Source organism: Neoarius graeffei, chromosome 25 (assembly GCF_027579695.1).
Source record: "Neoarius graeffei isolate fNeoGra1 chromosome 25, fNeoGra1.pri, whole genome shotgun sequence".
In the NCBI taxonomy this organism is placed as follows: Eukaryota; Metazoa; Chordata; class Actinopteri; order Siluriformes; family Ariidae; genus Neoarius; species Neoarius graeffei.
In genome coordinates, this window is record NC_083593.1 from 52,505,524 (window position 1) to 52,577,612 (window position 72,089).

Sequence of the window (72,089 nt, forward strand, 5' to 3'; positions counted from 1 at the left end):
CAGCCTGCAGTCCAGATCTTTCACCCATAGAAAACATTTGGCACATCATAAAACGGAAGATATGACAAAAAAGACCTAAGACAGTTGAACAACTAGAATCCTACATTAGACAAGAATGGGTTAACATTCCTATCCCTAAACTTGAGCAACTTGTCTCCTCAGTCCCCAGACGTTTACAGACTGTTGTAAAGAGAAAAGGGGATGTCTCACAGTGGGAAACATGGCCTTGTCCCAACTTTTTTGAGATGTGTTGTTGTCATGAAATTTAAAATCACCTAATTTTTCTCTTTGAATGATACATTTCCTCAGTTTAAACATTTGATATGTCATCTATGTTCTATTCTGAATAAAATATGGAATTTTGAAACTTCCACATCATTGCATTCCGTTTTTATTTACAATTTGTACTTTTGTCCCAACTTTTTTGGAATCGGGGTCGTACAATAAACATTTTTCTTTACAATAGACATTTATGTACATGGGCGGCACGGTGGTGTAGTGGTTAGCACTGTCGCCTCACAGCAAGAAGGTCCGGGTTCGAGCCCCGTGGCCGGCGAGAGCCTTTCTGTGTGGAGTTTGCATGTTCTCCCCGTGTCCGCGTGGGTTTCCTCCGGGTGCTCCGGTTTCCCCCACAGTCCAAAGACATGCAGGTTAGGTTAACTGGTGACTCTAAATTGAGCGTAGGTGTGAATGTGAGTGTGAATGGTTGTCTGTGTCTATGTGTCAGCCCTGTGATGACCTGGCGACTTGTCCAGGGTGTACCCCGCCTTTCGCCCGTAGTCAGCTGGGATAGGCTCCAGCTTGCCTGCGACCCTGTAGAAGGATAAAGCGGCTAGAGATAATGAGATGAGATGAGATGAGATTTACGTACATTGGTGACAAAAGAGTTTTACAGAAATTTTAGTTGTACAGTGCTTTCTTTTAACCATAGACACTAAACATTGTCAGAAAGGAGTTTTAGAGAAGATTTATAAATAAACATTTACAGTAAATGTTATACTTTACAATAGACATTTACAGACATTGTCACAAAGGATTTTTACAGAACTTTTACAATAAACATTTGCAGTAGATATTGTTCTTTACAATAGATGTTTACAGACATTGTCACAAAGAGCTTGACAGAACATTTAGAATAAACATTTTTCTTTACAATAGACATTTACAGACATTGTCACAAAGGAGTTTTACAAAACCTTTAGTTGTACAGGATTTTCCTTTAATTATAGACACTAAACATTGTCACAAAGGAGTTTTAGAGAATGTTTACAATAAACATTTACAGTAGATACTGTACTTTACAATAAATTTTTACAGACGTTGTTGCAAGGAGCTTGACAGAACATTTATAATAGACATTTTTCTTTACAATAGATGTTTACAGACAGTTACAAAAGAGGTTTACAGTACTTTTAGTTGTACAGTGCTTTATTTTAACAATAAACACTGATCACTGTCAGAAAGGAGTTTTAGAGAACATTTTCAGTAAACTTTTACAGTAGATACTATACAATAGACATTTAAAGACATTGTCACAAGGAGATTGGCAGAACATTTACACTAGACAATAAGCATTTACAGACATTGTTCCAAATGAGTTTTACAGAACCTTTAGTTGTACAGTGCTTTCTTTTAACAAAGACACTAAACATTGTCACAAAGGAGTTTTAGAGAACATTTACAGTAGATGTTATACTTTAAAATAGACATTTACAGATATTGTCACAAGGAGCTTGACAGAACATTTACAACAGGGATTTTTATTGACAATAAATATTTACAGACATTGTTACAAAAAAGTTTTACAGAACCATTAGCTGTACAGTGCTTCCTTTTACAAATAGACACTATACATTCTCAGAAAGGAGTTTTAGAGAACATTTACAGTAAACATTTACAGTAGATATTATACTTTACAATAGATGTTTACAGACATTGTCACAAGGAGCTCAATGGGAACATTTACAATAAACATTTTTTTCTTTACAATAGACATTTACAGACATTGTCACAAAAGATTTTTACAGAACTTTTACAATAAACATTTGCAGTCTATACTGTTCTTTACAATAGATGTTTACAGACATTGTCACAAAGGAACTTTACAGAACCTTTAGTTGAACAGTGCTTTCTTTTAGCAATAGACACTAAACATTATCACAAAGGCATTTGACAGAACATTTACAGTAGACATTTACAGTCAATATTGTTATTTACAATATATGTTTACAGACATTTTCACAAATGATTTTTACAGAACTTTTACAATAAACATTTGCAGTAGATATTGTTCCTTATAATAGACGTTTACAGACATTGTCACAAGGAGCTTGACAGAACATTTACAATATGCATTTTTCATTACAATAGACATTTATGTATATTGGCACAAATTATTTTTGCAGAAACTTTACAATGAACATTTACAGTAGATATTGAGGTAGGGGAAGTCATGGCCTAATGGTTAGAGAAACAGCTTTGGGACCAAAAGGTTGCTGGTTCGATTCCCCAGACTAGCAGGATTGACTTAGGCTGCTGGGCCATAGAAGGTTCACGCTGCATGCTGCACGCTACACGCGTGTAAAGAAAAGTGGACAAACGTAGCATGACTTGCTCTGGGCCATAGAACGGCGTTCACGTTGCACGCTGCACACTTCACGCGTGAAGCATGAAATGAACATGCACACTTTTTTCTAGGCGTGAAGACGGAAATTCCAGTCAATGCATGCGGTCACCGCCGCGCCAGCCAATCAGAACGGGTCTAGGGAGATAACTCTATGCTTTCAGGGGAAAACTTCAGAAAAAATATAATTGAATGGTATAATTGAAAAATAGTTCTTCATCGGGATTGTCAAGCAGATTATAGAATGTTCGGTGAAATTCACCACGGGTTTCTCTCAGAAGGAAGTGTTCTCGGCTCCAAATTCTGTTCCTTTTTCTCTTCCTCTGTCTCAGTAAAAGCAGAATGAGGCAATCGTCGTCATCCGAAGAGTCCATATTGTTGGTTACTCGGTCAAAGTAGAACAGACGCAACACGTGAACATCCAAGCATGAAGTTTAATGGCCCAGGGTCCGGTTCTTCACGTGAACGTGTAGCGTGTAGCATGCAACATGCAGCGTGCAGCGTGAACCTTCTATGGCCCAGCAGCCTTAAGTGCCTTTGAGCAAGGCACCTAACCCCCAGCCGCTCTGGCAAGAGTGGTGGCGTACCTTGTGTCTGATTAGCCAAAAGAAAAACTGATGATATGATCATCAGTTCGGGCATTGAACCCGACCAACTGAACTGAACTTGAGGTATTTCACCTGACGTCACAGAGTGACGTGACGCCCCGGTGTCCGCCATTTTGAACGTCAAGCTACATACTAACGCTGCAGACAGAGAGGGAGAACCAGCTTGAAAAAAAACGTGTTACAGACACCTAGAATAGATTAATTTGTCAGTAAGCACTCTATAAATAACCATGGTGTTTGCTTGTTGTGCTGTGGGCTGCCACAACAGACAGGGACAGCGTGCAGGACGCTCCTTTTACCGGTTTCTAGTGATGGGAATTTCAGCTCTTTTTCGGGAGCCGGCTCTTTCGGCTCCCAAACGGCTCCTGAGATTTTATTTTTGATTTAATTGCTGCAATTAACTAGTTAATTAATTACATTATTATTTATATTTTATCAATAGGATGTTTTCCATTTTATTTTTTAGTTTTTGTAGCCATTGTAAAGCTTTGTAAAGTATAGCAGTGTAACAATGTTCTAGCTATAGAAATAAAACTTACTTACCAATTAATACATTATTTTCTCACAAACATAATGCAAAACTGTGTTATATTACCAATATATAATACACAGCTGATTTTCCCCTCCTCAGGTGCCTCACAGACTCCTCTCCCCTGCGCTCCACAGCTTTAAGCATTACACCAATTTTCGTATTTTCGCAGCTGTGAATGACATCAACCCCCCCTACCAAAAAAAGTAGGCGTACACCATGCTACTTTTTTTTCCTTTGAATGGTAATAGACAACACAAAGACGCAATCGGACAGCAACTTTTTTTGTGAAAGTCTCTCTCTCTCTGAGGCACCTAAGGACAAAAAACTAATTCGGCTCCCCAACTCGGCTCCCACCGAAGAGCCGGCTCCCGTCGTTCACTTCAAAGAGCCGGCTCTTTGAATCGGATCGTTCGCGACCGACACATCACTACCGGTTTCCTACTGACCCAGACAAGAGGGCCAAATGGATTGCAGCTGTGAAGAGACAGGATTGGGAGCCAACAGAGTACTCCAGACTTTGCAGTGATCATTTCATTTCAGGTTAGTTTATCAGTTAACGCAATTTTGATAAAATATATAGCAAAAAGTAAATGGGTCAGTGTTTGTTAACCCATCTGAGCAGTGAAACAAGGCAGTGTTAATTTATCTAGGGTTGCATGTAGCAGACATCAGACATAAAACGCAATAACAAAGGCTAGAAAGAAACGGGACACAGAAATAAATAAACAGGGCTCCATACCAAGGCTGGGTACAGTGTTTGTGATAAAAGACAGATCCAATTTAACACGAATCACAGCTTACTTTCTTGTTAAAATGTGCAAAGGTCTCCACCATCTCATACCGCCTTGCACTGAAGGACTTAAGCGTGCCGTCCAAAATGGCTGCGTCACGTGACTTGGTCACGTGGGTGAAATACCTCAATTGTTCTTTACAATAGAGGCTTTGCACCATCATGTGACCCCCATAGCAAGGGTAACTACACCGCCGTGACAGGAGGCACATTTGCAGTGCTTCATCCAGCCGAGTTAGTTGTTATTGATTGGTATGGGAAGGTTTTGCTGCGGGGCGGCACGGTGGTGTAGTGGTTAGCGCTGTCGCCTCACAGCAAGAAGGTCCTGGGTTCGAGCCCTGGGGCCGGCAAGGGCCTTTCTGTGCAGAGTTTGCATGTTCTCCCCGTGTCCGCGTGGGTTTCCTCCGGGTGCTCCGGTTTCCCCCACAGTCCAAAGACATGCAGGTTAGGTTAACTGGTGACTCTAAATTGAGCGTAGGTGTGAATGTGAGTGTGAATGGTTGTCTGTGTCTATGTGTCAGCCCTGTGATGACCTGGCGACTTGTCCAGGGTGTACCCTGCCTTTCGCCCGTAGTCAGCTGGGATAGGCTCCAGCTTGCCTGCGACCCTGTAGAAGGATAAAGCAGCTAGAGATAATGAGATGAGATGAGGTTTTGCTGCACTTTTGGATGTGCAGATCATTTTGAACGAAACAAAGACATCAGATTTTTTAATTTCTCAAAAGTAATTCATCATCAGGGGGAGAAAAACTAGAGATATTTCTAAACATAGAAGGGAAAAATGGGGGAAAGAAAACATTCAGCGGGACTCGGTGTCGAACAGAGAGGTCAAAAACCTGATGGCATGCTCACTTCATTTCTATGAAGGTAATTAATATATATATATATTTCAGAACTGCAGCGTGATGCTCATTCTTATCCAGTGAAGTGAACATAAGCAACAACACAGCGGCTCTGCACAGCCTAACCTTCCCCAAGAATTAAAAAGTGCATTTACATTCAGAGATCCTTCGGAGTATGTTGTGCGTGCTCTTAGGACCCAGTCATTATGGGAAACACCTGATGCTGATTTGACTGCATTCAGCATGTACACATACACTAAGAACGCTGTTTTCACAGAGGCTTTGTGAAGTAGCCTGTCAGACATGCGGCGGTAGATGGGTCTAAGCGTAGGAAGAGTGTTTATTAGCAGGCGTGATATTTACAAAAACAAACCCGAACACAGAGTCATAAACATGGACACGAACAAATGTGACAGTGATAATGATAATACTTCACAAAGCCCCTGTGTCCTTATATGCGCGTGCTGATTGTGACAAACCACTACGATCACACTAGCAAGTGACCAAATTCATTTTCTATGTTTGTTTGTACATGACACATTAATTTCAGCAACAGCACCAGTGACCAAGTGATGGTGTAACAAGCAACTTTAAACTCAGATTTTCTCAATTTTATACAAATTATAATACGTATGATACGATAAAGCGACAAATCCAAATGATTCCTCTGACCAGTCTTACGGCACGTGTGGTCCAACATTTCTTCAGTTCCTCCACTCACAACTTTACTTCCCACCTGCAGTTAGATCCATTTACTGTTTGAAGAAAAATGTATAGCCGTGGTTTCATCTTATTCTGTCATATGTAAGACATTAGAAAGAAAATAAAGCAAGTACAGTTAGCTTTTCTAATCCGCTAATGAAGCTAGAATAAAAATTGTGTGTATAAAACACACTGTACAGTGGCTACCACCGTTTCCCATTGGAACTAAAAAAATCACCAACTGCTGGACAGGCCACGCCCATAATTCACAAACTCCAATCAACACGAACGATTTGTCAATAAACACAAACAAACCTTCATTGTGTATCTGAACATCGCAACGTTATGAGGGCAGCCATTTTGAACAAACAAAATCTTTACTTCCTGTATGATTCTGGGTTTAAACCCCGCCTCCCATAGTTTGATCACGGGACTGGAGTGAAGCCCTGGAAATATTGTCAGTGATGATAACTGTAGCTCCATGCTAATTAACAAAATCATTGAATTAAAGATGAGCGACAGTGTCATACATAAGTATTGACCCCCTACATTTTATAATGTTGCAACTTGAAACTAAAATTGGGATTTAATGTCATGAATCAATACATTTAAAGCAGATATGCAGAACCTTTATTTTGAAATAAATTTCTGAGTGGATAGTATCTCCATCCTTGACTCTTGCATGCTGCATAAGTGGGAATTAAATAAATATATTTTTGAGAGTTAAAATCAGCTGTAAATTTGGCATTCGAGCTGCCCCGCTGAGCCAGCCAGCCCTGAGCGCGTAACGTCACAGCAGGAACCGGTTTTAAGGCCGAGGCCTTTGACAGCTATAGACCAAAGTCATATAAATAAACATTTATGGTGAAAGTAAGAAATACTGTTACCGACTTGCTCAACTAAGACTGATTTGACTTCATTGATTGTGGGTTGACTCTCATTAAAACAGGATGGGTGTTATAACTTATGCAACATACATGTACACGCATGCATTTTCACTGATAAAACGTAAAAGGCTCATTAAATAATCAGATGAACTGAGACAATCACATTCTGAAGCAAATTAAATAATCTTACACCGGTAACTTAAACACACAAGACAAGTTACATGTATTAATCTAAATGCAGGTAAACAACGAGTGGTGTTGTTTTTTGTTTTGTAACCAAATGAGAGTCGCATCTTACCCGCCTGTGTTCTCGCTTCTTGAAGGCCGATCTTGTGACTGATTGTTTTTAAACAATCTGACTTTCAGTTGTTCGTTCAGTTCTCCATTCATTCGCTTCTTCCACGTAAGGGGGAGATATTGCTGCTGAGGCAAGCATATCCAGCGGAAAAAAAAGCATATCCAGTGGAGAAATCAGATGGTTGCTCCACTCATTCTCCATTTTTTCCATAATGAGTACTCTGCCATTACTGTTCAGCTCAGACAATTACTAAAACCCGGGATGGGACGGGACATCACTGGTTTTAGCAACAACTGCGGGGAGGTCACTGCCTGAACGATAATCTGTCATGTCCCGTTCCATCCCAGGTTTTAGCAACAACCCTCGGCTCACACTCCGGGAGAATTAGTGCAACTGAATTTACTTTCTTTAAAAAAAAAACCTTTCCTTTTCTTGTAGTTTTCTTTTCCTTTAATTGTTGGTATTGCACCCTCTTTCAATACAGGCTTATAGCCAACGCTCCTCAACAGATCAGAGGTCTCGTACGAGTCCTCAGTAAAATGTGCAGAGCAGAGGAGAGACCACTTCGTAGGTGCCCAATGTTCCCATGAACTTCTTGCAAAACGCATCCAAATCTTTGCAGTTTGAACATTCTTGGGCCATGAATGCAACGTAAATCCACCTTCTGTCGTGTTGCTGCATCCGCCAGCAACACATCTACATGGCATGGCGATAAATTGGCTCAAAATGGAAGCTCGAAGTTGCTGTCAGCTCTGTGTTTTAGTATAGCGGAAATGGTGATGAGACCGATGCGGTGACGTCACAGATGTCAAGGTCATTCACTCAGACCGCTACCTATATAAATCACTTTAATCATAAAAATTACTATATTAGGTTTATTGTTAACACTTACAACTATTCCTGTGCTATTCTTGAGGTCTCAAGGCATTTTTAAACAAAAAGTGCGGCCATGGTTCTGCGTATCTGCTTTAAAAAAAAAAAAATCAATACAGTTTGCAAGTTGTTTGTATGGTGAAAGTTATTAGCATGCTAGCTTATGTTTGAGGGATGAGGAATAAAGCTGTTAGTGAGTGTTAGATAAAGTTTTCACACAATCCTCAGTTCCTTGTTGAAAAGGTGCTCATTCAAGGGCGCAGATAGCACGGGGGACGGGGGGGACATGTCCCCCCCAGATTTATAGTGACCCCCATCTGTCCCCCCCACCCACCGTCCCTACGTAAGGCGCCACACATAGGTAGAAAAAGTGAGGATTAATGTTCCGTTAGTTAGACTAACTTACACTGTAGCACAAAGTTGAAATGGCAGCAGCAGCAGCCTTGTCAGTGATCAATCCACATTTTCCCCTTCTTGAATCGGTGTAGGCTGGAGCAGATCCTTGCAGAGTTGGGAAAGCAAGGTGTTCATTTTCCACGTAATTCTCGGTTAATAACACTGCACAGCTCATCCATTTGACAGCAGCGGTGTTTCTGCTGCGACTAATGGTGCGTTCAGTTGTACTCGTAAGGTGGAAGTTTGAAGTCGGAAAAGCATTGAAATCCAGCATCTCCCAGCATAAATGTTGGGGTTTTCGTTTCATTTCATTAACTGGCCATTTTTTTCGAATTCCATGTTCCATGATGTCCCAGTTTTTAAACTGGGAAGCGTTCAGTTCTGAGGTTATGTTGCTCGGAGCTCCAAGTTCCGACTTCCAATGTAAATGTAACGCACCATCTCGACCCCGGGGTCCTAAGGGGAGCTGGGGACTTTGCCTGTCACGGTAACCATAGTGATCATAAACAACTGTCTAATGACCGAGCTGGTGATCTTTCTGCCACTTTAAGCCAGAGAAGAGGGGGAAAAAAATTACAGCGTTTGTTTCAAGAACCAAATATCCTATGCCTGTTGCCTTTCCCAGATGTGATAAATACTTGTTTTGTAATGTTGAGTAGCTAGTCTGATAATAAGAAGAAGGAATTTGGACTTACCTGAAGTAGGCTAAATGTAAAATAACAGCATTCTAGGCTGTAGGTGAATATCTTTTAATGTTGTTATTTTTATGTATAATGTTATTTTAGTAAGCAGCAACTGTTAACTGAAATTATGAGATTCAAGATGTTAATTGTCCTCCTGGCCTGCAGGCAATCCCTGGTGGGGTCAACAATGAAAAAACAAAAAACAATTAGCTACAGCATTTTTTCAAAAACCGAGCAATGTTGACCAGGTAGGCCTTTGTCTACCAATGTTCATTCAGTTAGAAAACTCACAATTCGAATGTATATTGAAGCTTCAGTACACACACACATTTTATACAGTTGAAACCGTATATTTACATACACTTTAGGAAAAGACACAATCTTTTTTTTTCTCATAGTCAGACATGAAATCAGACATTCACTTTAACTTTTTCATGTCTGTCTGAATATTTAAAATTATTTCAATGTACTTAATGCCAAATTAATCAGAGAAGGAGTTTTTTATTCAATATTTTAATTGCTTTTATCAAATCAGAAGTTTACATACACTGCAGTTTGTGTGCCTTTAAACAATGTAGGAACGCCCAGATGATGATGTCATGTCTTTGGAAGCTTCTGATAGGTTAATTGGCAACATTTGAATTAATTGGAGACACACCTGAGACACACACCTGTGATTGTATTTTAAGGAACACCTCAAACACAGTGCTTCCTTGTACACAACATGGGTAAATCTAAAGAAATTGATCAAGATCTCAGACTAAGAATGGTTAACTTGCACAAGTCTGGCTCATCTTTGGGGGAAATTTCAAGAAGCCTGAAGGTGCCACGGTCTTCAGTTCAAACCATTATACGAAAGTATAAACAATGTGGGAATGTCGAGCCATCATACCGCACAGGAAGGAGACGGATTCTGAGTCCCAGAGATGAGCGGGTTCTGGTCAGTGCTGTGCGTAAGAACCCAAGAATGAATGCAAAGGACCTCGTGAAGATGATGGCTGAAGCTGGTAAGAGTGTGTCACTGTCCATGGTGAAACGAGTTCTGCACCAACATGGGCTGAAAGGTCACTCTGCCAGGAGAAAGCCATTACTCCAACACAAACATAAACAGGCCAGATTACAGTTTGCAAATGAACACAGGGGAAAGGATCTCAATTTTTGGAGACATGTCTTGTAGTCGGATGAAACTAAAATTGAGCTGTTTGGCCATAATCAACAACGATATGTTTGGAGAAAAAAAGGAGATGCTTACAATCCTAACAACACCATACCAACAGTGAAACATGGCGGAGGCAGCATCATGTTGTGGGGTTGTTTTGCTGCAGGAGGTACTGGTGCACTTCACAAAATCAATGGAGTAATGAAGAAGGAACAGTATGTGGAGATACTGAACCAACACCTGAAAGCATCTGCCAGGAAGTTAAAGCTTGGCCGCAAATGGGTCTTCCAAATGGACAATGACCCGAAGCACACCGCCAAACTGGTCAAAAAATGGCTTGATGACAACAAAGTCAATGTTTTGGAGTGGCCATCACAAAGCCCCGACCTCAACCCTATTGAGCATTTGTGGGCAGAGCTGAAACGACATGTGCATGCAAAGCAGCCAAAAAATATGGCCCAGTTATACCAGTTCTGTCAAGAGGAATGGGCCAAAATTCCTGTCAAGTATTGTGCAAAGCTTGTTGAAGGTTATCCAAAACATTTGACCCAAGTCAGACAGTTTAAGGGCAATTGTACCAAGTACTGATGAAGTGTATGTAAACTTCTGATTTGATAAAAGCAATTAAAATATTGAATAAAAAACTCCTTCTCTGATTAATTTGGCATTAAGTACATTGAAATAATTTTAAATATTCAGACAGACATGAAAAAGTTAAAGTGAATGTCTGATTTCATGTCTGACTATGAGAAAAAAAAAGATTGTCTTTTCCTAAAGTGTATGTAAATATATGGTTTCAACTGTGTGTGTGTGTGTATATATATATATATATATATATATATATATATATATATATATATATATATACACAGTATATTATTATATATATATATATATATATATATATATATATATATATATATATATATATATATGCATTTACACAAAATGGAATCATTTGCTGACAGCTCAGTCCCCCCCAGTTCAAAAATCCTATCTGCGCCCCTGTGCTCATTTACAATCATTAACTAAAATCAGGGTGGGAAATGTTTATTGTTTCTACTTTAACTGAAGCTGGATGTCAAATTTGACCAGAGAACTTATTTAGACAACTAACTGCATGTTTACTTGAGTACATTTCAGTACTTTGATCACTTTGACTGAGACAGACTTCTAAAACTAACGGAACGCCAGACAACGGGAAATTGTGTACAAACCTTTTCTCTACGATTCGGTTCATATGGCTGAGAACTTTATACTGCGAGTGTTTCTAGCACTCTGTGTGTGTGTAGGGGAGGGGGGTGTTCTGAGTCCCGACATAGGGAAGACTTTGTGTATTTGTGTGCCACCACACCCACCCTCCATTTCCTCATTAAAACCCTGTGCACTGACACTCCCTCACTGCTCCCCACCTCTCCCCGTTTAGTTCCTACTGTGTGTTGTGCTGACTGGGTTTTATACACACACACACCACGCCACACTTTATTACATTAGTAGCCTGTTCTGTTGGTGAACGTCAGTCAGTGCTCCACCTCTGGCCTGTGATGCAGGAGTCAGCAGCTGGAGCAGCAGGAGGCTTTAACATCACTACTGCTTCTGTCCTGAGCTTCTTATATAACAACTGAATCTCTGCACACTGCACCAGACCCCGTGTGTGTGTGTGTGTGTGTGTGTGTGTGTGTGTGTGTGTGTGTGTGTGTGTGAAATACTGCGCTCATCACTGACGAATGAAATAATACAATTTAAAATATTTTCAAATCTTTAGGTAAATAGAAAAAAAACAAAGGGAAAGAAATTAAACGATCAGTGAGTGAATGGAAAGAATGGGAAAAATAACAAACTAGAAAGAACAGAGGGAAAGAAAAGCAAGCAAGAAAGAAAAGAAAAAAGAAAGGTAATAGAAAAGGAAAAAGCAGAAGTAAAATATAAGGAACCAAACAGAAAGAAAGAAAGAAAGAAAAGCAAAATAGAAAATTAAAGTAAAAAAAGAAAAGGAAAATAAACATAAATGAAGGAAAGAGAAGAAAGAAAGAAAGAAAGAAAGAGCAAGTAAAAAAGAAAAGGAAAAACATGAATGGATGGAAAAAGGAGGAAAAAAGAAAAATAAAGAAAAGCTAAATAAATGTAAGAAAGAGTGGAAAATGAAAAAAATTAAATAATGAAAAGGAAAATAAACATAGATGGATAGATGGATAAGAAAGAAAGAAAGAAAGAAAGAAAGAAACCTAACAGAAAAAGAAAAAAAGCAGAAGTAAAATATAAGGATCTGAGAAAACACAAATGAAAAATAAGTAAAGAAAAGATGCAGGAATAAAAGAAAGAATGTAATAAGTAAAATATGGAAAAAGAAGAAAAGGAAAAAGAGAAAAAGAGAGAGAAATGGGTAAAAGAAGTGTTGAATGGTGAGAGGGTGTGAGGGTCAGGGATTGTGTTGCTGTGGCGAAAAACCTGCAGGAATAAAAGAACTGAACACAAACACACGGAGAAATACTGCAGGGTTCATGAACACAGGAGTGAGTCTGATGCTCTTCATCCTCTCAGCCTCTCACGCTCTTCATCCTCTCAGCCTCTCACACTCTTCATCCTTTCACACTCTGACGCTCTTCATCCTCTCAGACTCTCACACTCTTCATCCTCTCAGACTCTGACGCTCTTCATCCTCTCAGACTCTCACAATCTTCATCCTCTCAGCCTCTCACAATCTTCATCCTCTCAGACTCTCACAATCTTCATCCTCTCAGACTCTCACACTCTTCATCCTCTCAGACTCTCACACTCTTCATCCTCTCAGACTCTGACGCTCTTCATCCTCTCAGACTCTCACACTCTTCATTCTCTCAGACTCTCACAATCTTCATCCTCTCAGACTCTCACAATCTTCATCCTCTCAGACTCTCACACTCTTCATCCTCTCAGACTCTCACACTCTTCATCCTCTCAGACTCTCACACTCTTCATCCTCTCAGACTCTGACGCTCTTCATCCTCTCAGACTCTCACACTCTTCATTCTCTCAGACTCTCACAATCTTCATTCTCTCAGACTCTCACACTCTTCATCCTCTCAGACTCTCACACTCTTCATCCTCTCAGACTCTCACACTCTTCATCCTCTCAGACTCTGACGCTCTTCATCCTCTCAGACTCTCACACTCTTCATTCTCTCAGACTCTCACAATCTTCATCCTCTCAGACTCTCACAATCTTCATCCTCTCACACTCTCACACTCTTCATCCTCTCAGACTCTCACAATCTTCAGACTCTCACACTCTTCATCCTCTCAGACTCTGACGCTCTTCATCCTCTCAGACTCTCACACTCTTCATTCTCTCAGACTCTCACAATCTTCATCCTCTCAGACTCTCACAATCTTCATCCTCTCACACTCTGATGATCTTCATCCTCTCAGACTCTGACGCTCTTCATCCTCTCATGCTCTTCAACCTCTCAGACTCTGATGCTCTTCATCCTCTCAGCTTCTCACAGTCTTCATTCTCTCATCCTCTCATGCTCTTCACCCTCTCACACTCTGATGATCTTCATCCTCTCAGACTCTGACGCTCTTCATCCTCTCAGCACCTTACAATCTTCATCCTCTCATCCTCTTCACCCTCTCACACTCTGATGCTCTTCATCCTCTCATCCTCTCACGCTCTTCATCTTCAGACTCTGACTGTCATCATCCTCTCAGCTTAGAGTGGACTGATGAAAACAATGCCATCAACACCCACATTTCTGATATTGTATTATACAACCCCGATTCCAAAAAAGTTGGGACAAAGTACAAATTGTAAATAAAAACGGAATGCAATAATTTACAAATCTCAAAAACTGATATTGTATTCACAATAGAACATAGACAACATATCAAATGTCGAAAGTGAGACATTTTGAAATTTCATGCCAAATATTGGCTCATTTGAAATTTCATGACAGCAACACATCTCAAAAAAGTTGGGACAGGGGCAATAAGAGGCTGGAAAAGTTAAAGGTACAAAAAAGGAACAGCTGGAGGACCAAATTGCAACTCATTAGGTCAATTGGCAATAGGTCATTAACATGACTGGGTATAAAAAGAGCATCATGGAGTGGCAGCGGCTCTCAGAAGTAAAGATGGGAAGAGGATCACCAATCCCCCTAATTCTGCACCGACAAATAGTGGAGCAATATCAGAAAGGAGTTCGACAGTGTAAAATTGCAAAGAGTTTGAACACATCATCATCTACAGTGCATAATATCATCAAAAGATTCAGAGAATCTGGAAGAATCTCTGTGCGTAAGGGTCAAGGCCGGAAAACCATACTGGGTGCCCGTGATCTTCGGGCCCTTAGATGGCACTGCATCACATACAGGCATGCTTCTGTATTGGAAATCACAAAATGGGCTCAGGAATATTTCCAGAGAACATTATCTGTGAACACAGTTCACCGTGCCATCCGCCGTTGCCAGCTAAAACTCTATAGTTCAAAGAAGAAGCCGTATCTAAACACGATCCAGAAGCGCAGACGTCTTCTCTGGGCCAAGGCTCATTTAAAATGGACTGTGGCAAAGTGGAAAACTGTTCTGTGGTCAGATGAATCAAAATTTGAAGTTCTTTATGGAAATCAGGGACGCCGTGTCATTCGGACTAAAGAGGAGAAGGACGACCCAAGTTGTTATCAGCGCTCAGTTCAGAAGCCTGCATCTCTGATGGTATGGGGTTGCATTACAGTAGTGCGTGTGGCATGGGCAGCTTACACATCTGGAAAGACACCATCAATGCTGAAAGGTATATCCAGGTTCTAGAGCAACATATGCTCCCATCCAGACGACGTCTCTTTCAGGGAAGACCTTGCATTTTCCAACATGACAATGCCAAACCACAGACTGCATCAATTACAGCATCATGGCTGCGTAGAAGAAGGGTCCGGGTACTGAACTGGCCAGTCTGCAGTCCAGATCTTTCACCCATAGAAAACATTTGGCGCATCATAAAACGGAAGATATGACAAAAAAGACCTAAGACAGTTGAGCAACTAGAATCCTACATTAGACAAGAATGGGTTAACATTCCTATCCCTAAACTTGAGCAACTTGTCTCCTCAGTCCCCAGACGTTTACAGACTGTTGTAAAGAGAAAAGGGGATGTCTCACAGTGGGAAACATGGCCTTGTCCCAACTTTTTTGAGATGTGTTGTTGTCATGAAATTTAAAATCACCTAATTTTTCTCTTTAAATGATACATTTTCTCAGTTTAAACATTTGATATGTCATCTATGTTCTATTCTGAATAAAATATGGAATTTTGAAACTTCCACATCATTGCATTCCGTTTTTATTTACAATTTGTACTTTGTCCCAACTTTTTTGGAATCGGGGTTGTATTAGAATGCTTGTATTATTATTATTATTATTATTATTATTATTATTATTATTATTCCTTATAGTTCCTCGTATACACAGTACGTGATCTTTTCATCCTGATGATGTACTGAGACGTTCTTCAGCAGATTGTGAGTGTGGCGGCCATTTTCTCCACCAGCTCACATGCCTACAGAGACAGCAGCTTGTGTTCATGTCAGATGGCAGATTCACACGTGTGTGTGTGTGTGTGTGTGTGTGTGTGTGTGTGTGTGTGTGTGTGTGTGTGTGTGTGTGTGTGTGGTTATTTTTGGAGCTACCTCACAGTTCTCTGAGTGTGAGTGATGGCAGCTCACAGCTTTAAGACTCTCAGAGATTCAGCAAATGGAGGGCAGAGCACGTTAATTCGCATTACACCACAACGCTGCTGGATCATCAGTCCTGATTGGTCAGAAGCTGTTGATTTATTTTCTATAACAGCAGCTTTGACAGTAGTGCAGCTGTAAATCTCAGGTTTATAATCACATGCTTGTTCTAACAGGTATTTATTGTAACGACTTACACAACCGACGCTCCTCATTAACATGTCTAATCATTAATGTGGTGAAGTTTTCTGTAAGGAGACGTTTATTTCAGGTTTATGGAAGGAGTCTCCAGTGTCAGCGCTTCGTCACAGTCAGAGCTGAAGATTTCTGACATGTTCAAGACAGAGGAGTTTATGAACTCTGCAGTTTCTTGCAACCATAACAAGCTGAATTTTAATTTTGTCATTTTAACTGAGAGAGAGAGAGAGAGAGAGAGAGAGAACTTTTAGGGTTCTAAATGTATATTTTTTGAAAAAAATGAATGAATGAATTATTGTAATGAAAGAAAGAGAGAAAGAAAGGTAACAGAAAAGAAAAAAGAAGTAAAATATGAGGACTCAAGAAAAGATAGAAGAAAAAAATTCAAGAAAGAAAGAAAGAAAACAGAAAAGGAAAAAAGCGGAAGCAAAATATGAGGAACTAAGAACAGATCATAGACGTCGCCAGACCCATTTTAGGGTAGCTCCAGCCACCCTGTCTTATGGCAAAGCCACCCTATATTTTTTGCCCTTTTTTAAATTTATATTTTTATTTTTTTTCCCAAAAAAAAACAAAGGCAGTAAAGCACTGAACATGAGCCATGAAGAACGCAAGTTAATCCGAACAACAGTTTCTGCTTGCTTATTTATTGTTTAATGCAATATTATTAATATCGTTATGATTCCTCCTCATTGGCTCTGTGTCAAGCGTCACGTCGAGTGGTAGGCTAGTAGGACTTAAAAAACTACGCGGGCACTCTGCAGCAGGCGCGGTGCGGGCTTCCATTGAGTTGGGTTTGCAGAGAGTCAGAATTCTATGCTTTCATTTGCAGACACACACGGTGAGATTGTAATTTGATGTCAGTGGTTTGCATTTGCTTAACTTTACCTAGGCTATATTGAGTCTTCTGTAGAATGTTTACATGATGATTTGTGAAGCACTTGCCCTCTTCAGTTTGCGCAGGAATGCATGACACCTACCATTGTTTTTTTCACATTTTTGTAGTTTAGCTGGTGAAGTTGCTTCAGCAAGCAATTAAATGATGAAAGCAATTTTAAAATAGAATAGAAATGGTGGGAAGTGTGTCCCCAAGGTGTGATGCTCTTGAAATAATGAATTGATTGACAGCCTTAGTAGGTGCTCTGAAAAATGTTCGGCGCGCGCTGCGCGCGCACAATACCTTTTCTCCTCTGGGTGCTAAGCTACCCCTGTCTCTCAAACCTAGTGACGTCCCTGGAACAGATAGAAGAAAAAGAAAAGCTGCAGGAAAAAAGAAAGAAAGAAAGAAATGAACGAATAGAAAGAAAGAAAGAAAGAAAGAAAGAAAGAAAGAAAGAAAGAAAGAAAGAAAGAAAACATAAAAGGGCAAAAAGCAGAAGTAAAATATGAGGAACTAAGAAGAGATAGAAGAAAAAGAAAAGCTGCAGGAAAAAAGAAAGAAAGAAAGAAAGAAAGAAAGAAATGAACGAATAGAAAGAAAGAAAGAAAGAAAGAAAACATAAAAGGGCAAAAAGCAGAAGTAAAATATGAGGAACTAAGAAGAGAGAAGAAAAAGAAAAGCTGCAGGAAAAAAGAAAGAAAGAAAGAAAGAAAGAAAGACATGAACGAATAGAAAGAAAGAAAGAAAGAAAGAAAGAAAGAAAGAAAGAAAGAAAGAAAGAGAAAATAACAGAAAAGGGCAAAAAGCAGAAATATGAGGAACTAAGAACAGATAGAAGAAAAAGAAAAGATGCAAGAAAAAAGAAAGAAAGAAAGAAAGAAAGAAAGAAAGAAAGAAAGAAAGAAAGAAGCAATAGTAAAATATGAGGAATGAAGAAAAAATAGAAGAAAAATAAATAATGAAATCTGCAGGAAAAAAGAAAGAAAGAATCATGGAAAAAGACAGATGAATGAGAAATGGAGAGAGAGGAAACTTTTAGGCTTCAGAATTTACACTTTTTAAATAATAATAATAATAATAATAATTGTATAAGAAGTTGGGGGTCATCAGCTCTCCAATCAGCGGAACAAACCCAAAGAACCCTTTAAACTTTTTTAGATTTTGAGAGAAATCCAAAACAGTGTCATAAAGCTGTGTTGTAATTATCGCAATATCAGAATGATGTCATCATTTTGCCCATCCCTCCTGAGAACCCTGGGAAGTTTCCTCCAGATGAACCAAAACCCCTTTAGGTTCTACATTTAACCCTTTTCTCTGAGTGTCTCATCTCATCTCATTATCTGTAGCCGCTTTATCCTGTTCTACAGGGCCGCAGGCGAGCTGGAGCCTATCTCAGCTGACTACGGGCGAAAGGCGGGGTACACCCTGGACAAGTCGCCAGGTCATCACAGGGCTGACACATAGTCACAGACAACCATTCACACTCACATTCACACCTACGCTCAATTTAGAGTCACCAGTTAACCTCACCTGCATGTCTTTGGACTGTGGGGGAAACCGGAGCACCCGGAGAACATGCAAACTCCACACAGAAAGACCCTCGCCGGCCACGGGGCTCGAACCCGGACCTTCTTGCTGTGAGGCGACAGCGCTAACCACTACACCACCGTGCCGCCCTTCTCTGAGTGTAAGGGTGTATTTATGAGCAATGTCATATTTTCTGTCTCTACACAGAACAAAAAGTTCCCTCAGGAAGGACAAACCAAAACTCAATCTTTTAGTGTTTGACCTGTTTCTTTTGAATGCAACAAGTTTGTGATGTAATTATCGCAGTATCGATGTTGTTTTGTTCTACTCCTACAGTATCTCCAACCTTTAGGGGGTTAACCTTAATACAAATTTGGGCTCATATAGGCGTAAATGCAAACTAAAGAACCTTTAGTGTTCTTGATTTTATTAGGAGGCTCTAATATTATGGACCCAGGGGGACAAACCAAAGACCAATATCAGTATTATATTATATTCTGCATCCGAATCGGGGAAAATGCTGAAGGGCCGTTCCAAACTGATCAAACTCTCATTTCCTGTTTTTTAAGTTGCCTTCAAACTGCCCCAGGACGTTTCTTTTTTTTTAAAGACGCCATCATTGTATCCCTGATGCAGCCTATTACCCATAAATCTGTGCATCAGCTCCCTCAAGCAACAGAAAAAAATGACAGATGAAACTTGACAGAAAAGTTTGTTTACGAATGTATTTTCTTTTGGGCGGCTTTTTTTTTTTTTGAAAGTTACCAAGAAATAAATATCATACTCTCTTACAACCCTGTAATTGTAAATCATGATTTGATACGATTTTTGAGGCATCTGTTCGCCAACTAGCTCGCATTATTGTTGAGTTACACGGCATGCTGATGTCACACGTTACTGTAAATGATGTCCTTTTAGAACGCAGCCATATTGTTTGATTGTCCATTCAAATCTAGAACTGTTAGCAATTCATAGAACATGTAATTTTCCTTTGAAGAACAAACCAAAACTGGCCAGAGTTCTAGATGTAATTATTCTTTATTATAGTGTAAATTATACGGACACGAGTGTTTTACTGAGAAATACGCCACTCATATTTTTCATACAAGCTTTATCCGGGACATGGAGAACCAAAACCGTGACATAAATCTCTATCTGTCACTCGTGAGGAAATCGATTAATTGTTTTGATAAATTTGGAGACTTTTTGTTTGTGAATGTGTCGATATAATAAAAAGAAAAATCACACGTTGGATCGAAGATATGAAGTTTATCTTCTCGTGCTGAAAAACTGGATCTGAGTGATATCTTTAATTAATATTGTCTGGCGATGAGTGGTATATCAGATACATTCTATTCAACTAGCAATTTGAAGGCGAGTTCAGTATCATGCTAGCTGAATGGAATATATCTGATACACCATGAAAAAAGCCAGCCAATATTATTATAATTATTATTATTATACATGGGCGGCACGGTGGCATAGTGGTTAGCGCTGTCGCCTCACAGCAAGAAGGTCCTGGGTTCGAGCCCCGGGGCCGGCGAGGGCCTTTCTGTGTGGAGTTTGCATGTTCTCCCCGTGTCCGCGTGGGTTTCCTCCGGGTGCTCCGGTTTCCCCCACAGTCCAAAGACATGCAGGTTAGGTTAACTGGTGACTCTAAATTGAGCGTAGGTGTGAATGTGAGTGTGAATGGTTGTCTGTGTCTATGTGTCAGCCCTGTGATGACCTGGCGACTTGTCCAGGGTGTACCCCGCCTTTCGCCCGTAGTCAGCTGGGATAGGCTCCAGCTTGCCTGCGACCCTGTAGAACAGGATAAAGCGGCTACAGATAATGAGATGAGATTATTATACATACACATTCCTTTCGGGTGTTCAACATGTCTTTCTCTTTCAAAATTCTCTCAAAATCTTCCATATTTAACAAAGCAAACCTGGCGGCCATGTTTGTTTACGAATTGTCCCAGTCGCTCGCTAGCACGGAAGTTTTATGTCTCCAACGTGTGACGTCACGTGGTCTTGACAACCATGCAATATTGTAAATCATATTCAACGGTCATTCTCCATTGGTTAGAGTGACGTAATACACATACGATAAGCGATATGATGATGATGATGATGATGATAGTTTATTTCGAACATGTAAACAAACAATGAATAAATAAGCAGAAAACAAGAAAAGCAAAACAGCATTTGCAACAAGAACACGTAAAAAGCCACTAAATTAGAAAATAAACCTTAAATAATATAGGTAATAATAACAATATTGCATGCTATCGAACCATATGAATGAAACTCGCTAGAAGGGAATAGAACACATTTTTATTCCATAGAAAAAGTGTCCTGTACTGTAGGTACAATAATTCCCGATATTTCACTCCGATGATGTCACTCCCAGTGTTTTCCTGCTGACTAGATGCGCGTTGTCAAAATGGTGAACCGGTTCAAAATTAAAATTCTTTTGATTAACTTGCGTATTTATTTTTTTGCGGATGTGTCCATATAATATAAACAACATTACACGGTTGTGCAAAAGATATGAAGTTTAGCTTCTCGTGTTGAAAAATATATTCGCCACTTGAAGACAAACTTTATATCTTTGCACCACCATGTAATATCCTCTTTATATTGCGATGTAATTATTACAATATTGGTAATATTTTTGTAAAATAAGAAGACCCTCCCCCCAATATAAATCCTTTAAGATGGATTATGAGAGCATATACAGCAAGTATTATAAGATTTACAAAATTTTACAGTGATAGATGTAATTTTATATATATATATATATATATATATATATATATATATATATATATATATATATATATAATTTCATTATCTCTAGACGCTTTATCCTGTTCTACAGGGTCGCAGGCGAGCTGGAGCCTATCCCAGCTGACTACGGGCGAAAGGCGGGGTACACCCTGGACAAGTCGCCAGGTCATCACAGGGCTGACACATAGACACAGACAACCATTCACACTCACATTCACACCTACGCTCAATTTAGAGTCACCAGTTAACCTAACCTGCATGTCTTTGGACTGTGGGGGAAACCGGAGCACCCGGAGGAAACCCATGCGGACACGGGGAGAACATGCAAACTCCGCACAGAAAGGCCCTCGCCAGCCATGGGGCTCGAACCTGGACCTTCTTGCTGTGAGGCGACAAAACAGAGGATGCTCCGATAGTGATGGTCTAATATATATATATATATATATATATATATATATATATATATATATATTAGACAATCACTATTGAAGCATCCTCTGTTTTCTGTGTGTGTGTGTGTGTGTGTGTGTGTGTGTGTGTGTGTGTGTGTGTGTGTGTGTGTGTGCATGCGTGCTAGTTTGTGGGCATTGAATGGTTACTTCAATGGTTTTCGAGAAAGTGTTTTGTTCTGATTGTGTGACATCATGACGTGTTAAGGGGCGGCTCTGAAACTGACAAAAGATAAAAAGCCTGAAAATAGCAGCTGTCTATAACTGTGCACTCCCCCCCTCCATCTTTCTTTTCATGTTTTTGAAATTTCTTCCCACTACTCATCCTTTATCTAGGTCACCTTTCTCACCATCTCCATCTCTCTATCCTCCCACTACAAATGTGTCACTTCTCCCCAGTACTTCCTGTCCTCGTCAAGAGAACAACACAAACACACACACACACACACACACACACACACACACACATTCTCTGACTTTTTCACCGATGACTAGATTTCACTTGTCATCACAGACTAAACTGCTTTTGTTCCCGAGCAGTGACTCATGATAAACCTACATGCCAACGACTATTTTGCAATCTGCCTCTGTGCTTGCTTTACCAACTGTATCCATTCAGTGGAGTTATTCTGGAAGGTTGGGACAGGTTGTCCTGCAGCAAGGTCAGCCTTGTGTTCACTGCAGGACTGCTGATGGAGAAACATACCACATGCTCGCTTTTCAATCTGTCTACGCTTAGCTTTGTGGGTCTGGCTTGTGATTTTGGGCTTCCACTGTTAGCAGGGAAGGGCAGAAACACAGCAACATGTATTTCTCTACAGAAACAGGGGTTCGAGATGAGAAGTTAGAATTCTGGTAGATACTAGCAAAGCCTAATGCTAAGTATAATCCTAGATGTTCTCCAGAAACCACATTGGTTGGTTGTCTCTGCTAAATCATTCAAGTAAAATTGGATTGTTTGGATTCTAGCTTAACAAATGCTAACCTGCTGGTATATTTTTTGCTTCTGATTAACAAAGCAACCACATCCTAGCATCTTTGTCTGATAACCAACATCTAACTCACTAGCCATCCACAGGGGTACTGGGACAAGTTTTATGCCCCCTGATTGATTAATGATATATTCATTTTTGTCGACAATTCCCATTAACTAGAGTCCATCTGGACCACGAACTGGCCTAGTGGTTAGCGTGTCTGCCTCTTGATCGTGAGTTCTACTCGTGGTCGGGTCATACCAAAGACCATTGTAAAAATTATACCTATTGCCATCTGGCAAGGCATGCTGCAATACAGATGTGAGTGGGGAGTCAAACCCTCATGGTTACCAGAGGACTCACCCCTCCACTGTAACCCTAGCTGTATAGGTGAGAAGCCGAGGGCTACGGAGATTGGCGTCACCCAATGCACCTTAACGGCCTGGTTAGTACTGGGACGGGAGACTGCCTGGGAAGACTAGGGCTTGGAGCGGGAAGGACTCCAGAGTCCATCTGGAGCTTTTTGCCTAGCAAGAAATATGCTGATTAATAAAGTACATTGCTGATCATTTGAAATGTTTAACAGCTTGCTCGTTTGGACGATGTTGCACTGTTCTTGAGCTGTTCTCAAACATAAGGTGGTGGTGATGTTGACCACTTTTGGTGCTGTAGATGTAGAGTCAAAAATCCACCAGAATCACATGACCTGTGGGCGACACAGTGGCACACGTTGTTGCCTCATGTTCTCCCAGGGTCTGCAGGGGTATCCCCTAGGTTCTCAGGTTTCCTCCCACCTCCCAAAAACATGCTAGTCAGCATATTAGTTACATTACACTGGCATCTAGGTGTGAATGAGTGTGTCTGTGTGTGTGTGTGTATATGGTGCCCTGTGTTGAACCAGTGCCCTACTCAGGGTGTATTCTCACCTCACATCCCATATTTTCAAGATCATACTTGTCTACTCGGATGGTGATCAATAATTGTTTCAGATTTTCTAATGACCTTTTCTTAATTTATTTAAAACAATTACTCTATGATGTTGCATTAGTAGCAGTAATTCAGAAACTGTTTATTTTCTTCTAGCACTTATCAGCGTACATGGTCTAACCAGTTTGACCCAATTCCCAATCTGTGACCAGTTTAGCAGTTGGTCAGCTCAAGCTGGATTCTTCAGCAGGAGTAAAGAGCTGTCAACTGACCACATAACCATCCCTGTTTTGTCTTTGTCACAGGAAAAGAAACATCCTAAAGTAACAACCCAGGGAGTAGACAAGATCTGGATGGACTCCTGGGACATTCCTGGACCAGTTAAGAGTGGACCTACACCCTCATACACATAAACCTCTTAAGGAATTCCAAGCTCTCTTCGACAAGTACAGAACCTGGCAGGTATTTCCATTGCCTCAAGAACCACTCACTCAAAAAAGCTCCTCAAGTGGAAGGAACTTAATCCCAGACCTAAGAGGGGGTCGGATTGATTGTGCCATTGGCGTAGACGTAACTGTCCACTTACTGTCCCACTGACTTTGGGAACACTACTACACAAGCCCAACAAGCTTGCAATTTCAGACATTATATATCTTATTAAAGAGATTTTCAGTGTGGGTGCTTATAAAGTGTATAAATATAATACATATATATATTGTGCCAGCTTAAATAGTACAGTTGTTGTTAAATATTATGTACTGTGTTCAACCATTTCTTTGTAATACTGGATATAGAGTATTTTTTGTTAGTTGATTGACTAGAATATTAATGAACAGGGTATACATCGCCAAGTCACTGGACTTTAAAAATAACTGGACACTGACCTCTATTTGCGTTAACTTCTTAAACTCTGCTAAAGTTTCAAAGCTGTAATCAATCTTTAGCCATCGACACTTGACCAAGAATAGTGGCCAGTGAAAGAACAATGGACAAAAGCATGCGTCCTCACGTTCCCTGCAATGGCTGAGTGTCCTTCTTGGATTACACTGAAGACACCATTCACAGGGTTGTGCTGAACACCAAACACACAGACACAGCTGCAGAGATCATCCAATTCTTTCCGGAGCGAATGTCCTGTCTGAGGCGCCAGCCTGTGACCATTCCAATGGATACTGTCAAGATCATCCAGTCGGAGAAATTCCCACGGGATTGTCCTGTTCCTGTGACCCAGCCCCGCTTTGCTCCTCCTCCCCGTGTGGCCTGGGATGGAGGAGGTGAAGGTGAGGTCATCGTCAACCAGGCCTGCAGTGACCTGTCCATTGAGGTGAACGGTAACACCATGGTCAACCCACGTCCTCTGGCATCACCTCCAGCACCAGTCCTCCGTCGTGAAGCTAGCTATTTAGCCCAACGTAAGGCTAGCAACAGCGAGATATGCTACCACCAATTCCACTACAAGATGGATGACGTAATCGTGAACCAGTACGTCCTGCGCTCTTCATCCACCTCATCCTCCTCGTCGTCTTCAACGTCTTCGGGCCCGGTGATGCCATGTGAGCCACTGGATTGCCCGACTTGCGGGCACACGTACAACTTTGCAGGGAAGCGTCCAAGAATCCTGTCCTGCCTGCACTCGGTGTGTGAGGAGTGCCTGCAGATCCTGTACGAGTCCTGCCCCAAGTATAAGTTCATCTCGTGCCCCACGTGCCGCCGCGAGACCGTTCTCTTCACTGACTATGGTTTGGCTGCGCTCGCCATCAACACCAGCATCCTGAGCCGCCTGCCATCTGAGCCTGGAGGGGCCGTACAATGGGGAGGAGATGCCGATCGCAGCTGCTACCAAACGGTGCGCCAGTACTGCCAATCGGCCTGCACGTGCCACATTGCTAACCCGCTCTCCACCTGCGGCATCATGTAGATGCAGATCTAAAATAGCCCACCAAGTGGTGCTGTTCGAGCCAAATCCAAGAAACCACGAAACCACAAAACCAGTGACCCCACTATTCCAAAAAAAAAAGCTCGCCATCTTACCCTGCCAATGCACATATTATCTATAGGTCTATTTAGCGCAGACGGTTGCTGTCTGGACTTTAAAGAAGTGAAAGAGACACTTGTGCAAGGAGCCAAGAGAAATGTTATATCAGAGTAAATGTATTTTATGTATGAACTGATTGATCCCTTTTCCCTCCAAGTTCCTGTTTATCTTGTTTGGATGTGTTTGTCATTGACATCTCTTCACATGGGAATGCCAAGGAGACTTTGTCTCCCCCTCTCTTCTGGGAAAAATAAAGCAAATAAATGAATCAAAGTCAAAACAATTTGCTTTGTCTGAACTTGAAACCGTGGATCAGTAACACTTTAGCAATGTATGGCATGTCACAGCCGGGTTTCATGTAACACAGACAAACAAAAACAAAAAGCACAAAAATTCTCAGGCAACACAGCTTCTATAAAGATAAGCGAAGATGGGGACGCCATTGCCTAATGGTTAGAGAAGCAGCTTTGGGACCAAAAGGTTGCCGGTTTGATTCCCTGGACCAGCAGGAATGGCTGAAGTGCCCTTGCGCAAGGCACCAAACCCCCAGGCTTCTCTGGGTATGTTGTACATTGCTCTGGATAAGAACATCTGCTAAATGCCATTACTGTAATGTAATAAGATAAGATATTCCTTTATTGATCCCCATGAGGGGAAATTCAGGTGTTGCAGAAGCTCAAGTACAGAGCATATAAACACCGTATATATAACCACAAGAACTTTATACTGTACATCCGTTACAAATTTCACAAATTACAAGACAAAGCAAATACACAGGCTATTTTACATAAATACTGTGAAAAGAAATCTGAATATATGAAGCTTTGACATGTGATATAGCATATATACCTGAGAAAACATCTAAACAAAGAGCTGCACTGATAAAAAGATCGAGAGACGCCTGTCTTCTTCTCTTAATAATTTAACAGCAGACAATATAAAATATATCACCACAATATAAAAATATAATACAAGACCTACTATTATGCACACTGCTATATACTGAATTTCATCAAATCCTGAGAAATTTCAGCCTGCTTCTTTGAGATACCTGAGTTAACAAAACAAAAAAAAAGTTAAGGAGTAAGTCCCAGATTTGCAATTTTTTTTTTTTTTAAATCAAAATCAAAGACTTACTCCTTGGTAACAGTGTAGTGTAAATGCATAGGGCATTGTAAGGTGCTTTGTTTCTCTTAATGCATCTAACTTGCATTATTAATATCCCTTATTAAAAATACTGACACATTTACATAAGGCTTTGTTATTTAGGTTTATATGAACACAGTTCTGGAATAAACAGGCTTTAAACAGTGTGTAGTATGAGCCTAAGTCATGCCTAACCCCACCCAGGCTTTAAACCTTACCCAAAACCATGATGTAATCCGAATGCTATGCTGAAACACCTTTTGGATTTGTAGCACGGCTTTAACACCCATTGCATTTCTCATCCTGGATGAAATTGCAGTGAAGTTAGCATTAGCTGTATACATTGAAACCACCATCATGATGGTTTCTCGTTTCTACCTTACACTGAGTTGTGTTTTCTGACAGATATCTGTAGAACAACTTTGTCTTAGCTACAAAAAAAAACAAAACTTTGAAATCATACACTACCGTTCAAAAGTTTGGGGTCACCCAGACAATTTTGTGTTTTCCATGAAAAGTCACACTTTTATTTACCACCATAAGTTGTAAAATGAATAGAAAATATAGTCAAGACATTTTTCTGGCCATTTTGAGCATTTAATCGACCCCACAAATGTGATGCTCCAGAAACTCAATCTGCTCAAAGGAAGGTCAGTTTTATAGCTTCTCTAAAGAGCTCAACTGTTTTCAGCTGTGCTAACATGATTGTACAAGGGTTTTCTAATCATCCATTAGCCTTCTGAGGCAATGAGCAAACACATTGTACCATTAGAACACTGGAGTGATAGTTGCTGGAAATGGGCCTCTATACACCTATGGAGATATTGCACCAAAAACCAGACATTTGCAGCTAGAATAGTCATTTACCACATTAGCAATGTATAGAGTGGATTTCTGATTAGTTTAAAGTGATCTTCATTGAAAAGAACAGTGCTTTTCTTTCAAAAATAAGGACATTTCAAAGTGACCCCAAACTTTTGAACGGTAGTGTATATCCAACTTGATGAAAATGAAAAATGGATAGAAATGCCATTTCAACCAAGATTGTCGCAGTTGTGCTCCATCTGTATAAATATCTGTATACATTTGGCAAGTTAATGTAAAGTGTAAATAATATCCATTCATGATTTGCTACTTCTTTGGTGACGTCCTCGTCTGAGAAGAGGGTCAGAACCGCGTGGTCTGTCTTCTGCTCTTGAACAGTTGTCTGAATGTCCTTTTTTTCTCATTTTGTGAGCTTAAGGAAAACAGAAACCAAAGTGAAATTGTTTTAAAAGCTGGCTCGCTAATCAGAACACTTTAAATACCACAACACTTGAATTTTTCATTCTGATTGGTGATGAATTTTCTACAGCAGCAGCTCTGACAGTAGTGCAGCTGCAAATCACAGGTTTATAACTAGAAGGGCACTTGGTAGAGGAGAGTGCATACCACTGTCAAGCCATTATTAACATCAACATCAAATTAAAATCACTTGAACCTTGGATAATACTAAAGCTGTCCACCAAATTTCATCCAAATCCGTTTGGTACTTTTCGAGTTACGGAACAGGCAAACAAACCCTGGATCCACAACAGTTATTCCACAAAATCGAGTCGTACATGAGCTGATAGTCGACGAGGCGCGTAGCACCGAGTTGGCTATAATCCATGTACGATGAGATTGAGTAGAATATCTGTTTTATTCTATCCACATTCACTGGATTTTGAGAACCAGAGCATTTTTATTTTTTTGCAAATTCGACAAATAAAAACTTTATACAAAACGTCAGACAAAATCATTTCTGCTTAGAATGTAAACAAACCAGCGAAATGACAGTAGCAATTTGTGAAAAATGCAATAATCATAATTCTTAAAAAATTAAAATAAAAAAGATCCCTTCTTACCATCAGATTCTTTCATTCCATATTTTGTTGCTTTTTTAAAATATTTTTTGGCATTTTGTTTTCGAGTTTTTATTTCGTCCTCGGTTGGTTCAGCAACACGCTCCACCATTTTGTTTTTCTCTACTCACGGTATACAGTATGAGCTGATAGCCTAGTAGTAGAGTAGTCAATCAGAGTGCGTGATTGCTCATATCCAGTGAATGTGGATAGAATAAATCCAGATTTAATCTAATCAAAATCTAATCAATTGTTCCTTGGCCCATGGTTCACCTTTCCTCCAAATTTCATCAAAATCTGTTCACTACTTTTTAAGTTACATTGGGAACAAACAAACAAACAGATGCAAAAACATAACCTCCTCCAACAAAATTGTCGGAGGTAATAATGCACTCATTCTAATACGGTATAGATAATAAAAATATTGATGTTTTGTCATTTAACATAGAAAAGTGTTTAATTGTTGATATAGTGATGTTTTCTTGAAGTAGATGTTTATGTAACATCTATGGGAGGAGTCTCCGGTGGTTTATAAGTCAGTAAGCTTTCAGAACAGAAGAGTTTAAATACTATCTGATTTCTTGGTAACATGAAAAGCTGAGTACTTATTAACTTCAAGAAATAGAGAGTCTGGTGAGGGATTGACTGTTTTATAGCTGCTATAATGTAAGTGATAGCAGGTGCTAACTTGTTTTGTGGACTTTCCACAACATGATAAATGTAACTAATGGGAAGCCATGGCCTAATGGTTAGCGAAGCAGCTTTGGGGTCACTCATTAGAATCCCTGGACCAGCAGGAATGGCTGAAGTGCCCTTGAGCAAGGCACTGAAACCCCACCTGCTCCCTGGGGTATGCTGTATGTTGTATGTCGTTCTGGATAAGACCGTCTGATAAATGCCATTAATATAATGTAATGTAACTATAAATGGAAAACAAATGTCATTACAGGCAAAATGCTGTGGTATAAGAGGAATAAAACACTTTGGGACATGTTGTCTTGGAAAAATAATCAGTTCTAATCCTTTACACCTACATTGGACGCCTTCTCAAGCCAAGGATTTACGATTTAAAGTACCTAGAAGCAAATTATGTCTTAAGTCTTTTAGGGATGTTGTAAAAATGACCTGTCCACTTTTAACGGACTGTAAACACACAAGATTTTAATCACAGATCATGTTGGATGGAAACCAAATTAAAATGCACCTATAACATCTTTTTAAACACTAATTTAGGTAAGCAGTAGTTCAGTAAATGCATGTCAATGGATATGTCAGGTGTGCCAAAATCTCACCTGCTGCCCTTGGCTGGTTTTGACTTTTCATTCCATCGGAGTGAGCTAATTTTGTGTTTCAGGCTGTTACTCGTCTTCCCCTGCTCCGTTTCGACCGGCTGAATGAGCAAACAGATAAACGGTGCTTGAACTCCAGTTGTTATGACACACAAAGCTTCATATTACATTCATTTGACTGACACACCAATCCTGCAGGCTATACAGCCAAGCTTTTGCGCGTTCAACAACCGTATAACACTTCACCAAGTGCGTGCGGTTTTCTCATTTGATTATAATTAACGTTTATTATGTACAGTGGAATCCAAAAGTTTGAAACAACTATTATGAATGTGTCTGTTTTGCATACTTTTCTAAATTATTACACAATTCTTCATTATGAGTTATATTATCAGCAAGAAAAGCAACTGGAAGGTAACAACTCAGAAATATTTGCATGAGTTTCTTAGTATCTATATAATAAGTGGCAAAGTTTCTTTGTTTGTTTGTTTGTCTTGAGCTAACGTTGCCATTTCTCAATGGATTTTCACCAATTTTGGCAAGTAGGTCAGGGGATGACCTGGAATTTTGCAGATATAAACATAATTCATGTATGGGCCCCAGGGAGGTCCCTGGGGGGCACAACATCCACCCACCCCCTCCCTCAGTGTCTTTCACGTTACATTTATCAACACAAACTCTCGACAGATCTTCACTAAACTTGGCATGTACGGTAGGTACAGGAGATAGCCACAATTTGGCAGAACTCAGAAATTCCATATTTGGGCCCCAGGGGGTCCCTGGTGGTCCTCTGGGTGGTGGATGTTTGGATTTTTGTTTATCTTGGGTTAAAATCATCATTTCTTGACGGATCTTCAACAAATTTGACATGGAAGTCTGGGGGCAGCCCAGAATTTTGCAAAACCCAGGCAACACCGGTTAACCTGCTAATTTAATAATAAACCCCACTTTTCCTTTAATGACACTTGAGCTGGTATGGACTCCACAAGTTTGTGTCAAACCTGATGATCCATGTTAGATCAAATCCTTTGGGGTGTCTAGGAAAATCTGATTTTTATACAAACTCTACAACAACAAAAAAAATCTACCTGCATGGATATCTTGAATATAGTTAAATCGAGCTACTATTTCCTTCTATAAGATTACAACATACCAAACAGATAATTATCAAACCCATTTCTAGAAATTTTACTCATTTAGCATATTTCCACCCCTATTTTTATATCTATGCAGGATATTGAACATTTCCTTCATGTTTCCAAAGAAATTTTAAAAATTCCCAAATTTTCAAAGTTTTCTCAGAATTGTTGTTAGGTTTCCAAAACTTAAGACGACTAAACAAATGTAGTTCAAGTCATCACCCAGTGAAAGGTGATATAAAGAGAGGATGTTACATGGTGATGCATAGATATGAAGTTTATCTTCGAGTGGTGAATGCATATCACGAGTGAACGAAGCAAATTAGCGAAATATTTTCAACATGAGAAGATAAACTTCATATGTATCCTCACACCACCATGTAATGTTCTTTATATTACATGGACACATCCAATAAATAAATAAATAAATACGCAAATTAATCAAAATAATTTTAATTTTGAACCGGTTTGCCGTTTTGACAATGCACATCTAGTCAGTGGGAAAACATTTTGAGTGATGTCATTCCCTTCTATTGGGTTTCATTAATTTGGTTTGATAGCATGCAATATTGTTAGTATATCGCTTATCGTACATGTATTACGTCACTCTACCCAATGGAGAATATGGTTTACGATATTACATGATTGTCAAGACAACATGATGTCACATGTCAAAGACGTAAAACTTCCGCGCTAGTGACTGACTGGGACAATTTGTAAACAAACATGGCCGTCAGGTTTGCGTCGTTAAATATGGATGATTTTGAGAGAATTTTGAAAGAGAAAGACGCATTGAACACCTGAAAGGAATGTATAATAATAATAATAATAATAATAATGGCTTTTTGTCATGGTATATCAGATATATTCCATTCAGCTACTCGTCTTTGACTCGTTCAATATCATGTTAGCTGAATGGAATATATCTGATATACCACTCAACACCAGCTAATGTGTTCATGTTGCAACATGTTGACATCCATTGCTATTGCAACACACACCAAACCAGTTTCCAACCCAGACCGTTTTTTTTTTCCCCTTGTAAATGAACTCTACCTTTTCTCTTACCAGCTGTGGGTTTTCAGGCTTTTCCAGTAACACGTCTGTAGATGGGAAGTGCTCAGCTCGACGGTCTTTAACTTTACCTACAGGACGCATAACACAATCTCAATCTCATAAACCCATCAGTCATACAGAAAAGATACCACACTTGATCGTTTAATCATATTTTTAAGGGCAGATCTGAGTAGTTAAGGGGTAAGGGTCTTGCTTATTGGTCTAACCATTGTCCTGGGATTTGAACTCATATCCTAATCCTTAAAGAGGCCAGCTCACCCTTCCCAGAATGCAGTGCATTGTTTTTGTTTACATACAGGCAACTGAGTGCACGCTGCAGCAAAACCTCCAAAATTCGCTGTTAGTGATCCCTTTGAAATCCATCTCAAACTTTCTCTTCATCCACGTATCATAAGGGGAAGTTTTGAACATAATACCGTATGCCTGATATTTTCTTTTCTTTGTGGCTGTACGTGAGACGCCCGAGGCCAGTTTTGGTCTGTTACAATAGAATAACCGTACGAAAATGGAATGGACCAATGAATCGAAGGAATTTAAAATATAACTACTTTGACAAAAATATTTCAATTTCATGTTACAGTTGAGGATCTGATGCCACGTTGTTATGGAATAATGATGGCACCGAAAATGTCGGTTCACTATTTAGTGCAGAGGTTTCTGGGAAGAAACAGCTGGGCCCTTTAAAATTATTGCTTAGTATTTTTTTAAACTTTATTATTTACTGTAATACTAAAATCATACAAAATATACAATGCAATGTATTGAATTTATAGCAGAATTAATAATGTTTTAGGAATGTGATCAATATTATACTGCTGTGTTATACTTACTTCGCTGTCTGATAAAAGTCCACGTATCAGACACAGTCCTTCGACGGAAAGCCTCCAAAGAACGTCGTGGTCCATACTTGGCATCCGGGAAGTCAAGCTTCTCACCATCTGTGGAGGTGATATCAGCTTTTTGTGGGCAGACAACCTGCAAAGATTTTCAGTTAACATGAATATTCAAGAAACTAAATACTAAAAACTGCACACATCAGACATAATATACACACATCAGACATAACATATATACACTACGTTAAAGCTGTGCATAATCCAAACACTAAATACGGACAGTTTGCTACAAATACTGCACAGCCCAAAACACACGTTAACACAAATAAGAAACCGACCAAAGCAGTTCAATAAAGCCAGTGAAGTCTTGTTTAAGAAAATGAAATGATGGTTAACAAATATTACACAAATTAAATATTTAAGCTAACACACAGCACTGTGCAAAAGTCTTAGCCACCCTATTTTTTTCATACAAACTTTGTTATAGATTTCTATTTTATGACTTCTACATTATCGAGTCAAAACATTACAAAAACATTTTAGAGTTCCAAACGTTCATTTTTTTCCAGCACAAAATTAAGTGTTACAGAAAAGAAATGTTTGTATCTGAGCAGCATATTCTATAAGAGAGCGCTTTTCAGATTAAAAAAGAAAACATTAAGGAAGGCTGCTGGGTTTTGGTGCAAAATGAAGAAGCGAGTGTGACAGTCAAAGTGTCCAGAAGAACTGTGGCTGGTTCTGGAAGATGCTCAGTAAAACCTACAGATCATTTCCGCATAAAACTGACCTCACTGGACCTGAGACTTATATATATATATATATATATATAAACCAAAGGGTCATCTCATACCAAATATTGACTTTGTTTCATTTATTACGGCTTACTGATTACTTTAAAAAAATAGTATTTTTTTAATGCTAAAACATTTAATTTTATTAATTTTTAAGCCATTTTTGGTCGACAGCATTTCATTACATGTGCCTAAGACTTTGGCACAGTACTGTATATACTACACAATTCCAAATAGTAAGATTAATACAAATACTACACGAATCAAGACATTTAAAACATTTAACGCAAACACTACACAAATATAAACAGTACACAAATCAGAACATTAAGATTAGCACAAGCACCTCACAAATCTAAACATTTTATTTAAGGAAACACAAATACAAAGGAAATGAGGTTATGTAGAAAATGTCAAAACATTGATATTAAAAATACTTCTGAATACGACACAAAACACAGCATCAATAAAAACATTTAGAATGACACAAACATGACACAATATACTGTATTATTATACATACAGGACACTTTTTCCATGGAATAAAAATGTGTTCTATTCCCTTCTAGTGGGTTTCATTCATTTGGTTTGATAGCATGCAATATTGTTAGCATATCGCTTATCCTACGTCTATTGCATCACTCTACCCAATGGAGAACGAGTGTTGAATATGGTTCACGATATTGCATGGTTGTCAAGACAACATGACGTCACACGGAGGAGACGTAAAACTTCTGTGCTAGTGAGCGACTGAGACAACAGACATGGCCGCCAGGTTCGCTTTGTTAATTTTGAAAGAGAAAGATGCATTGAACACCTGAAAGGAATGTATAATAATAATAATAATAATAATAATAATAATAATATTGGCTGGCTTTTTTTCATGGTCTATCAGATATATTCCATTCAGCTACTTGTCTTTGACTTGTTCAATATCATGCTCACTGAATGGAATATATCTGGTAGACCACTCAACACCAGCCAGTATTATTTAAATATGGTATAGTGTAGTAGATAAAATAGCTACATTTCCATTTGAAGCTATTCAAGGGTAATATTTGGTAATAAAAGGGTAATAGTTTGGAAATGAGAGGCTCAGATCTCAGTTTTTGAGCATGGAATTATGAAACTAATTGCAATTCTGTGTTAGCGTTGATCATTCTGACAAATGGTGTGAATTTGGGAGAAATCAGAGAACATTCAATTTTTTGCCCAAAAAACCACAAAGGCAACAATTTTAGTGTGAAATATTTGACATTCTCAGATCTTCACCAAATTTACAGTGTGTGTTTGGGTGGTCAAGACTAATGCAGGAGTGTATGTAGTTTCTTCCGAGCACACTCCAAAGCTGAAGTATAGTATAGTATAGTATACCGGTAGTATAGTGTAGTGTAGTGTAGTGTAGTGTAGTGTAGTATACCGGTAGTATAGTATAGTATAGTATAGTATAGTATAGTATAGTATAGTATATTTTATTCAATCCATATTCACTGGATATGAGCAATCGTGCGCTCTGATTGGCTACTCTATTACTAGGATATCAGCTCATATACCGTGAGTAGAGAAAAACAAAATGGTGGAGGGTGTCGCTGAACCAACCGAGGACGAAATAAAAACTCTACTCGAAAACAAAACCCCACAAAAATACAAAAAAAGCAAAAAAATATGGAATAAAAGTATTTCATGATAAGAACTTTTTTTCAAGAATTATTATTATTGCATTTTTCACAAACTGCTCCTGTCATTTCGCTGATTTATTTACATCCTCAGTGGAAATGATTTTGTCGGACGTTTTGTATAAAGTTTTTATTTATCGAATTTGCAAAAAATAAAAATGCTCTGTTTCACAAAATCCAGTGAATGTAGATAGAATAAAACAGTTATTCCACTCAATCTCGTCATACGTGGTTTATAGACAACTCAGTGCTATGGGTCTCCTCGGCTATCAGCTCATGTGCGACTGTGGAATAACTGTTAGTTAGTTATAGTATAGTATTGTACAGTACTGTACACAGTAGTATAGTAGATAAAATAGCTACAGTATAGTGTTTAAATAAATATATTTCAATTTATATTTATTCACTGCACATGTACTTTAACTGACATCAAGTAATAAACATGTAAAACCTGTCATATATACTGGCCTTTCGACTTCACTTTTTCTGTTATTATTTTTTGCAGGGAGACATGAGACATTGAGGAGAGACATGGGACAAAAATAAAATACCTAGCTTAATCCTACATGTTTAATTTTTATTTAGTATCAAAACTTGTACCATATGAACTGTATGAACACAATGCTGGTACAGCGATAGAAAAATGTCAGTTTACCCGAAACCTGACTTGACAAAACAGCTCCATTCTCAAGAAGGAATGAAATATGATTAATTCTCATGCAGGGACACACCCACATTTTTAACACACGTTTTTAGCTATTTTATATTTGTAAAGCACAAGACCAAAACCTGTAACATGATGAACTGTCTCTACTCTCCCCATCTGGACATTTGGGAAAAAAAAATCCTTAAATGTTTTTCCCCAGAATTTAAGTTTAATAAATAATACTATATACACTCAAAAAAAGTGCATTATTGTCCTTTTAGGGGTAAAATGTCTTGCCACTGGGGCAGTATCCTGAAAGGTACTTATTTGTACCCTTTATATCCTGCTTGGGGACATATATATATACCTTTTTGGACCTACCTTCAGGGAGTACCGTACATCAGTGTAGATTGTACCTTGGGGGACAGAAATGAACATGTACTGTAACCCTATTTCTGACAGTGTATGGTCAGTCTAGGCTACATACTTTAATCCCTAACAAATTCCCAATTCACTAGAATACATTACACCAGAGAATGGAGTTGGAGGTGAAGTAGAAAATACTTTTAACCTCCTAAGGCCCAAGCTATTTTTTTACATGCATTTTTTATTTCTCTTTGCTATTTGGGCTTATTAGAACCTGATTAGAATAAAAACTAAGCATCATCTTTTGATAAGATGTACTTTTAGAGAAAAAGTATGTCCACATATGTGGATTCTTGTTCCGAATTTCCATAAAAAGCTGTCCACGCATGTGACCGCTAAGCCCTAGGAGGTTAAGTTTTGGTTGATAAAATATTGAACTGCACAAACCTTACTGCAGTGTCCAGCTTCATGGCTCCAAAGGAAGTCGGTTACTCTGAGGGCCAACATCTAACTTCTGATCTAATCTAAAACCTGATTGGTTGAAATTCATTTATGGGAATACAAACCATCCCAAGTCTCCCCTGTCCCTTAATACAAATACTATGCAAATCATAACCAAATATTATATAAAGACAAATACTACCTCAAAGAATAGATACATGAGTACATTTATTTGAACTCAAATACTGGTCAACACAACCTACATACTGAAACACAATCACACAAACAATCTGAAGCCAAAGGCAAACAAATCTCACGCAGACGAGACAGGTTTCACAAATGTCACATTAGGTCTTTGGTGAACATAAATGCAGTACAATGCAGATGAATCAAAAGACTTATTCAACACGAGTATGCACTGTTATTATTATTAATGACAGCTGCCCTCTTGTTTTTCTGTGAATTTGAACACTGGTCATTCGAGTTGTTTAGTTGAGTTGCTTAGCAGCTAAGAGATTCAGAGAGGCTAAAAACGATATAATTATGGATAATAACAATCGTCCTTTAGACGGGTGGTAACTGCTCATATCCGGAGATAATTTGTCAAGGTGTTAGGTCAGCTGGGATACATATTTATGGGAGTGTTATTTGGGTGGTGCTGTATTTATGGTATGTACACACTCAAAAGAAAAGAGATGAAACTGTCACTCATTAAAGGAAGGAATATTTAAGAGTTATTCCACGAAACCGAGTCATACATGAGCTGATAGCTGACGAGGTGCATAGCACCGAGTTGTCTATAATCCATGTACGACGAGATTGAGTGGAATAACTGTTTTATTCTATCCACATTCACTGGATTTTGAGAAACGGAGCATTTTTATTTTTTGCAAATTTGATGAATAAAAACTTCATACAAAACGTCCGGCAAAATCATTTCCGCTTAGAATGTAAACAAACTGGCGAAATGATAGTAGTAATTTGTGAAAAATGTGATAATAATAATTCTTGAAAAAAATAGATATGTTCTCACTTTTATTCCATATTTTGTTGGGTTTTTTTTTGTATTTTTTGGGGTTTTGTTTTCGAGTAGAGTTTTTATTTCGTCCTCGGTTGGTTCAGCAATACGCTTCACCATTTTGTTTTTCATCTCTTTAGAGTTTTTTTGGCGGTTGGCAAACCAACTTAAAAGTACATTACTGCCACCGACCGGGCTGGAGTGTGGAACAGGAGATATTGGGTGGAAACAAATGAACAAAAAAATGCAAAAGTCCTGCAGAGCATGATACTTGCAAAAATCACAAAGAAATGGAAGTTATGGCCGATTAGGTGTTTTATCAAGATTTGACTTTAGTGACCTTGACCTTTGACCTTGACCCACCAAAACCTAATGATGTCTTTGTGTGACCCTAGTGAGTTGTTCTGTCCATTTTGGTGAAGATTGGTCAAGAAATGATAACGCTAGCGCACCCACAAACAAACGGACAGATCAACATACTTGCAAAAATCTCAGTTTTTCGCAGGTAACTATAGCTATTTCTCATCTCATCTCATTATCTGTAGCCGCTTTATCCTGTTCTACAGGGTCGCAGGCAAGCTGGAGCCTATCCCAGCTGACTACGGGCGAAAGACGGGGTACACCCTGGACAAGTCGCCAGGTCATCACAGGACTGACACATAGACACAGACAACCATTCACACCCACATTCACACCTACGCTCAATTTAGAGTCACCAGTTAACCTAACCTGCATGTCTTTGGACTGTGGGGGAAACCGGAGCACCCGGAGGAAACCCACGGGGAGAACATGCAAACTCCACACAGAAAGGCCCTCGCCGGCCCCGGACCTTCTTGCTGTGAGGCAAGCTAACCACTACAGCGCTAACCACTACACCACCGTGCCAGCCTATAGCTATTTCTGTTTCCTTTAAATACTTAATAACACAGCCACCATGTTGTTTTTCTCTACTCATGGTATATGAGCTGATATCCTAGTTATAGAGTAGCCAATCAGAGCGCACGATTGCACATATCCAGTGAATGTGGATAGAATAAAACTGGTACCACAATGCTGTTGAATTCGCAAATGTCAAGAAATCACAGGTTTATAGTAATGCCCTAGTTCTAATATGTTGCTGTTTCTATAGCAACAGCTCATTCATATGCACTTGTTTGGTCGTCCAAGCCTAATATTGAATACATTTCAAGAAAGCATTGCTATTTAGCAAAGAAAAACGTCATGGTGGTGTTTTCTGTTCTGAGATCATTAACATTTATGAAAGGAGTCTCCACCAGAAGAATGTCTTCAGGAGAGAGGAATTTGCACGCCGGTTTCTCAGGATGTTGTACTTTATTTTTTTTGTCTTTACTTGACAAAATTTTTAGTGATTCTGCTGAAAATCTGTTGTTTGGTGCTGTATTTTTGTTTTCCCCTATTAGACGTTAGTGGCGGCGGCACGGTGGTGTAGTGGTTAGCGCTGTCGCCTCACAGCAAGAAGGTCCGGGTTCGAGCCCCGTAGCCGGCGAGGGCCTTTCTGTGCGGAGTTTGCATGTTCTCCCCGTGTCCGCATGGGTTTCCTCCGGGTGCTCCGGTTTCCCCCACAGTCCAAAGACATGCAGGTTAGGTTAACTGGTGACTCTAAATTGACCGTAGGTGTGAATGTGAGTGTGAATGGTTGTCTGTGTCTATGTGTCAGCCCTGTGATGACCTGGCGACTTGTCCAGGGTGTACCCCGCCTTTCACCCGTAGTCAGCTGGGATAGGCTCCAGCTTGCCTGCGACCCTGTAGAACAGGATAAAGCGGCTACAGATAATGAGATGAGATGAGATGAGATGAGACGTTAGTGGCTTGTTGCTATTCTGATGTCGCAGGAGAACACTGTTATTGCTAGCGCACTTAATAGAAGAAAAAACTTCAAACGTGGTCAGATTTTGCTGTTGGTTCCAAAAAACAAGCTTCTTTTCTCACTCACTGATGCTCCGCTTCACATTTATGAGAAAGTCCGGTGCAAACTTTGGACTCCAAGATCTCGAATCGAATGGCATTGATGCCAGTCCCAGCATGAAAGCTGAAGCTTTGGAAGCTGATCTGTTTGTACAGATGAGAAGATGAGAGAGCGAGACTTAAAAAAGTTAAGGACTAAAGCGCTGCTGCGTCACGTTCTTGAGGTAGCGATGAAATGAGGGCTGAATTCCACTGCACCACTGTTGTGGATGAACCATCACCATCAATATTTCCATAGTGGAAAATAATCCAGACGAAGGTTACAAAGAGTCCATCAGCAACAGGATGCTGTTTATTTATCAGCGTAAACAAGCCCACTGGAATGCCGTGACTATGAGTAGAACAATCCTGTTCTAACAAAGCTAGAACAACAAATCACCAATCAACAGCCTGAAGACTCTCACCTTCATCTCCATCTCTCCCGTCTCATTTCGGCTGTTCTTTATCACCTGCTGCAGGTTGTGGTTCTCCTTCTGCAGCCGAGCGATCTCCTCCAGCATCCGGCACATCTGCTCCAGGTAGAGAAACCCAGGAGGCAGATGGTCCCACTCAGGTCCAATGGAGCATGCAGCCTGCTAACACACACAAACACACCTCAATGCACGAGTCATTTCTAAATCTTACACTTTTCAGATAGACGAGTGAAAAAAATACGACAAATTATTCATATATTTCTTCAGAGTATTTCAGAGTGTTTTTCTCCATTTTTACAACTTGATCTTGCTTATTTTACTGAAATAATTCTAGCTGCAAAAGTAGCTGTAGAGTTGACAGAATATTAAAGATATATACATACAATATTCAGTATAATGCTATTTCATATTTTTTTAAAGCGATACTTCCTTTCGAGGCGGCACGGTGGTGTAGTGGTTAGCGCTGTCGCCTCACAGCAAGAAGGTCCGGGTTCGAGCCCCGTGGCCGGCGAGGGCCTTTCTGTGTGGAGTTTGCATGTTGTCCGTGTGGGTTTCCTCCGGGTGCTCCGGTTTCCCCCAAAGACATGCAGGTTAGGTTAACTGGTGACTCTAAATTGAGCGTAGGTGTGAATGGTTGTCTGTGTCTATATGTCAGCCCTGTGATGACCTGGCAACTTGTCCAGGATGTACCCCGCCTTTCGCCCGTAGTCAGCTGGGATAGGCTCCAGCTTGCCTGCGACCCTGTAGAACAGGATAAAGCGGCTACAGATAATGAGAGAGAGAGACTTCCTTTCGATTTCATAAAATCGGTGAAATTTAGTTCCCTCTGAAATTTGGTCATTCTGATATATGTTTATTTCTGTAATGTTTAATTTGATTTGAGGGGATTAAAGCAAATAATGCACATAAACTCGCTCGCTTCGCACAGTCAAGCAGTCCGTGTGCACATTCGCAGGTTTACCTTTGAGCGTGCACTGACAGTTCCATCATTCTGTCACTAAACGAACAGCTGATCACACCGAGGTGCTCGCTGAGCGCCGATATTTATTAGTTTGGTCCTGCGTTTCCTTTCCTTCATATATAATATAACGTCTTTTCTTCTCGCTTTCCGTTACTGTCGGTCTTTCACGTTTCATTCACACACTCACGTCCTCCATTCTTCTCTCCTGTTTCAAATTTGTATCACACAATGCCTTGCGCGAACAGGGAAAGCCCATGACGTAGTATCTTGAATTGGGTCATGGTGAAGCAGGAAAAAATAACGGAAAATTTAGGGCCATGTGGAGATAAATTCATTAATTGTTCTATTTAAAAAAATAATACTAATAAAATTGGAAGTCTGTGATTTGAATTCAGTAGCTTTTGGTCACTAAACAAAAATAATTTGGTTTTGGGGGAAATTCTTTTTATGACTTATGGTACACTTGAAAAATCTGAAAGGCAGTCTAACTTTAAACTGTTTCGTGTAAATGCTCATTTTTGTTTTAGCCTATTTACTCTAATGCTGTTGTTGTTTATTTTTAGCCTGTTTTCATTAATGCTACTCTTTTGAGGGGATTATCCTGTTTACTATCATGCTAGTTCTTGAATTAGCCTGAGGTTAGGGTTTTTTTTAGCCTGCTTTTTTAATTGTTAATTAATGTAAAACCTGTGTTAGCATTAATTCTCATTTTTGAATAGCCTTTGTATTTTCATGCTAGCTTCATGGTTTAGTTTGTTTTACTTTAATGCTATCTCTTAAATTAGCACATATTTCTTACTTTTGTACTATAATGCAAGTTTTTTTTAAACTTTAAACTTTAAAGCTAGGTTTTGTGTCAGCATAATTATTATAACGCTAATTCCTGAGTTGACGTTTACTGTAATGCTAGTTTGTGTTTTTATTTTGGAGCAGTTGATCATTTAGCATGTTTATTATGATTCTAGTTTGTGTTTCAGCGCGTCAGTTAGCAATTTACTCTGAAACTAGTTTACTTTTACACTATTTTTAGTGTTAGCGAGTTTACTATGAAGCTAGTTTGTTTTACTTTGTTTATTATTGTGCTAGCATGTTTGTGTTAGAGTGTGCTAGTTACTATAATGCTAGTTCTCGAGGTAGCCTGTTTACCTTAATGTTAGTTTTTGTCTAGAAATAATAATTTGATCTAATGTTTATATAATAACTTGTACTTCTACTCTTAAAGTACAACTTTGTCGAAGTCTCCGCTGTTCTATTCTGCTAAATAAATCAGATCAGAAATCCCAAATTAACAAGTAATAATATAAACTTATGCTATCTGTACGAATGTCTCAGCATCTTCCCCTGCGTGCACCTCTCCATAACATGCTGTTATTGAGACATGTTATGCAAGGCCTGCTATCAGTAGCTGCATTCTAACCGCCTCCACATTCCTGCTGATCCGCTTCCCTCTGGCACCATTCCAGGTGATCTTAACACACCTGAACCGGCTGGTTCACACTGACGAAAGCGATCGTCATGAAGATGAGCGTGTTAAGTGTGTGTAGATGTACATCTGTGTATGTTTGTGTTTACTGCCTTAGTGACATGCGTGAGAGGTGATCAGGTCATCTGGACTTTAGAGGGGAAAAAAAAAGATTTGTGAAACTACTGCTCATTTGATGATTCAAACAGAGTTCTTGTGTTATTCATGTATCTCTGATTGGTCATGTTCAGTGCGGCCAAACCAGATAAATCCTTTATGGTGCTAAAGAAATGCTCTGGGGCGGCACGGTGGTGTAGTGGTTAGCGCTGTCGCCTCACAGCAAGAAGGTCCGGGTTCGAGCCCCGTGGCCGGCGAGGGCCTTTCTGTGCGGAGTTTGCATGTTCTCCCCGTGTCCGCGTGGGTTTCCTCCGGGTGCTCCGGTTTCCCCCACAGTCCAAAGACATGCAGGTTAGGTTAACTGGTGACTCTAAATTGACCGTAGGTGTGAGTGTGAATGGTTGTCTGTGTCTATGTGTCAGCCCTGTGATGACCTGGCGACTTGTCCAGGGTGTACCCCGCCTTTCGCCCGTAGTCAGCTGGGATAGGCTCCAGCTTGCCTGCGACCCTGTAGAACAGGATAAAGTGGCTAGAGATAATGAGATGAGAAATGCTCTGGTTTGGCCGCATTGAGGATGAATAAAGTAAAGGACGTATATCCAGATTTTTGTGTGTGTGAATAATGGGAAGCTTGGGAATTAAAGTACTGGTATGCCAATAACGGGAATTCTAATCTGTTTTAGAATATTTTCTCCATCTTTCCAGGGAAGCCATGGCCTAATGGTTAGAGAAGCAGTTTTAGGACCAAAAGGTTGCTGGTTCAATTCCCTAGACCTGCAGGAATGCTTGAAGTGCCCCTGAGCAAGGCACCAAACCCCCAACTGCTACTCTGGATAAAAATGCCTGTAATGTAATACCTGGTGTTATTTTAGCATTGATTTTTTTTGCTAAATGTCCCAACCTAGCTAGAATTTAGATCCTTATTTTATAAAGGAAGAGGTAAAAATTTTTTCATAGACCTTCAAATCTAAATTTTTGTGACTGTTCTCTCAGACTTTATTTCTAAGCTTATGAGTAAATGATAATTGGTTAAGGAATAACAGGATAAGTTTTTTTTTTAATAGGTGTTGTACTGGTGGCTTTAATTTGAATGATGTCAGGAGTCATGAACAATGAACAATTATTTGCCGAAGGCGAAGTGGATATCATTGAATAATAACTGAGACAGAATCAAAGTTATTATTCATTGATATTCACTGAGCCTGAGGTGGATAATTATTTTAGTATAAATACACAGGTAATTATTTTTTTTAAAATTGCATTAAAAATATATATTTCAAACTTCAAAAGTGGCATACAGATGTAATAAAGGTGTGGCGCAAACTCATGTCACCTATCCACACCAACTCACATGAATGCTTTGTTTTGAAATCTCATCTCATCTCATTATCTGTAGCCGCTTTATCCTGTTCTACAGGGTCGCAGGCAAGCTGGAGCCTATCCCAGCTGACTACGGGCGAAAGGCGGGGTACACCCTGGACAAGTCGCCAGGTCATCACAGGGCTGACACATAGACACAGACAACCATTCACACTCACATTCACACCTACGCTCAATTTAGAGTCACCAGTTAACCTAACCTGCATGTCTTTGGACTGTGGGGGAAACCGGAGCACCCGGAGGAAACCCACGCAGACACCATGCAAACTCCACACAGAAAGGCCCTCGCCGGCCACGGGGCTCGAACCCGGACCTTCTCGCTGTGAGGTGACAGCGCTAACCACTACACCACCGTGCCGCCCTGTTTTGAAATCGATAAAATAAATCTCAATCCCACTTTACCTTTGAATAGTTTTAGACCAAACGTCGGAGCATCTTTAGTGCTTTTAGGAACAACATTTTCTTTCATCATTTGTAATTCTTCCTCACTTACAGTGACGACGCAATCGGCCGCCATTTTGCCAAGTCGCTCGAGGTGATTATTGAGAAATGGTCTGAATTTCTTGACCAATCAGCATGCACGATTTTCTATAATCACATGCGTATTTATACTAATGGCTATTATGTATATCAATCCGAGAGAGTGAAGTTTTCCAATCAATAATACAGAACACTGTGGTACGAATTAAACAGGAACTAATATGCAGATCATAATTGCATTGTAAACTGAATCGTATGACATTTTCTAGCTACGCAGCGAGACAGCAGTGTGAATAATCAATTCAACGTAAGAATTCAGGCTAGTCCATATTATATGATATCTGAGACCAGGCCCAGTTGTTGAATCTGATGTGTTTTCTCATACTCTTTATACAGCTTATCTCGTTCCACCTTTTGAATTTTGGCTTCTCATGAAGTTTCTTTTATCGTTTATGGAGGGTTTTTTTTGTTGGTTTTTAATCCCCACTCCTGCTCTTGGTTTGATCAGGAACAAAGACTTCCTTAAATTTGTGCTTTGATTTTCCATTTAATCTATGAAAGGAACTCAAAAGTCATCGATCAGCCAAGACATGGTTGCTGTCTGATGTTTGCTTTTTCAGTTTTGCACTGGAGCAAAATTCGGTGTCACTCAAAATCCGTGATGTGGTTCAGGACACAGCTGGACTCACCGTCATCGATAAACATGAACTAAAGTTTACTCTGAAACTGAATGCTGTAACGTGTTGGCAGCCATTTTGGACAACACCAATCAGCAAAAGGTTTTTTTTTTTTTAGTATTAGTCCATCTTTTAGGCTCCGCCTCCTTGTAGCCTTGTAGAAGAAAGCGTAAAGTGTTTTAATGCGCAGTGTTTTAAACGATGTTGTTCAGAGCAAGTACATGAAGATTTGGTCATATTTGGATTTTGGCTAAGATACACTTCCATTACTTTTGACCACATTAGCCTCATAAGTCCAGTGCAAAAGTAAAGAAGCAATAAATTCAAACACTAAACATGATTTCTCATAGAACGATTCTGTTTTTTTAGTCCACATTAATATGTCTCATCTCATCTCATTATCTCTAGCCACTTTATCCTGTCCTACAGGGTCGCAGGCAAGCTGGAGCCTATCCCAGCTGACTACGGGCGAAAGGCGGGGTACACCCTGGACAAGTCGCCAGGTCATCACAGGGCCGACACATAGACACAGACAACCATTCACACTCACATTCACACCTACGGTCAATTTAGAGTCACCAGTTAACCTAACCTGCATGTCTTTGGACTGTGGGGGAAACCGGAGCACCCGGAGGAAACCCACGCGGACACGGGGAGAACATGGCAAACTCAGCACAGAAACCCACGCGGACACGGGGAGAACATGCAAACTCCGCACAGAAAGGCCCTCGTCGGCCACGGGGCTCGAACCCGGACCTTCTTGCTGTGAGGCGACAGCGCTAACCACTACACCACCGTGCTGCCCACATTAATACGTTTTAGTTTTAAAATGAAAACGCTCTCCGTCCAGACGAGTGTTTTATCTACATATCAGAAATAATCTCCATCCAGAAAAAGCATATCACATGACCATTCACGTACACTGGACACGCGTGTGCCAGTATAAACAGTTGATCCTGCTTGTTTTCTTCTGGAAAAAGGGTCACCTGATGGGGCATGATGAATTGGAGGAACAGGAAAGGATATGTCAAGATTGATAAGACCCCATCGGGAAGCAGACGTGGGAGCCTGCGTCATCATTTCCAAACGTCTCTGTTTTCATCCCGTCGACACTAAAACACAACCCTGGAGTTTTCAAATGAAAACAAAGCCAACAGCATTTTCAAAAGTCTCCGTTTTGGGGGTTCAAAAACTCTGGAGTAGTGTGGACGACAGGTATAAACGTAGCAAAAGTGATACGTTTTGAAACTGAAATGTATTAATGTGGACATAGCCTTTGTGTGACACTTGAATGTGTCTCCCTTTCTGGAGACACATGGCTCCGCCTTTCAGTTATGCTGTCATAGTTAATCTTGCCGGAGTCCCTGCTTGCACTCAGCGCACAATGTACACTGCTCTTAACCATTAGGCGACAATAGGTATACCTAACAACCTCTCTCTCTGATGCCCCTTTTCCACCAAAGCAGTTCCAGGGCTGGTTCGGGGCCAGTGCTTAATTTGGAACCGGGTTTTCTGTTTCCACTGACAAAGAACTGGCTCTGGGGCCAGAAAAAAACGGTTCCAGGCTAGCACCAACTCTCTGCTGGGCCAGAGGAAAGAACCGCTTATGTCAGCGGGGGGGCGGAGTTGTTAAAACCAACAACAATAACAAGACCGCGAAAGATCGCCATTTTTAAGCGACGAGAAGCAGCAGCTGTACAAACGCGAAGTCATCCATTATTATTATTATTATTGTTGTTGCTACTGCTGCTTCTTCCGTGTTGTTTTTGCTTCGATATTCACGCCAAGGTTTATGTAAACGTAGCGACGTAACTGACGTATACAGCGACGTAATGACGTGGCACCACGAGCTATGGAAAAGCAAACTGGTTCTCAGCTGGCTCGCAAGTTGAACGAGTTGTGAACCAGCACCAGCACTGGCCCCGAACCAGCCCTGGAACTGATTTGGTGGAAAAGGGGTATCTGTCTCTCTCTCTCTCTCTCTCTCTCTCTGTCGAGTTACATATCAATCCTGAGATACCAGTGATGCTGTCCTCTCCTGCTCTTCACATCTGCCTGATCCATCCTGATGCCCTACTTCTAGCTGAGGTTCTTATCACATCGCTCCTATGGAGGATGCCCCCAAATATAGACAACCTTAAGACACACTTAGAAGATGGCTCTGGACACACGGTTTTGCTTTGATGGCTTAGGACTCCAATCACCATAACTTTAGGAGTGCAGTTGTCATGAACAGTTTTGCTCTCAAGTCTCCATCAATTTAACAAAATAGACTTCATGTTAAAACTATAATGAATTTCATGGTTACACCGTTGTACTTTGTGACTACTGTATATAGGACCCACTTATAGAAGCGAGTTATTAGCTCATCTGGCCGACAGGTGATGAGTTTATGTCATCATATGTTGTCCGTCGTCCATCCGGCAGCGTCCACATTTCACAAAAATTGCTTCTCTTTCAATTCTTCACTGACTTTTATTCTTTTTGGCAGGAAGGTAGGTCTGCCTGGGATGCATATAGCTTCTATACAAATTTGCATAATTGCAATTAATAATGAAGATAAGGAGTAATTAATCAATCCCTAACGAGCAGTTTCCACACAAATCGCTTCTTCTCCCTCAGTTCTTCACCGATTTTGATTCTTTCTGGCATGAAGGTAGGGGTACCTAGGGTGCATATAACTTCTACCCAGATTTGCTTAATTACAATTATTAATAATAATAATAAGTGGGCGGCACGGTGGTGTAGTGGTTAGTGCTGTCGCCTCACAGCAAGAAGGTCCTGGGTTCGAGCCCCGGGGCCGGCGAGGGCCTTTCTGTGTGGAGTTTGCATGTTCTCCCCGTGTCCGCGTGGGTTTCCTCCGGGTGCTCCGGTTTCCCCCACAGTCCAAAGACATGCAGGTTAGGTTAACTGGTGACTCTAAATTGAGCGTAGGTGTGAATGTGAGTGTGAATGGTTGTCTGTGTCTATGTGTCAGCCCTGTGATGACCTGGCGACTTGTCCAGGGTGTACCCCGCCTTTCGCCCGTAGTCAGCTGGGATAGGCTCCATCTTGCCTGCGACCCTGTAGAAGGATAAAGCGGCCAGAGATAATGAGATGAGATGAGATAATAATAAGTTCAATTTATATAGCGCCTTTCACAAACCCAAGGACGCTTTACAAAAGAGTTACCACCAAAAAAAAAATTAGGAAGAATAGTGTGAGGTAAAGAGAAAAGTTTTCAAGTTGGCTTTGAAGGAAGAGAGTGTGGAACAGTCACGAAGCGATTGTGGTAACAAATTCCAAAGTTTAGGAGCAGCAACACTAAATGATCTGCCACCCATAGATGCCAATTTAAAACGAGGAACAGTCAGAAGTCCACAGACAGAAGATCTGAGGGAGCGGAAGGGACAGTACAAATGAATTAGCTCACAGAGATAGGAAGGAGCGAAACCATGAAGAGCTTTATAGGTTAACAGCAAAATTTTGTATTTGATCCGGGAGATAACTGGCAACCAATGCAGTTGCTGTAAAACAGGAGTGGTGTGAGCAGTGCGCTTGGTGAGTGTGAGGATTCTTGCTGCTGAGTTTTGGATGGACTGCAGGCGATTGAGCAATGTGGCAGGGAGACCATAAAAGAGAGAATTGCAATAGTCAAGACGAGAAAAAATAAATGCATTGACCAACATATTGGCATCAGTTTCCAAAAGAAAAGGGCGGAGACGAGCAATATTGCGGAGGTGAAGGAAAGCATTCTTAGTAATTAGTTTAAGATGGGGTTCAAACGTAAGGGTGGAGTCAAAGATAACTCCAAGGTTTTTTATAACTTGGGAAGGATGAATAGACACACCATCTACATCAATAGTAAAACTGGAGAAATTCTGAACCTGTCTTTTGGTACCTACTAATAGAACCTCCGTTTTGTCAGCATTAAGTTTAAGGCAGTTCTTATACAGCCATTGCTTAAGGTCAGTGATGCAAGTCCTTAGCAGCTGAACAGAGACTATGGAAGGGGTGATAGTGATGTAGCTTTGAATATCATCAGCATAACAATGAAAGTTAAGGCCATGGTTACGAATAATCTGGCCTATAGGAGAAACATCTCATCTCATCTCATTATCTCTAGCCGCTTTATCCTTCTACAGGGTCGCAGGCAAGCTGGAGCCTATCCCAGCTGACTACGGGCGAAAGGCGGGGTACACCCTGGACAAGTCGCCAGGTCATCACAGGGCTGACACATAGACACAGACAACCATTCACACTCACATTCACACCTACGGTCAATTTAGAGTCACCAGTTAACCTAACCTGCATGTCTTTGGACTGTGGGGGAAACCGGAGCACCCGGAGGAAACCCACGCGGACACGGGGAGAACATGCAAACTCCACACAGAAAGGCCCTCGCCGGCCCCGGGGCTCGAACCCAGGACCTTCTTGCTGTAAGGCAACAGCGCTAACCACTACACCACCGTGCTGCCCCTAGGAGAAACATATAATATAAAAAGAAGGGGACCAAGGACAGAACCCTGAGGCACACCTTGAGCAACAGTAGCAGTGGATGATTTATGAACACCAATAGAAATAAACTGTTGCCTGTTTGCTAGATATGACTGAAACCAGGATAAAGCTAAGCCAGTAATACCAAAAGAAGATAGTCTGGAAATGAGTCTCTCATGATGTACGGTGTCAAAGGCGGCTGTGAGGTCCAAGAGAACAAGGACATTGAGATGACCAGCATCAGTTGAGAGCAGGAGGTCATTAACAACTCTCAAGAGAGCAGATTCAGCATATTATGAAAGCCTGACTGAAAGGGTTCATAGAGATCATTTTGAGCAAGGAAAGTATGAAGCTGAGAGGCTACAACTCTCTCCATATTAATGAAGTTATGGATTAATTAAACCTTAATGACCAGTTCAACAAAAATTGCTTCTTCTCAGTCAATTCCTTGCCATTTTGGATTCTTTCTGGCAAATAGGTCGGTATTCCTAGGGTAGATATCGCTTCTATACATAGCTTGTATATAGTGTACAATATATAGTTTGCAACATTTCTTGCACAAGGTGGTCTGCTTTAGATTGTTCCTTCTGGACTAGACGGGGCCGGAGTGAGCTACACCATCATTCATGGTCTCGTTTATAATTTATAATCACACTATCTGTTATCACTCAGATGAGGATGGGTTCCCTTTTGAGTCTGGTTCCTCTCAAGGTTTCTTCCTTGTGTCGTCTGAGGGACTTTTTCCTCACCACCGTCACCTCAAGCTTGTTCATCAAGGATACATTTATTAGTTCAAATGTTTAAAATCTTTATTTTTCTGAAAAGCTGCTATGCGACAATGTCTATTGTTAAGCGTGCGAAACAAATACATTGACTTGATTTAACATGAATACTATGCCATTAAGCTCCGCCTTCCAATGTTTGAAGGCAGAATTGTAGAAAAATCTGTAGGTCATGAGCGTGATATAGTAATATAGTTTAACTTTAAGCACAAATTTGTAAATATGGACTTTCCACGATTGCTGATGTTATAATATCATATGGCCAACCAGAGTATCTTGTGCGATAGTTACAGCATTGGCGTGCATCACATCACGTAAAGTGTAGTATGTTTAAACATATGTAGCTACGTACTAAGTGAAAACATTTCATTTTTGCAAAAGTCAATAACAGATTTTTTTTTTTCATTCCCTGGGTGTTGAATCTATTTGTCCACTGGACAGCTACAACAAAACAGAATCGTCCGGTTATGAAATCTACTTTTCCTGATGCCCTGACTGCTGTTTTTTTTCAGCTATGATTGAGAAATCGTATTTCAGCCCATTGGAGATGGGTTACACCCTCTACTCTGATTAACACTAAGGTGGAACAAAATGAGCTGGAGCTCTTCATAGATTTATAGTTGTAATTTTTTTTCTGTATTCTAGGTTTTCTCTTTTAATCTATATTGAATAAATGACTCAAAATAAAATGCTATTTAAATAAAGATAATTATTACCTCTTCTGGCTTTATGGTACTGACAGCAGGTTCTTGTGGTGTGTGTGTTACTCTGGGACTTTCTGACGATCTCTGCTCATCACCTGGTTGTATGCAAGGCCTTCCTGACCCTACACTTCCAACTCTGGAGCGTATAGAGGGTGTAAAAGACCCATTGGATATCGACGATGTGTTACACCGACGTCGAAGGCTACCATCCACACTTCTCCTCCAATCTGGCTCTGTTCTCCGTAACGCCTCCTCCACCTTCAGCCCGGCTGCTTCAGATGGCTTTAAACTTCCCTTCAGTACTGCTGAGAAACATGAGGATGAGGAGCAGTGAGAAAGAGCTGGTGAGGAAAACAAAGGTCGTAAATCATCCTCTCCAAGCTGCGACACCTGTGAGGTCAGAACATGGTGCTGGGAGGTCAAAGAACGGACCACAGATGGCAACTCTACTCCAGAGTCCTCGGATTCAGACCTGACAGGAGCGCCTGTGAGTCTCAGAGAGTCTGCAGACGCTGAGTCACTGCCGTTTGGGTCAACATTTTTTTCCAAACCCTCTCCTGAGCTTGACGATTCAACCGGGTAACCCTCAGTGACCCAGGTCTCCAGCAAACATCCAAAACTCCTGTACAGATTCATCTGTCAATCTTTCAGCCTTAGTAGTGGCACAGCCTGTCAAGCTCCGTCTGAGGGAAAACCTGTGTGCTGTCTTAGTGCTCGGTGCAACACCTATCCTACCTGTCTGTCATCACCTGTCAGCACCGAGCAGGAAGTGAAGCCTGAAACTTGTCGCGCAGACTTCAAGGCATCTGACATGAGCCGCCCACATTCCTCCTTCATCCTCCCAGACTGGGCTCTCTAGAACCGTCACTTGACTTTCCACAATTCCTCCGACTCTTTCCCAGAAGTTCGAATCTGTCTCAACATGCCTAAACGTGACAGAATTCTACAAAGAAAGACACAGATACCACAAGCACACATGAACCGAAACTCAAAGTAAACAGCCCGTAGCCGCTTGGGCGAGCATCCAAACCTGTACTCTCAGAAAGACAAAGCAATTTCAGTTGGATTTCAGTCAGTTAGCGTTATTATTTCATTAGACTTCCATGACAGGAATTTTACCTGTTCAGTTCTGTCAGTACCTCAAACGCACAAGTTACTCAAGTCAATCACTCGTTAGTTAAAATCTTAAGTAATAAAAGGTCTATCGCTAATACAGCTCCACTCATTTCACAATCCTCAACCATACACGAAGCGTCGTGCAGGTAAAAAGCATCAAAGCATTCCTGCAGATTGATAAGATTCACATTGCTGTGTTTGAAGGGTATGTTTACATGCACACTTAGACTGTATTCCACTGTTATTCTGAATAATTGTGACAATATTCGGAATTTGATCTTCCAAATTAAGCCTTTTCCGATTAAGACATTAGGGATATTCTGATATTATTCAGGCTGTTTTAGGAGCATACTTCAGACATGTATACAGCGCATTCGGAATATGCATCTCATTTGGGGTTTTTAAGGAAGTTTGCGACACCCAGACTTTCGCCTGTTTCCGGTCAAATCTGTGAGTTGGGTGCAAACCAACCAGAAAATCAATGGGCGGCATGGTGGTGTAGTGGTTAGCACTGTCACTTCACAGCAAGAAGGTTCTGGGTTCGAGCTCAGTGGCCGGTGGGGGCCTTTCTGTGTGGAGTTTGCATGTTCTCCCCGTGTCTGCGTGGGTTTCCTCCGGGTGCTCCGGTTTCCCCCACAGTACAAAGACATGCAGTTAGGTTGACGTGGGGCGGCCTTGGGCTGAAGTGCCCTTGAGCAAGGTACCGAACCACTGACTGCTCCCTGGGCGCTGTAGTATGGCTGCCCACTGCTCTGGGTGTGTGTGTGCATGTGTTCACTGCTTCAGGTGGCTTAAATGCCGAGGATGAATCTCACTGTGCTTGAAATGTGCATGTGACAAATAAAGGTTTGTTCTTCTTAATCAGAGTATGCACGGCTGCACGGGAATGTTAATGGGAATATTTAACAATTATTCACTCAGCCTGAGGTTGTATAAATACACAGGTGATTTTTTTAAAAATCATATTAAAAAATAATTTATTTCAAACTTCAAAAGCAGCATGCAAATGTAATAATGGTGAGGCGCAGACTTGCGTCACTTATCTACACCAACTCACACAAAATACTTTGTTTTGCAATCGATAAAATAAATCATAATTCCACCATACCTTTGAATAGTTTTAGACTAAATTTTGTAGCATCTTTAGTGCTTTTAGGAACAGCATTTGCTTTCGTACCACGAGCTGGCCTAGTGGTTAGTGTGTCCACCTCTCGATCAGGAGATCGTGAGTTCGACTTGCAGTCAGGTCATACCAAAGACCATCATAAAAATGGTACCATCTGGCAAGGCACACTGCAATACAGATGTCAGTGGGGAAGTCAAACTCTTGCGGTTACCAGAAGACCCACCCCCCACTGTAACCCTAACTGTATAGGCGAGAGGCAGAGGGCTATGGAAATGGAGATCGGCGCCACCCAACGTGCCATAAGGGCCTGGTTAGTACTGGGACGGGAGACTGCCTGGGAAGACCAGGGCATGGCTTGGGAAGGACTTTAGATTTTCTTTTGTAATTTGTAATTCTTCCTTAAGCCTAGGTCACAACCGGCCGTACGTGCTCCTACGGCTGGTCTACGTGCAAAAAACGCAAGAAACACACGAAGGGCGCGCGTGTGATGTGCTGATTTTCGAGCCGTAGACTGGCCGCAGACCGGCCACAGAGGTTCTTTGTCATGTCAAACAAACTCTATGGGAGCTTACCTTTTTTTCAGGTTGCAAGACAAACTTACAGCCAACGTGCGTCTTTCTCCACGAACAAAAAAAAACGCAGCGATTTGGGAAACGCCAAAAATCACACGGCCAAAAAATCATACGTCCGGTTGTGACCTAGGCTTTACTTACAGTGACAAAGCAACTGGCCACCATCTTGCCAAGTTGCTTGAGGTGATTACTGAGAAATAGTCTGAATTTCTCAACCAATCAGTGCACGCATGATTTCCTATAATCACTTGCGTATTTATATTATCCATGTAAACAGCTTAGTCAGAATATTGTCTTTTTTGGAATACGAGCTTCATCTTTTGGCTGATCCCATTAGGGGGCGCCTCAGTGGCTCATCATGATCCGCATATTTGATTTGGCATAGATTTTACACCGGATGCCCTTCTTGACACAACCCTCCCCAGTTTATCCGGGCTTGGGACTGGCGCTAAGTATGCACTGTCTTGTGCAACCCCAGTGGCTGGGTATTTTACCTCAATACGTCTGCATGTCTTTGAACTGTGGGAGGAAATCCACGGAGACACAGGGAGAACATGCAAACTCCATACAGAAAGGGCCCCGTCGGCCATGAGGTTTGAACCTGTTGCTGTGAGGCAACAGTGCCAACCATTGCACCACCGTGCCTCCAATAAGAGCTACAACTGGAATATTTTCTGCATTTAAACATAGTAAGAGAAAGATCCGTTATCAAGACTTCGAAACCAGCTTATTTTTATCCAATCCAGTTGAAGCACAAAGGCGAGCCGTTGATGGTTAAGGGTCTTGATCAGTCGTGCATCACTGAAATACTACACCAAGTGGAAAGGTTTTGTGTAAAGAGACAATTTAGCACTGGAGCAGTGCTGATAACATTGTTCATAAGGGATGGAACCATATACATTCTAGTTTAACATTGTCCAAATCTCCTGCCTACATAATCACACACTTGTTTCAAAAAGCATTATTTATCTCAGTAGTATCATCTGTACATGTTTAATTTGTCTAAAAAACAGTCCATGTAAAGTAATAACTTGTACAACCCCGATTCCAAAAAAGTTGGGACAAAGTACAAATTGTAAATAAAAATGGAATGCAATAATTTACAAATCTCAAAAACTGATATTGTATTCACAATAGAACATAGACAACATATCAAATGTCGAAAGTGAGACATTTTGAAATTTCATGCCAAATATTGGCTCATTTGAAATTTCATGACAGCAACACATCTCAAAAAAGTTGGGACAGGGGCAATAAGAGGCTGGAAAAGTTAAAGGTACAAAAAAGGAACAGCTGGAGGACCAAATTGCAACTCATTAGGTCAATTGGCAATAGGTCATTAACATGACTGGGTATAAAAAGAGCATCTTGGAGTGGCAGCGGCTCTCAGAAGTAACGATGGGAAGAGGATCACCAATCCCCCTAATTCTGCACCGACAAATAGTGGAGCAATATCAGAAAGGAGTTCGACAGTGTAAAATTGCAAAGAGTTTGAACATATCATCATCTACAGTGCATAATATCATCAAAAGATTCAGAGAATCTGGAAGAATCTCTGCGCATAAGGGTCAAGGCCGGAAAACCATACTGGGTGCCCGTGATCTTCAGGCCCTTAGATGGCACTGCATCACATACAGGCATGCTTCTGTATTGGAAATCACAAAATGGGCTCAGGAATATTTCCAGAGAACATTATCTGTGAACACAATTCACCGTGCCATCCGCCGTTGCCAGTTAAAACTCTATAGTTCAAAGAAGAAGCCGTATCTAAACATGATCCAGAAGCGCAAACGTCTTCTCTGGGCCAAGGCTCATTTAAAATGGACTGTGGCAAAGTGGAAAACTGTTCTGTGGTCAGACGAATCAAAATTTGAAGTTCTTTATGGAAATCAGGGACGCCGTGTCATTCGGACTAAAGAGGAGAAGGACGACCTGAGTTATCATCAGCGCTCAGTTCAGAAGCCTGCATCTCTGATGATATGGGGTTGCATTAGTGCATGTGGCATGGGCAGCTTACACATCTGGAAAGACACCATCAATGCTGAAAGGTATATCCAGGTTCTAGAGCAACATATGCTCCCATCCAGACGACGTCTCTTTCAGGGAAGACCTTGCATTTTCCAACATGACAATGCCAAACCACATACTGCATCAATTACAGCATCATGGCTGCATAGAAGAAGGGTCTGGGTACTGAACTAGCCAGCCTGCAGTCCAGATCTTTCACCCATAGAAAACATTTGGCGCATCATAAAACGGAAGATACGACAAAAAAGACCTAAGACAGTTGAGCAACTAGAATCCTACATTAGACAAAAATGGGTTAACATTCCTATCCCTAAACTTGAGCAACTTGTCTCCTCAGTCCCCAGACGTTTACAGACTGTTGTAAAGAGAAAAGGGGATGTCTCACAGTGGGAAACATGGCCTTGTCCCAACTTTTTTGAGATGTGTTGTTGTCATGAAATTTAAAATCACCTAATTTTTCTCTTTAAATGATAAATTTTCACAGTTTAAACATTTGATATGTCATCTATGTTCTATTCTGAATAAAATATGGAATTTTGAAACTTCCACATCATTGCATTCCGTTTTTATTTACAATTTGTACTTTGTCCCAACTTTTTTGGAATCGGGGTTGTACACACAAACAAAATGGAAACTATATTCACTTCAATACAAGGTGTACCTCAAGGTTCTGTCCTGGGTCCTGTACTGTTCTCAAATTGTACCAATGAAATAAGTAAGGAATAAAAGAAAAAAAAACACTTTGTGGGTTGCTGTTACAGGAAACTAATCCACAACAGGGCAGAGTCATGAAGCAGAGTTACTGCAACCATCCTGAAGTTAATTCTTTTCTTACAACAGAATGTTCCAAAGTGTTTTATTTCTCTTATACTGCAGTGACTACAGTTTTTTGACATTGTGTTTTTTTGACGGCTGTAAACAGTCGTTCCTTTGCAATGTCTTTTCCTTGTCTTCTCTCTCAAATAACTAAAAGGAGAAACGGTTGAGTATGCAAGGAGTTTTAAATATTTTGGCACGGAGATCAGCTCACTTCATGCTGACTCTTCAGACTAGTTGAACCTGTGCTTGCTTTAAACATCCAGGTTGAAAATATTTCTTCAAGTGGCACAACAGAAAGTGTTTTTCCATCATCAGGTGATTATGAGTTCAAATCCCGACGATGCCACAGCCATTGGTGACCAGGAGACAAAAGATTAGAATTGGTTGTGCTCTGTTGGTGGGAGGGGCTTATTCTCTCTCTCAGTGACGCTAGCCAATCGTAGCCATGCAAAAGAAGGCAGATTGCGCTTTTCTCACACACGTCTCATAGGCAGCACGTGTTAGCCTTCTGAGACGTGTCATGGGCAGAGAGTCCTCACAGAGGGTAGCTGGGAAAGCTGGCAAGTAACTGATTTGGGGAACAAATCTTTCTTTCATTCCTCTTCAGGAACGTGCTTTCTCCAACTAACCTCTGTGGTTCTGGATCCTTCTGGGTCCGAATACACCTGGGATTATTCTGATACGAAATTTGAACTGTATTATATACAGCCATACATTCACTGTCCACTTTATTAGGAATACCTGCACACGTGCATTGTGGTGTTAAATGCTAGCTATATCCGGGTTGTACAGTACTATCCAGTACAAATGTACAGCACGGAACTTTTATGGCTGTTTAAAATTCTCCTCAAATCTTTTTTTTTTTTAATCTTCCTTGCTGTTCTACTCCGACATGGCTGGATTTGTACGCGGATCTGATCTAACGTGCCGCGTCTGACTCCGCTAATCCAGTCCAAACACACAGTGACTCAGCAGACAATAACATCCACTTGACGCAATCTTAGCTTATCTTTCAGATGCTGCAAATTCCATCTCTGCATTTCTGCTGTTCAGACACTGTGATGAAATGAGAACATTTGGCTTTTGTTTGATCGTGTGCGAAAGGCGGGCACGGTTAAGGTTTACACGTTATTACAAGAGACAAAATACATCGAGATGCTTGCTTAGCACATTCGCTACCTCATCAGTGTCACCTACACTATCATGCAGTATTTCCTTTACATTAATCGATGAGGTGTGTGTGTGTGTGTGTGTGTGTGTGTGTGTGGTAGGAGGTTAATACATTGTAGAGAAGTGACCTGTATGCAGGGGTTAAATTGGGCCGGGGCTGTCCGGGGCTGAGCCCCGGCACATAAGCTCGGAGCGGATGGCATATGATCACGCACACATCAAAAGCAACAAACCCTTTTCACGATTTTCAGTTCTGAATAATTAAATATCGTTTTATTAATCAATAAACCCATGACTTTTATGAGATAGATCATAGTTTTCCTGATAACAAGACGACCTGTCAAAGCTATTTAGAACAGAACTTGCGATCAGAGATTCTGGTTTCTGGAACACTGAGTGGGTTGCCAATTCCGCTTTTTATAAGCAACTTTGGTGTTTCTTTTTTTGTGAGCTCGCTTTAAAAAAAAAATCAGAAGTCGTGGTTTGCGGGTTTTTGGGCTTGTGTTTCAGCGTTGTGACTTGTTTATAATTTTCTCCGTACACCGTCTCCCCTTTTACCTGCATATGATCCTAATCCATCAGAGGTGCTTGAACGAACTGTCTGTGCATTTGGCGAGTTCAATTTCCATAGTCCCCAGTTATCGACAGAAATTAGCCAGGGGGAAGGGGGAGATGTCAGTTAAAGTTAGCTACTGAGATTGACCAAAAGTTGAGCCTAACGTTGCCTCGAGTTAGCTACCTTTGGCAACATAAACAAAACACTCGTCTTGTGCTCTAGCCTTAATTAACTGTCGATACAGTCAATTTCACTTTTATACAAGAAGGTTAATAAATTGTTTTGTTGTCTTGGATTTTTAGAGGTCAGCAGCTAAAGGTTAAAAATGAGGAAAGCAAAGAGGAGGAAGCTTACAGATTTCTTCAAAAGGTGGGCAGCAAACAACATATCTGTTAAAATGTTAATTTAAGGTACTGTACTGGTAGCCTGGTTAGCACCAGACCATATCACATATGGTCTGGGGACCCTCCTATTCTAAATCCCGTACGGGAGTGTGGTTTACCTAAACCATAGCCAATTAATGCATTTTCATTCACAAGTTCTCTGAAATGTTTTACTTAGCCACTGTATTGTTAATATTATTAGTGTTTTATTATTTATTGTTAATATTTAATTTAATGTTAATTTATTATTATTTATTGTTAATATTATTAGTGTATTATTAGTGTAATTATTATTGTTATTATTATGTATTCAATTATTTATTTGGCATGTGGTGCTTTTTGTATTGTCTAGAACATACATAAGATGAGCATATTATAGCAGCAAAATAGAAGCACAATCATTTGAATGCATAAAACTTTTGCTGCATTCAAATGATTGTGCTTCTATTTTGCTGCTGTAATATGCTCATCTTATGCATGTTCTAGACAATACAAAAAGCACCACATGCCAAATAAATAATTGAATACATAATAATAACAATAATAATAATAATAATAAATGCTTCCAATGTTATAGTGTTGTTTGTATTTGGTTGCATTCACTGCATGAATATATTTGATTGACAATTTGACTGACAGTGTTTTGGCATATTTAACATTTATCCTCCAAAATAAATCAACTGTTTTGGTTTAAGATTGTGCAAGCCTTCAAATTTTCTCACTGAACATTTCTCCTTCACATTTTTCACCTGTAGGCATGTGACAAGATTTAACATGGTATTGTTCAACCTACCTCTGTAAAGTCAGCTAACAACTTATTAAAATGCACCAGAATTCAGCAAATAACATGTATGATAATAAAAAACTTCTGGGGGAGGACCCCCAGACCCCCCACTAATCATTTCCTTCAAACCAATGTACAACAACCTGTACAATCTGTTACATTGGCCAACCAATCTACATTCAAACTGCCATAATGTGTAGGGGGTCACTACAAGACACACATAGGCCTACAACACACAGATAAGGTGTATATCTCTGTGCAATATGATATGGTTATCAAATTAGAGGGTTATTTTCCAAAAAGTATATTGGGGCAGGGCGGCAGGGGCAGATACGAGGCAGAGCCCCCCCACATAACCAATCCCAATTTAACCCCTGCCTGTATGATTCCTTTATCTGATTAAATGGCCAAAGTGCAGAGCAACTCTGTGTAAAAATAATATTACAGATAGAAATCTGGATAAAAAGAGAGGCCTAATATCTTGGCTCAGGTCTACAGACACAAGTTATAAGGAAATAAATAAAATATAAACGATAAAACTGTTGATAGTGATTTAAACACATGGCGTTGTTCTGATATCGACCACTAGACGGCGCTAAAGATTACAATCTGTAAAAATATTGTATATCAAATAATGTTATATTTCATGGTAGAATTTGTTGTCCGTGTGTGTGTGTGTGTGTGTGTGTGTGTGTGTGTGTGTGTATTGCTTGTATTTTGTCTTTAATATATATTAAAGACAAAATACAAACAATAAAACATCAGTATTACTAAGTAACAAACAAAACAAACAAACAAACAAATAAATAAAGTGACAATATCTATCAATTTCAGGTCTGTCAAATAAGTGACAGCAGACAGCTTTGTTTGCTTGTTTGTTTATATAGATTTTAGAAATTGAACATGAAACCCTGGTTTGCATTTTCCGTTCTTAGAAAGAGAGGCCTAATATCTTGGCTCAGGTCTACAGACACAAATGATAAGGAAATAAATAAAATATAAACGATAAAACTGTTGACAGTGATTTAAACACATGATGTTCTGATATAGTTTTATTTTGAATTTGCCGATACATCTCATCTCATCCCATTATCTGTAGCCGCTTTATCCTGTTCTACAGGGTCGCAGGCGAGCTGGAGCCTATCCCAGCTGACTACGGGCGAAAGGCGGGGTACACCCTGGACAAGTCGCCAGGTCATCACAGGGCTGACACATAGACACAGACAACCATTCACACTCACATTCACACCTACGGTCAATTTAGAGTCACCAGTTAACCTAACCTGCATGTCTTTGGACTGTGGGGGAAACCGGAGCACCCGGGGAGAACATGCAAACTCCGCACAGAAAGGCCCTCGCCGGCCACGGGGCTTGAACCCAGAACCTTCTTGCTATGAGGCGACAGCGCTAACCACTACACCACCATATGATGGTCAGAATGGTTAGAAATCCAAAGATGGTGGCGCTGATATAATAATCAGGTTCATAGTGGATCTGGAGCTTTTAATAACACCTGCTTTTAATAACGTGTGAAACGTGTAATTAGCATCCGAGAGCCGTTAGTTAATACAACCCCGATTCCAAAAAAGTTGGGACAAAGTACAAATTGTAAATAAAAACGGAATGCAATGATGTGGAAGTTTCAAAATTCCATATTTTATTCAGAATAGAACATAGATGACATATCAAATGTTTAAACTGAGAAAATGTATCATTTAAAGAGAAAAATTAGGTGATTTTAAATTTCATGACAACACCACATCTCAAAAAAGTTGGGACAAGGCCATGTTTACCACTGTGAGACATCCCCTTTTCTCTTTACAACAGTCTGTAAACGTCTGGGGACTGAGGAGACAAGTTGCTCAAGTTTAGGGAGAGGAATGTTAACCCATTCTTGTCTAATGTAGGATTCTAGTTGCTCAACTGTCTTAGGTCTTTTTTGTCGTATCTTCCGTTTTATGATGCGCCAAATGTTTTCTATGGGTGAAAGATCTGGACTGCAGGCTGGCCAGTTCAGTACCCGGACCCTTCTTCTACGCAGCCATGATGCTGTAATTGATGCAGTATGTGGTTTGGCATTGTCATGTTGGAAAATGCAAGGTCTTCCCTGAAAGAGACGTCGTCTGGATGGGAGCATATGTTGCTCTAGAACCTGGATATGCCTTTCAGCATTGATGGTGTCTTTCCAGATGTGTAAGCTGCCCATGCCACACGCACTAATGCAACCCCATACCATCAGAGATGCAGGCTTCTGAACTGAGCGCTGAGAACAACTCGGGTCGTCCTTCTCCTCTTTAGTCCGAATGACACGGCGTCCCTGATTTCCATAAAGAACTTCAAATTTTGATTCATCTGACCACAGAACAGTTTTCCACTTTGCCACAGTCCATTTTAAATGAGCCTTGGCCCAGAGAAGACGTCTGCGCTTCTGGATCATGTTTAGATTCGGCTTCTTCTTTGAACTATAGAGTTTTAACTGGCAACGGCGGACGGCACGGTGAATTGTGTTCACAGATAATGTTCTCTGGAAATATTCCTGAGCCCATTTTGTGATTTCCAATACAGAAGCATGCCTGTATGTGATGCAGTGCCGTCTAAGGGCCCGAAGATCACGGGCACCCGGTATGGTTTTCCAGCCTTAATCCTTATGCACAGAGATTCTTCCAGATTCTCTGAATCTTTTGATGATATTATGCACTGTAGATGATGATATGTTCAAACTCTTTGCAATTTTACACTGTCGAACTCCTTTCTGATATTACTCCACTATTTGTCGGCGCAGAATTAGGGGGATTGGTGATCCTCTTCCCATCTTTACTTCTGAGAGCCACTGCCACTCCAAGATGCTCTTTTTATACCCAGTCATGTTAATGACCTATTGCCAATTGACCTAATGAGTTGCAATTTGGTCCTCCAGCTGTTCCTTTTTTGTACCTTTAACTTTTCCAGCCTCTTATTGCCCCTGTCCCAACTTTTTTGAGATGTGTTGCTGTCATGAAATTTCAAATGAGCCAATATTTGGCATGAAATTTCAAAATGTCTCACTTTCGACATTTGATATGTTGTCTATGTTCTATTGTGAATACAATATCAGTTTTTGAGATTTGTAAATTATTGCATTCTGTTTTTATTTACAATTTGTACTTTGTCCCAACTTTTTTGGAATCGGGGTTGTAGTTATGTTATGGTACAACAAAGTAACGTTAATTCCTGTTCTCCCAGCAACTATAAACAGTCATTCCCTCATCGGCTTTTCTTTTTTCTCTCTCTTGAAGCTAATAAGATGAAAAAAATGCAGTCAGGAGACTTAAAGTTACAGCTTTACATAAAATTAAGACTATTACAAAGCGCTGACTCCTTCCATACATGTTAAATAACCATTTCCAGAAAAACTCACAAATTGTGGTATGATTTCTTAGGAAAATAATCAGCTTTTGCCACCTGACCTCGTTGATGATTTTCCTATAACAGCACAACCCCAAGGCAGTAAGAATAATACCGGTAAGAATAATAATAGTTAAATCCATTCATCCTTGAGGTGCCAATACTTTTAAACATCATAAATTGTTTCATATCATTCAGTTTTAACACGACTATTTTTCTTTTATTTTTAGACTTTATAATCATTTCTCTGCAATAATAATACCATGAAGTGTTTATGATGCAGCTACGGAGGCTACTGTCCACAGCTGAAATTTCACCTGGGCAAGCCGTACAGTCAGCTCATACGAAACTCCTGACCTCGCTGGAGATTTCACACGTTCTGAGACTGGTGCTGAGTTCAGGACCATCACCTTCCACAGAAGAGGACATGGGGACGAGGGAGGAGATCTGGAGGAGAGGGACAGGACACAGGAAGACGCTGCAGAGAATGATCCCAGGCTACACAGGTGATAACTCTTACCTGTGTCCATATTACTGGGGGAAGAGTTTCATATGTTATAACAGTTATATCAACAAAGCCATCCAAATAATAACAATATCACATGTCATTATAGAGGTTATTGCATGACTACAGTTATTCTGCATTCTGTGTATTCTGAAAGCCTTCTAAATGATAATCATATTTTACCAGTTTCTAAATAAACCTTCTTGATGAGAAACATTCACAGGTTATAACAGTGTCAAAAATTTTAGCATGTCATTACAGGCTATAACATGTTACAACAGTCAGATTTGCCAAATAATGACATCTCATCTCATCCCATTATCTCTAGCCGCTTTATCCTTCTACAGGGTCGCAGGCAAGCTGGAGCCTATCCCAGCTGACTACGGGCGAAAGGCGGGGTACACCCTGGACAAGTCGCCAGGTCATCACAGGGCTGACACATAGACACAGACAACCATTCACACTCACATTCACACCTACGGTCAATTTAGAGTCACCAGTTAACCTAACCTGCATGTCTTTGGACTGTGGGGGAAACCGGAGCACCCGGAGGAAACCCACGCGGACACGGGGAGAACATACAAACTCCGCACAGAAAGGCCCTCGCCGGCCACGGGGTGCAAACCTGGACCTTCTTGCTGTGAGGCAACAGCGCTAACCACTACACCACCGTGCCGCCCACCAAATAATGTTTCTAGGTTAATATAATTATAAGTTATAAAAGATTCTATAGGTTCTTAGAGTTAATGCTCTGACATTTTATAACATGTCATTACAGGCTATAACATTATAACAGTCAGATTTGCCAAATAATGTTTCTTGGTTAATATCATTATCATAAGTTACAAAAGATTCTACAGGTTCTAAGAGTTAATGCGCTGATATTTTATAACATGTCATTACAGGCTATAACATGTTATAACAGACTTCCCAAATAATGTTTCTTGGTTAATATCATTATCATAAGTTATAAAAGATTCTATAGGTTGTAAGAGTTAATGTTCTGACATTTTATAACATGTCATTACAGGCTATAACATGTTATAACAGTCAGATTTGCCAAATAATGTTTCTAGGTTAATGTAATTATCATAACCTATAAAAGATTCTACAGGTTCTAAGAGTTAATATTCTGACATTTTATAACATAATAATAATAATAATAATAATAATAATAATAATAATAATAATAATACACTTTTATTTAAAGGCACCTTTCTAGCACCCAAGGACACCGTACAAAAATGAAAGACAAACCATACATTACAATTACAAAAAACAAACAAAAAAACATTAAAACAAGTTACAATTCAAAATTAAAAAATTAGACAGTGCAGTGATTAAATTTGAAAAGCAAGTTTGAACAGGTGTGTTTTGAGTGAGGATTTGAAGTGTGGAAGGGAATTTATATTTCTAAGTTCGGGAGGTAATGAGTTCCAAAGCCGTAACATGTAACATGTCATTACAGGCTATAACATGTTATAACAGACTTCCCAAATAATGTTTCTTGGTTAATATCATTATCACAAGTTATAAAAGATTCTATAGGTTGTAAGAGTTAATGCTCTGACATTTTATAACATGTCATTACAGGCTATAACATGTCATAACAGTCAGATTTGCCAAATAATGTTTCTAGGTTAATATAATTATCATAAGTTATAAAAGATTTTACAGGTTCTAAGAGTTAATATTCTGACATTTTATAACATGTCATTACAGGCTATAGCATGTTACAACAGTCAGACTTCGCAAATAATGTTTTGAGGTTAATGCAATTATTATAAGTTGTAAAAGTTTTACAATATTCTATATTTTCTAAGAGTTAATACTTTGACATGTTATAACATGTCATTACAGGCTATAACATGTTGCAACAGGCCAAGTTTGTAAAATGGTGCTTGAAGGTTATAGAATTTATCATAGGTTATATATAAAACAGTTTTAAAATATATGTTCAAATAATTAATAGTTTAATAATTTATAACATGTAATTACAGGCTATAAAATGTTATAACATTAAGTTCTACAAAAGGGGTTTCTAGGTTAATGCAGTTATCACAGGTTATAATGGTTTTAAAAGATACTATGAGTTCTAAGGCTTAATGGTTCATATTTTATACCATGTTATTATAGGCTATAATATGTTATAACATTCAAAATTTCCTATGTTTTCGGTAAATGTAGTTATCATAGGTTATAAAACATTCTATAGGTTCTAAGCTTTAATACTTTGACATGTTATAACATGTTATTACAGGCTATAACATGTTATGTTATAACAGGACATTTGTAACATGGAGTTTGAAGGTTATAGAATTTATCATAGGTTACATGTCATTATAGGTTATAACATGTTATAAAAGGACATGTTTGTAAATGGTGTTTAAGGTTATAGAATTTATCATAGGTTGTATATAACAGTTGTAAAATATACTATAAATTCAAATAATTAAAGGTTTAGTCATTTATAACATCATTACAGGCTATAACATGTTATAATGTTAAGTTTTACAAATGATGTTTCTAGGTTAATGCAGTTATTGCAGGTTATAGCAGTATTAAAAGATACTATAAGTTCAAAGGCTTAATGGTTTGATATTTTATAACATGTTATTATAGGCTATAACAAGTTATAACAATTGAAATTTCCAGACAATGTTTGTAGGTTCCTGTAGTTATCATAAATTATAAAAGTCTTAAAAGATTCTATAGGTTCTAAGAGTTAATGCTCTGACATGTTATTACATGTTATTATAGGTTATAAAATGTTATAAAAGGACATGTTTGTAAAATGGTGTTTAAGATTATAGAATTTATCATAGGTTATATATAACAAATTTAAAATACAAGTTCAAAGAATTAATGGTTTGGTCATTTATAACATGTTATTATAGGCTATAACATGCTATAACAATCAAAATTTCCAGACAATGTTTGTAGATTCCTGTAGTTATCATAAGTTATAAAAGTTTTAAAAGATTATAGGTTCTACTAGTTAATGCTCTGACATGTTATGTCATTATAGGTTATAACATGTTATAAAAGGACATGTTTGTAAATGGTGTTTAAGGTTATAGAATTTATCATAGGTTGTATATAACAGTTTTAAAATATACTATAAGTTCAAAAACTTAATCGTTTGGTTATTTATAACATGTCATTACAGGCTATAACTTTATAACAAGACGTTTTACAAATGATGCTTCTAGGTTATGGCAGCAATCATGACTTATAACAGTTTTAAGCATACCAGAGACTCTAAGAGTTAGTGGTTTGATATTTTAGAACTTGTTATTATAACAGGGTATAACAGGGTATAACACTTGAAGGTCTTCATATGTGGAAGCTCTGGTATTATTTTCGACTTTGAGCTACATGCAGTAAAGCTCCTCATGTTTTTCATGTCCAGGTTTCATCCCCAGAAGTCAGAATTACTTCTCGAAGAGGTATGCAGAGACGTGTCGAGAAGCAATCAGTGAGTTTGATTCAGATCAGAAGGGGAGAGTTTGGCCAGCTGCAGCTGACACGCTAACTGCAGTGGGCCGAACATTTCCACACATCAAGGTAATGAGAGTTTTAAGTAACCTTCGTCACCATTCACTCGCCCTCCGGCTCTGCTCCAGCACTAACGGTATCGAGTCGCTCGTGTTTAATTATGAATGCAGCTGAGATCCAGTATCAGAGCGAGTCACTGGAGTGTGCAGTCTTTAATCAGGGCACAATGAGGCTTCCACAGCTTCCAATCTCGAGATACACGCTCAGATACAGTTAGATACACACTCGGACACACACTCAGATACACACTCAGATACAGTTAGATACACACTCGGACACACACTCGGACACACACTCAGATACAGTTAGATACACACTCGGACACACACTCGGACACACACTCAGATACAGTTAGATACACACTCGGACAAACACTCGGACACACACTCAGATACAGTTAAATACACACTCGGACACACACTCCGATACACACTCAGATACAGTTAGATACACACTCAGACACACACTCGGACACACACTCAGATACAGTTAGATACACACTCGGACACACACTCGGACACACACTCAGATACAGTTAAATACACACTCGGACACACACTCCGATACACACTCAGATACAGTTAGATACACACTCGGACACACACTCGGACACACACTCAGATACAGTTAGATACACACTCGGACACACACTCGGACACACACTCAGATACAGTTAAATACACACTCGGACACACACTCCGATACACACTCAGATACAGTTAGATACACACTCGGACACACACTCAGATACAGTTAGATACACACTCAGACACACACTCGGACACACTCAGATACAGTTAGATACACACTCAGACACACACTCGGACACACACTCAGACACACACTCAGATACACACTCAGATACAGTTAGATACATACGAGGGACACACACTCAGATATACACTCAGATACAGTTAGATACACACTCGGACACACACTCGGATATACACTCAGATACACACTCAGATACAGTTAGATACACACTCAGACACACACTCGGACACACGCTCGGACACACAGATACAGTTAGATACACACTTGGACACACACTCAGACACACACTCAGATACAGTTAGATACACACTCGGACACACACTCGGATACACACTCAGACACACAGTCAGATACACACTCAGATACAGTTAGATACACACTTGGACACACTTGGACACACACTCGGATACACACTTAGATATACACTCAGATTCATATTCAGATACACACTCAGATATACACTTGGATAGACATTCAGATACACACTCAGATACAGTTAGATACACACTCGGACACACATTCGGACACACACTCAGATACACACTCAGATACAGTTAGAGACATACTAGGGACACACACTCAGGTATACACTCAGATACACACTCAGATACAGTTAGATACATACTCGGACGCACACTCAGGTATACACTCAGATACAGTCAGACACACACTCGGACGCACACTCGGACGCACACTTGGATATACACTCAGACACACACTCAGATACAGTTAGATACATACTAGGGACACACACTCAGATATACACTCAGATACAGTCAGACACACTCGGACACACACTTGGATACACACTCGGATACCTTAGACACACTCGGACGCACACTTGGATACACACTCACATACACACTCAGATACACACTCATACAGTTAGAGACACACTCGGACACACACTTAGATATACACTCAGATTCATATTCAGATACATTTTCAGATATACACTTGGATAGACATTCAGATACACACTCAGATACAGTTAGATACACACTCGGACACACACTCGGATACACACTCGGATACACACTCAGATACAGTTAGATACACACTTGGAGACACTCGGACACACACTTGGATTCATACTCAGATACACACTCAGATAGACACTCGGATACAGTCAGATACACACTCAGATACACACTTGGATTTACATACTCTGATATACACTCAGATACACACTCGGCTAGACACTCAGATAGACCCCCGAATAGACATCATACTCATATACCCAATTTGAAACACACTCGAATACACACTCAGATTCATACTTGGATACGCATTCAGATTCAAACTCAGATACACAATTAGGTACACACTGAGATACTCAGATTCATACTCAGGTACACACTCAGATACACACTCGGACACACACTCAGACACACACTCGGATACACAGCTCTCACTGTGCTAGAGCAGAAGGAAGAACAAACCACACTGAATTAGCAGAAGCTGATGTTTCTTCTTCTTCTTTTTTCACTTCAGCCACAGGCACTGAACACGCCTTTGGTGGCCGTCTCTACAGAACCGATTTCCTATAAATCCCTGGACTGCTGGAAGCCCCTTGGCTCTCCGTATTCAATGGAAGACAGCAACCCACACAAGTACTTCATTTCAGGCAAGACACACAAACCTTTCTCAAGACATAACAACAACACAGTGCACAGTTGCACAGCTCATGATCACGTCCACAGAACCCAGTGACTGTTACATCTCAGAAGGACCTGATTACTGCACAGATACGATCCTGTACACAGACACCATACTGTATCTCACCACACCAAGTCAGAGTCTGCTTTTATTTTATTTCAGTTATCAAAAGCTGAGGGAATATAGTTTAGATTTAAAATTTTTCCATTCTTTATATTATAACTTAATACCTTTTTTAAAAATATGTTCAGTGCTTGATAATGATGCTCTGGTTAATACTGTGAAACATTAATGTACATTTATCTCACAACAAATATACAAGTCATTTTGGAACAAACAAACAAAATAAGTAATTTGGGCTTCACAGTGCATCAGAGAAATCAAGATAAACCCGAGGAATCCTTTTTGTCCTCTAATTTTTCTCCCCAATTCTGAGGAAAAGGCTGTCTGCCCTCTTCCGCATACATGACCTCACAGATGCCCATGATTGGCGAGTATTGTTTTGATTGACAGGGAAGACAGAGAATGCTCCACCTACCCAGAGAGCACAGCCAGTTTTACTCTCTTGACATTGTTTAGATTCGAACCCAAAATTCTCCAACGATAAGGTGAACAATTTTCTGAATATCCTGTTCATAGTGTATTTACGCTTCAAAACGTGAAAAAGTTTCGCTTTTTTGTTCATATTAATTAGCATGAACCTTAATATGAAGTATTAGCATATGAACTGTTTGCTGTTTCTTAGATTTATAACTGATATTTACGGAAAACTATCAGTGTATATGTATAGAGTATCTTCTAAATGGGCACGGTGGTGTAGTGGTTAGCGCTGTCGCCTCACAGCAAGAAGGTCCGGGTTTGAGCCCCGTGGCCGGTGAGGGCCTTTCTGTGCGGAGTTTGCATGTTCTCCCCGTGTCCGCGTGGGTTTCCTCCGGGTGCTCCGATGTCCCCCACAGTCCAAAGACATGCAGGTTAGGTTAACTGGTGACTCTAAATTGAGCGTAGGTGTGAATGTGAATGGCTGTCTGTGTCTATGTGTCAGCCCTGTGATGACCTGGCGACTTGTCCAGGGTGTACCCCGCCTTTCGCCCGTAGTCAGCTGGGATAGGCTCCAGCTTGCCTGTGACCCTGTAGAACAGGATAAAGTGGCTACAGATAATGAGAATGAGAATGATCTTCTAAATGGGACCTACTGAGGTATTGAGTATAAACATTAACCTTTAACACATTAGTGATATTATTACACCTCGGCGTGTTTGCAGGATTTACTGGTTACGTCCCCAAAGCCAGGTTCCTGATGGGTTCCAGCTTTCCCATTGCCACCAACAAGGCACTGATCCAGTTTGGCAAGCAGATGAAAGAGAGTCACACCGCGCTCGGACTGACGAGCGAAAGCGCTGACAATCTGGTCTCAGTGCCCACCATCTACTCCACACACCGAGGCCTGCTGCCCCGAGACACCGGACATGTGCCAGCTACTGGCTGCTTTTTACTCAGAAACATCCAGAGACAAAGCTGTATCATTAATATTATTATTACAAACATCTATCAAACAACCAGTTTTAATGTGAACCTTTAGAGAAAAAAATGCATGAAATTCACATTAATAATAACATCGTGATATGGTTTTAGACACGTCACGTTATATTTCACATTTTTCACACAGAGTGGACTTTCACATCTTTACGCAATTCATTTATTTTTATATTTGATTTTCACACCTGAATAATTTATGCTCAAATGGTAAATTTTACACATTTCATTTATTTTCATGGGATTTTTACACACAGTTAATTTATTTTTACAGATGATTTTGCAAGTCATTTATTTTCTTGTGATTTTTTAAAAACTTTTTTTTAACAAACGATTCCTTTATTTTCACGATTCTTTTTGCATGATTTATTTACGTGATGTTTTTTAAACATGGTTTATTTATATTAGTATATTATTTTTACAAACAATGCATTTATTTTCACGTGATTTTTACATGATTCATTTTTCACTTTTGATTTTTTTAAACGATTAATTAAATCTTGCATCTGATTTTCA

The 72,089-nt window shown here is 39.9% G+C and overlaps 3 protein-coding genes across 5 annotated transcripts in view; 2 read left to right on the forward strand and 1 right to left on the reverse strand.

Moving 5' to 3' along the window:
• Nucleotides 1-24,643: 24,643 nt before the first annotated feature.
• rnf208 (ring finger protein 208) lies at nucleotides 24,644-26,099 on the forward strand. Its single transcript, XM_060909592.1, has one exon. It carries the CDS (start codon nucleotides 24,955-24,957, stop codon nucleotides 25,741-25,743), a length of 789 nt encoding a protein of 262 aa, XP_060765575.1. The 5' UTR covers nucleotides 24,644-24,954; the 3' UTR covers nucleotides 25,744-26,099.
• Nucleotides 26,100-26,468: 369 nt separating this feature from the next.
• Nucleotides 26,469-52,435, reverse strand: si:dkey-106l3.7 (uncharacterized). 3 transcript variants are annotated; one of them, XM_060908457.1, is made up of 6 exons: nucleotides 51,619-52,435; nucleotides 40,559-40,726; nucleotides 33,225-33,369; nucleotides 32,374-32,462; nucleotides 30,182-30,279; nucleotides 26,469-28,243 (listed from the first exon to the last, which is right to left on the reverse strand). In XM_060908457.1, the coding sequence occupies exons 1-6, from the start codon at nucleotides 52,240-52,242 to the stop codon at nucleotides 28,174-28,176; spliced, it is 1,194 nt and encodes a 397-aa protein (XP_060764440.1). In that variant the 5' UTR covers nucleotides 52,243-52,435; the 3' UTR covers nucleotides 26,469-28,173. The 3 variants fall into 3 exon arrangements, with proteins under 3 accessions (XP_060764440.1, XP_060764439.1, XP_060764441.1); XM_060908456.1 differs by having other exon boundaries at nucleotides 40,559-40,729; nucleotides 51,619-52,434; XM_060908458.1 differs by having other exon boundaries at nucleotides 32,386-32,462; nucleotides 40,559-40,729; nucleotides 51,619-52,430.
• A 6,883-nt stretch (nucleotides 52,436-59,318) lies between these two features.
• The window catches only part of cimip2b (ciliary microtubule inner protein 2B), a 13,658-nt gene continuing 887 nt past the window's right edge, over nucleotides 59,319-72,089 (forward strand). Inside the window, 6 exon segments of the mRNA XM_060908613.1 lie at nucleotides 59,319-59,362; nucleotides 63,828-63,883; nucleotides 63,886-64,050; nucleotides 67,462-67,616; nucleotides 69,876-70,008; nucleotides 71,303-71,521. Coding sequence (XP_060764596.1) covers nucleotides 59,319-59,362; nucleotides 63,828-63,883; nucleotides 63,886-64,050; nucleotides 67,462-67,616; nucleotides 69,876-70,008; nucleotides 71,303-71,521 — 772 coding nt within the window.

Coding starts and splice junctions, on each gene's coding strand:
- rnf208 (XM_060909592.1), top strand. CDS start 24,955: ATGTCCTGTCTGAGGCGCCAGCCTGTGACCATTCCAATGGATACTGTC.
- si:dkey-106l3.7 (XM_060908456.1), bottom strand. CDS start 52,242: ATGAATCTGTACAGGAGTTTTGGATGTTTGCTGGAGACCTGGGTCACT. Junction 33,370..40,558: donor CGGGAGAGATGGAGATGAAG/GTGAGAGTCTTC, acceptor AAATCTTTGCAG/GTTGTCTGCCCACAAAAAGC. Junction 28,244..30,181: donor AAACCAGCCAAGGGCAGCAG/GTGAGATTTTGG, acceptor GTTTTCCTTAAG/CTCACAAAATGAGAAAAAAA.